The following is a 72,089-nucleotide window of genomic DNA, read 5'->3' on the forward strand; positions in this document are numbered from 1 at the left end:
TACTCCTCTATTCAATGGGCTATCCTACTCCTCTATTCAATGGGTCTCTTTATTCCAGCCACCTGCTCCTCTATTCAATGGGCTATCCTACTCCTCTATTCAATGTGTCTCTTTATTCCAGACACCTGCTCCTCTATTCAATGGGCTATCCTACTCCTCTATTCAATGGGCTATCCTACTCCTCTATTCAATGTGTCTCTTTATTCCAGACACCTGCTCCTCTATTCAATGGGCTATCCTACTCCTCTATTCAATGGGCTATCCTACTCCTCTATTCAATGGGCTATCCTACTCCTCTATTCAATGGGCTATCCTACTCCTCTATTCAATGGGCTATCCTACTCCTCTATTCAATGGGCTATCCTACTCCTCTATTCAATGGGCTATCCTACTCCTCTATTCAATGTGTCTCTTTATTCCAGCCACCTGCTCCTCTATTCAATGGGCTATCCTACTCCTCAATATTCAACACCTGCTCCTCTATTCAATGGGCTATCCTACTCCTCTATTCAATGGGCTATCCTACTCCTCTATTCAATGGGCTATCCTACTCCTCTATTCAATGGGCTATCCTACTCCTCTATTCAATGGGCTATCCTACTCCTCTATTCAATGGGCTATCCTACTCCTCTATTCAATGGGCTATCCTACTCCTCTATTCAATGGGCTATCCTACTCCTCTATTCAATGTGTCTCTTTATTCCAGCCACCTGCTCCTCTATTCAATGGGCTATCCTACTCCTCTATTCAATGTGTCTCTTTATTCCAGACACCTGCTCCTCTATTCAATGGGCTATCCTACTCCTCTATTCAATGGGCTATCCTCTATTCAATGGGCTATCCTACTCCTCTATTCAATGTGTCTCTTTATTCACCTGGCATTCCTTGTTGTCTACTGCACAGAACCCTATGGAATCATTGCTCCTAGAAATCCAATATAGAACGATGTTTGGAAAGCATTAATCCTGCAACAACGTCTGCTCTACAAAAAGAACTCAAGTGTTGGAACTCAAAACTGGATGGTGTTCAGATATAGATGGGAAAGGTTGAGGGGAGCTGAAGGGTGGGACAAAAGCCCCAAAAAACAAGATATCTAATGTAAAATATACTGTGTATGTAAAATGTATGTAGGTTCAGCACAGCACAGTCAAAAGTATGGACACACCTACTCATTCAAGGGTTTTTATTTTACTATTTTCTACATTGAGGAATAATAGTGAAGACATAAAAACTATGAAATAACACATGCGGAATCATGTAGTAACCAAAAAAAGTATTAATGCATTTGAGCCAATCAGTTGTGTTGTGAAAAGGTAGCTTTGGTATACAGAAGATAGCCCTATTTGGTAAAAGACCAGTGACATATTACGGCTAGAACAGCTCAAATAAGCAAAGAGAAATGACATCATCACTTCAAGACATGAAGGTCAGTCAATCCGGAAAATTTCAAGCACTTTGAAAGTTTCTTCAAGTGCAGTTGCAAAAACCATCAAGCGCTATGATGAAACTGGCTCTCATGAGGACCGGCACAGGAAAGGAAGACCCAGAGTTACCTCTGCTGCAGAGGATCAGTTCATTAGAGTTACCAGCCTCAGAAATTGCAGCCCAAATAAATGCTTCACAGAGTTCAAGTAACAGACACATCTCAACATCAACTGTTCAGAGGAGACTGTGTTAATCAGGCCTTCATGGTCAAATTGTTGCAAAGAAACCACTACTAAAGGACACCAATAATTAATCAGGGACTTGTTTGGGCCTAGAAACACGAGCAATGAACATTAGACCGATGGAAATTTGTCCTTTGGTCTGTTGAGTCCAAATGTGAGATTTTTTGGTTCCAACCCCCGTGTCTTCGTGAGATGCAGAGTCGTTGAACATCTCTACATGTGTGGTTCCCATCGTGAACCATGGAGAATGAAGTTGTGAAGATGTGGGGGTGGTTTGCTGGTGACACTGTCAGTGATTTATTTAGAAATCAAGAAACAAATAACCAGCACGGCTACCACAACATAATGCAGCAATACACCATCTGGTGGCAATTAGTGGGACTATCATTTGTTGATCAACAGAACAATGACCCAACACACCTCCAGGCTGTGTAAGAGCTATTTGATCAAGAAGGAGAGTGATGGAGCGCTGCATCAGATGACCTGACCTCCACAATCACCCGACCTCAACCTAATTCAGATGGTACAGTAAATATAGTAAAATCATTTTGATAGGTAATGTATGCATTACTGTGTCACGTTCTGACCTTTATTTCCTTTGTTTGGTCTTTATTTAGGATGGTCAGGGCATGAGTTGGGGTGGGCAGTCTATGTGTGTTTTTCTATGTTTTTCTAAGTCATTTAGCAGACGCTCTTATCCAGAGCGACTTACAAATTGGTGCATTCACCTTATGACATCCAGTGGAACAGCCGCTTTACAATAGTGCATCTAAATCTTTTAGGGGGGGGTAGAAGGATTACTTTATCCTATCCTAGGTATTCCTTAAAGAGGTGGGGTTTCAGGTGTCTCCGGAAGGTGGTGATTGACTCCGCTGTCCTGGCGTCGTGAGGGAGTTTGTTCCACCATTGGGGGGCCAGGGCAGCAAACAGTTTTGACTGGGCTGAGCGGGAGCTGTACTTCCTCAGTGGTAGGGAGGCGAGCAGGCCAGAGGTGGATGAACGCAGTGCCCTTGTTTGGGTGTAGGGCCTGATCAGAGCCTGGAGGTACTGAGGTGCCGTTCCCCTCACAGCTCCGTAGGCAAGCACCATGGTCTTGTAGCGGATGCGAGCTTCAACTGGAAGCCAGTGGAGAGAGCGGAGGAGCGGGGTGATGTGAGAGAACTTGGGAAGGTCGAACACCAGACGGGCTGCGGCGTCCTGGATGAGTTGTAGGGGTTTAATGGCACAGGCAGGGAGCCCAGCCAACAGCGAGTTGCAGTAATCCAGACGGGAGATGACAAGTGCCTGGATTAGGACCTGCGCCGCTTCCTGTGTGAGGCAGGGTCGTACTCTGCGGATGTTGTAGAGCATGAACCTACAGGAACGGGCCACCACCTTGATGTTAGTTGAGAACGACAGGGTGTTGTCCAGGATCACGCCAAGGTTCTTAGCGCTCTGGGAGGAGGACACAATGGAGTTGTCAACCGTGATGGCGAGATCATGGAACGGGCAGTCCTTCCCCGGGAGGAAGAGCAGCTCCGTCTTGCCGAGGTTCAGCTTGAGGTGGTGATCCGTCATCCACACTGATATGTCTGCCAGACATGCAGAGATGCGATTCGCCACCTGGTCATCAGAAGGGGGAAAGGAGAAGATTAATTGTGTGTCGTCTGCATAGCAATGATAGGAGAGACCATGTGAGGTTATGACAGAGCCAAGTGACTTGGTGTATAGCGAGAATAGGAGAGGGCCTAGAACAGAGCCCTGGGGGACACCAGTGGTGAGAGCGCGTGGTGAGGAGACAGATTCTCGCCACGCCACCTGGTAGGAGCAACCTGTCAGGTAGGACGCAATCCAAGCGTGAGCCGCGCCGGAGATGCCCAACTCGGAGAGGGTGGAGAGGAGGATCTGATGGTTCACAGTATCGAAGGCAGCCGATAGGTCTAGAAGGATGAGAGCAGAGGAGAGAGAGTTAGCTTTAGCAGTGCAGAGCGCCTCCGTTTTGCAGAGAAGAGCAGTCTCAGTTGAATGACTAGTCTTGAAACCTGACTGATTTGGATCAAGAAGGTCATTCTGAGAGAGATAGCGGTAGAGCTGGCCAAGGACGGAGTTTTGGAGAGAAAAGAAAGAAGGGATACTGGTCTGTAATTGTTGACATCGGAGGGATCGAGTGTAGGTTTTTTCAGAAGGGGTGCAACTCTCGCTCTCTTGAAGACGGAAGGGACGTAGCCAGCGGTCAGGGATGAGTTGATGAGCGAGGTGAGGTAAGGAAGAAGGTCTCCGGAAATGGTCTGGAGAAGAGAGGAGGGGATAGGGTCAAGCGGGCAGGTTGTTGGGCGGCCGGCCGTCACAAGACGCGAGATTTCATCTGGAGAGAGAGGGGAGAAAGAGGTCAGAGCACAGGGTAGGGCAGTGTGAGCAGAACCAGCGGTGTCGTTTGACTTAGCAAACGAGGATCGGATGTCGTCGACCTTCTTTTCAAAATGGTTGACGAAGTCATCTGCAGAGAGGGAGGAGGGGGGGGGGAGGATTCAGGAGGGAGGAGAAGGTGGCAAAGAGCTTCCTAGGGTTAGAGTCAGATGCTTGGAATTTAGAGTGGTAGAAAGTGGCTTTAGCAGCAGAGACAGAGGAGGAAAATGTAGAGAGGAGGGAGTGAAAGGATGCCAGGTCCGCAGGGAGGCGAGTTTTCCTCCATTTCCGCTCGGCTGCCCGGAGCCCTGTTCTGTGAGCTCGCAATGAGTCGTCGAGCCACGGAGCCGGAGGGGAGGACCGAGCCGGCCTGGAGGATAGGGGACATAGAGAGTCAAAGGATGCAGAAAGGGAGGAGAGGAGGGTTGAGGAGGCAGAATCAGGAGATAGGTTGGAGAAGGTTTGAGCAGAGGGAAGAGATGATAGGATGGAAGAGGAGAGAGTAGCGGGGGAGAGAGAGCGAAGGTTGGGACGGCGCGATACCATCTGAGTAGGGGCAGTGTGGGAAGTGTTGGATGAGAGCGAGAGGGAAAAGGATACAAGGTAGTGGTCGGAGACTTGGAGGGGAGTTGCAGTGAGGTTAGTGGAAGAACAGCATCTAGTAAAGATGAGGTCGAGCGTATTGCCTGCCTTGTGAGTAGGGGGGGAAGGTGAGAGGGTGAGGTCAAAAGAGGAGAGGAGTGGAAAGAAGGAGGCAGAGAGGAATGAGTCAAAGGTAGACGTGGGGAGGTTAAAGTCGCCCAGAACTGTGAGAGGCGAGCCGTCCTCAGGAAAGGAGCTTATCAAGGCATCAAGCTCATTGATGAACTCTCCGAGGGAACCTGGAGGGCGATAAATGATAAGGATGTTAAGCTTGAAAGGGCTGGTAACTGTGACAGCATGGAATTCAAAGGAGGCGATAGACAGATGGGTAAGGGGAGAAAGAGAGAATGACCACTTGGGAGAGATGAGGATCCCGATGCCACCACTCCGCTGACCAGAAGCTCTCGGGGTGTGCGAGAACACGTGGGCGGACGAAGAGAGAGCAGTAGGAGTGGCAGTGTTATCTGTGGTGATCCATGTTTCCGTCAGTGCCAAGAAGTCGAGGGACTGGAGGGAGGCATAGGCTGAGATGAACTCTGCCTTGTTGTCCGCAGATCGGCAGTTCCAGAGGCTACCGGAGACCTGGAACTCCACGTGGGTCGTGCGCGCTGGGACCACCAGATTAGGGTGGCCGCGGCCACGTGGTGTGGAGCGTTTGTATGGTCTGTGCAGAGAGGAGAGAACAGGGATAGACAGACATATAGTTGACAGGCTACAGAAGAGGCTACGCTAATGCAAAGGAGATTGGAATGACAATTGGACTACACGTCTCGAATGTTCAGAAAGTTAAGCTTACGTAGCAAGAATCTTATTGACTAAAATGATTAAAATGATACAGTACTGCTGAAGTAGGCTAGCTGGCAGTGGTTGCGTTGTTGACTTTGTATGCTAGCTGGCAGTGGCTGCGTTGTTGACACTACACTAATCAAGTCGTTCCGTTGAGTGTAATAGTTTCTACAGTGCTGCTATTCGGGGGCTAGCTGGCTAGCTAGCAGTGTTGATTACGTTACGTTGCGTTAAAAGAACGACAATAGCTGGCTAGCTAACCTAGAAAGTCGCTCTAGACTACACAATTATCTTTGATACAAAGACGGCTATGTAGCTAGCTATGTAGCTAGCTACGATCAAACAAATCAAACCGTTGTACTGTGATGAAATGAAATGAAAATGTGATACTACCTGTGGAGCGAAGTGGAATGCGACCGGGTTGTTGAGTGCGGAATCCCATCTCATCTAATTTCATTACAATCCTGTGGGGTAATCCCATCTCATCTAATTTCATTACAATCTTGTGGGGTAATCCCATCTCATCTAATTTCATTACAATACTGTGGGGTAATCCCATCTCATCTAATTTCATTACAATCCTGTGTGGTAATACCATCTCATCTAATTTCATTACAATCCTGTGTGGTAATCCCATCTCATCTAATTTCATTATAATCCTGTGGGGTAATCCCATCTCATCTAATTTCATTACAATCCTGTGTGGTAATCCCATCTCATCTAATTTCATTACAATCCTGTGTGGTAATCCCATCTCATCTAATTTCATTATAATCCTGTGGGGTAATCCCATCTCATCTAATTTCATTACAATCCTGTGTGGTAATACCATCTCATCTAATTTCATTACAATCCTGTGTGGTAATCCCATCTCATCTAATTTCATTATAATCCTGTGGGGTAATCCCATCTCATCTAATTTCATTACAATCCTGTGTGGTAATCCCATCTCATCTAATTTCATTACAATCCTGTGTGGTAATTCCATCTCATCTAATTTCATTATAATCCTGTGGGGTAATCCCATCTCATCTAATTTCATTACAATCCTGTGGGGTAATCCCATCTCATCTAATTTCATTATAATCCTGTGGGGTAATCCCATCTCATCTAATGTCATTACAATCCTGTGTGGTAATCCCATCTCATCTAATTTCATTATAATCCTGTGGGGTAATCCAATCTCATCTAATTTCATTACAATCCCTTGGGGTAATCCCATCTCATCTAATTTCATTACAATCCTGTGTGGTAATACCATTTCATCTAATTTCATTACAATCACTTGGGGTAATCCCATCTCATCTAATTTCATTACAATCCCTTGGGGTAATCCCATCTCATCTAATTTCATTATAATCCTGTGGGGTAATCCCATCTCATCTAATTTCATTACAATACTGTGGGGTAATCCCATCTCATCTAATTTCATTACAATCCCTTGGGGTAATCCCATCTCCTTCTCCATTGTTGTTGAATTTGTGTCAGGAAGACCTACAGAATACCAGAACATGTGGTCATATCCATTAGGCTGTGTCTCAAATAGCAACCTATTCCCTTCAGCCCCATAAAGCTCTGGTGGGAAGTGTTGCACCACAAAGGGTACGCAGTGACATTTTAAAATGCCGTCTCAGCGAAGGAGATGCTCTTCTCTCCTGTACAGGAAGCTGTCTGACATTCCTGATGTACACTGAGTGTACAAAACATTAGGAACACCTGCTCTGACCAGCTGAAGTAAAAGCCGTGATTCCTTAATGAATGAACATGTTGGTTGACTTACTTTACTCACAGAGACTTCTTAGGAAGTGTTCTATTGTCCTAAAATTGCACTTGTACATTTTGTACCTTATAGATGCATTCACAGGCCATTCATCTTCTGCCGATCAACCATTCCAGTGTTTAATTGTTAGATTGTAATTACTTCGCCACCATGGCCTATTTATTTCCTTATCTTACTTCATTTGCACTCACTGTATATAGACGTATTGTTTTATTTTGTTCTACTGTATTATTGTCTGTATGTTTTGTTTATTCCATGTGTAACTCTGTTGTTGTATGTGTCGAATTGCTACGCTTTATCTTGGCCAGGTCACAGTTGCAAATGAGAACTTGTTCTCAACTAGCCTACCTGGTGAAATAAAGGTGAGATAAATAAATAAACAGGCCATTGACTCAATAACTCTATTGGTGACATATCATATTATTCTCCCTAACTACTTTTGACTGTAATATAAGAAGCTACTTCGAGGAAGAGTCTTACCTCCGCATTTCTTTTGTAAACTTGAGAAAACAGGCAAAGTAATAGATGTGTTGAATTTCCCCTGGTATTCTGCAGGCTTTGTTAGCCATCACAATAAAAGGGATTTCATTCTTCTGGAACACAGACATCCCTGCAAGGCAGAAGAGACATTCAAAACATGATAGGTTTCCATTCAATCCAGCCCCTGAATTGCCCGCAGCTTGCCTCCAACCCACTACATCCCAGGTGAGCTCATGCACAACACCTATTAACATAGGTGGGTTTATGTTAGACTATTTTTAACATAGTGTCTGTCACTCAAATAACAACGAGATATCTGCTTTGTCCCCCAAGTGTAAAGCATTTCTTTAGTAAACAATACATTTTTGTTATATTTATTTATTTCCAGCTGAAACATTTTTATTTACAGAAATAAGGTACAGTATTTATTTTGGGGTAACCATGCTAGTAACGACAGGTGTTAGACAGGGCAAGGACAGCTGTCCCAGTAGAAGGCTGTAGGTGTCCGAAATAATACCCTATTCCCTCTAAAGTAGTGACTTATGTCACAACCAAAGTCTTTGTGCCGATTAAGGTGCCAAAGGGGGGGGTGTACTGGAAACTTTCGAGTAAACTACCGGAATGTTGCTAACTTTCAAGGAACATATGGCATTTTATCAGATGACACCTAACCCTTGAGCAAGCCACTTAACGATGATTGCTCCAGTAACTGGCTCTGGATTAAAGCATCTGCTAAATGACTAAAATGTAAATATCAATATACCGAGCTAACCACGAGCATCATCTATACAGAGCTAACCATGAGGATCAGCTTTACAGAGCTAACCATGAGGATCAGATACACAGAGCTAACCATGAGGATCAGCTTTACAGAGCTAACCATGAGGATCAGATACACAGAGCTAACCATGAGGATCAGCTTTACAGAGCTAACCATAAGGTTCAGATACACAGAGCTAACCATGAGGATCAGCTTTACAGAGCTAACCACAAGCATCATCTATACAGAGCTAACCATGAGGTTCAGATACACAGAGCTAACCATGAGGATCAGCTTTACAGAGCTAACCACGAGCATCATCTATACAGAGCTAACCATGAGGTTCAGATACACAGAGCTAACCATGAGGATCAGCTTTACAGAACTAACCATGAGGATCAGCTTTACAGAGCTAACCATGAGGATCAGCTTTACAGAGCTAACCATGAGGATCAGATACACAGAGCTAACCATGAGGATCAGCTTTACAGAACTAACCATGAGGATCAGCTTTACAGAGCTAACCATGAGGATCAGCTTTACAGAGCTAACCATGAGGATCAGATACACAGAGCTAACCATGAGGATCCGCTTTACAGAGCTAACCATGAGGATCAGCTTTACAGAGCTAACCATGAGGTTCAGATACACAGAGCTAACCATGAGGATCAGCTTTACAGAGCTAACCATGAGGATCAGCTTTACAGAGCTAACCATGAGGTTCAGATACACAGAGCTAACCATGAGGATCAGCTTTACAGAGCTAACCACGAGCATCATCTATACAGAGCTAACCATGAGGATCAGATACACAGAGCTAACCATGAGGATCAGTTATATACAGAGCTAACCATGAGGATCAGCTTTACAGAGCTAACCATGAGGATCAGTTATATACAGAGCTAACCATGAGGATCAGTTATATACAGAGCTAACCATGAGGATCAGATACACAGAGCTAACCATGAGGATCAGCTTTACAGAGCTAACCATGAGGATCAGTTATATACAGAGCTAACCATGAGGATCAGCTACACAGAGCTAACCATGAGGATCAGCTTTACAGAGCTAACCATGAGGATCAGATACACAGAGCTAACCATGAGGATCAGCTACACAGAGCTAACCATGAGGATCAGTTATATACAGAGCTAACCATGAGGATCAGATACACAGAGCTAACCATGAGCATCAGTTATATACAGAGCTAACCATGAGGATCAGCTTTACAGAGCTAACCATGAGGATCAGCTTTACAGAGCTAACCATGAGGATCAGTTATATACAGAGCTAACCATGAGGATCAGCTTTACAGAGCTAACCATGAGCATCAGTTATATACAGAGCTAACCATGAGGATCAGATACACAGAGCTAACCATGAGGATCAGCTTTACAGAGCTAACCATGAGGATCAGCTTTACAGAGCTAACCATGAGGATCAGCTTTACAGAGCTAACCATGAGGATCAGATACACAGAGCTAACCATGAGGATCAGCTTCACAGAGCTAACCATGAGGATCAGCTTTACAGAGCTAACCATGAGGATCAGCTTCACAGAGCTAACCATGAGGATCAGCTTTACAGAGCTAACCATGAGGTTCATATACACAGAGCTAACCATGAGGATCAGCTTTACAGAGCTAACCACAAGCATCATCTGTACAGAGCTAACCATGAGGATCAGATACACAGAGCTAACCATGAGGATCAGCTTTACAGAGCTAACCATGAGGATCAGTTATATACAGAGCTAACCATGAGGATCAGCTTTACAGAGCTAACCATGAGCATCAGTTATATACAGAGCTAACCATGAGGATCAGCTTTACAGAGCTAACCATGAGGATCAGCTTTACAGAGCTAACCATGAGGATCAGTTATATACAGAGCTAACCACGAGGATCAGCTTTACAGAGCTAACCATGAGCATCAGTTATATACAGAGCTAACCATGAGGATCAGCTTTACAGAGCTAACCATGAGGATCAGTTATATACAGAGCTAACCATGAGGATCAGCTTTACAGAGCTAACCATGAGCATCAGTTATATACAGAGCTAACCATGAGGATCAGCTTCACAGAGCTAACCATGAGGATCAGCTTTACAGAGGTAACCATGAGGATCAGCTTTACAGAGCTAACCATGAGGATCATCTATACAGAGCTAACCATGAGGATCATCTATACAGAGCTAACCATGAGGATCAGCTATACAGAGCTAACCATGAAGATCATCTATACAGAGCTAACCATGAGGATCAGATACACAGAGCTAACCATGAGGATCAGCTTTACAGAGCTAACCATGAGGATCAGATACACAGAGCTAACCATGAGGATCAGCTTTACAGAGCTAACCATGAGGTTCAGCTTTACAGAGCTAACCATGAGGATCAGCTTTACAGAGCTAACCATGAGGATGAGCTTTACAGAGCTAACCATGAGGATCATCTTTACAGAGCTAACCATGAGGATCAGCTTTACAGAGCTAACCACGAGCATCATCTATACAGAGCTAACCATGAGGTTCAGATACACAGAGCTAACCATGAGGATCAGCTTCACAGAGCTAACCACGAGGATCAGATTTACAGAGCTAACCATGAGGATCAGCTACACAGAGCTAACCATGAGGATCAGAGCTTTCAGCTTTACAGAGCAGAGGATCTTTTAACTAACCATGAGGATCAGATACACAGAGCTAACCATGAGGATCAGCTTTACAGAGCTAACCATGAGGATCAGCTTAACAGAGCTAACCATGAGGATCAGTTTTACAGAGCTAACCATGGGGATCAGTTATATACAGAGCTAACCATGAGGATCAGTTATATACAGAGCTAACCATGAGGATCAGCTTTACAGAGCTAACCATGAGGATCAGCTTTACAGAGCTAACCATGAGGATCAGCTTTACAGAGCTAACCATGAGGATCAGATACACAGAGCTAACCATGAGGATCAGCTTTACAGAGCTAACCATGGGGATCAGTTATATACAGAGCTAACCATGAGGATCAGCTTTACAGAGCTAACCATGGGGATCAGTTATATACAGAGCTAACCATGAGGATCAGATACACAGAGCTAACCATGAGGATCAGCTTTACAGAGCTAACCATGAGGATCAGCTACACAGAGCTAACCATGAGGATCAGCTTTACAGAGCTAACCATGAGGATCAGCTTTACAGAGCTAACCATGAGGATCAGTTATATACAGAGCTAACCATGAGGATCAGCTTTACAGAGCTAACCATGAGGATCAGCTTTACAGAGCTAAGCATGATGCTCATCTATACAAAGCTAACCATGAGCATCAGCTGTGCCAAAATTATCAAACACGCGCAATCTGCACAGCACAGTACCCACAATAATAAAGTGTACTGTTTTAAATGGACATAAGTCAATTGAATAAACACTGTCAATATATGGAATGGTGTTCTCTGTAACCTCTAGCCCTGACTGTTCCTCTATTCTGATCAACAGATGGGATGGTGCTCTCTGTAACCTCCAGCCCTGACTATTCCTATCTCTCTGATCAACAGATGGGATGGTGCTCTCTGTAACCTCTAGCCCTGACTGTTCCTCTATTCTGATCAACAGATGGGATGGTGCTCTCTGTAACCTCCAGCCCTGACTGTTCCTCTCTCTCTGATCAACAGATGGGATGGTGCTCTCTGTAACCTCTAGCCCTGACTGTTCCTCTATTCTGATCAACAGATGGGATGGTGCTCTCTGTAACCTCCAGCCCTGACTGTTCCTCTATTCTGATCAACAGATGGGATGGTGCTCTCTGTAACCTCTATCCCTGACTGTTCCTCTGTACTGATCAACAGATGGAATGGTGCTCTCTGTAACCTGTATCCCTGACTGTTCCTCTCTCTGATCAACAGATGGGATGGTGCTCTCTGTAACCTGTATCCCTGACTGTTCCTCTCTCTCTGATCAACAGATGGGATGGTGCTCTCTGTAACCTGTATCCCTGACTGCTCCTCTCTCTGATCAACAGATGGGATGGTGCTCTCTGTAACCTGTATCCCTGACTGCTCCTCTCTCTGATCAACAGATGGGATGGTGCTCTCTGTAACCTCCAGCCCTGACTGTTCCTCTCTCTGATCAACAGATGGGATGGTGCTCTCTGTAACCTCCAGCCCTGACTGTTCCTCTCTCTCTGATCAACAGATGGGATGGTGTTCTCTGTAACCTGTATCCCTGACTGTTCCTCTATTCTGATCAACAGATGGGATGGTGCTCTCTGTAACCTCCAGCCCTGACTGTTCCTCTATTCTGATCAACAGATGGGATGGTGCTCTCTGTAACCTCTATCCCTGACTGTTCCTCTATACTGATCAACAGATGGAATGGTGCTCTCTGTAACCTGTATCCCTGACTGTTCCTCTCTCTCTGATCAACAGATGGGATGGTGCTCTCTGTAACCTCCAGCCCTGACTGTTCCTCTATTCTGATCAACAGATGGGATGGTGCTCTCTGTAACCTCTATCCCTGACTGTTCCTCTATACTGATCAACAGATGGAATGGTGCTCTCTGTAACCTGTATCCCTGACTGTTCCTCTCTCTCTGATCAACAGATGGAATGGTGCTCTCTGTAACCTGTATCCCTGACTGTTCCTCTCTCTGATCAACAGATGGGATGGTGCTCTCTGTAACCTGTATCCCTGACTGCTGCTCTCTCTGATCAACAGATGGGATGGTGCTCTCTGTAACCTGTATCCCTGACTGCTGCTCTCTCTGATCAACAGATGGGATGGTGCTCTCTGTAACCTCTATCCCTGACTGTTCCTCTATACTGATCAACAGATGGGATGGTGCTCTCTGTAACCTCCAGCCCTGACTATTCCTCTCTCTCTGATCAACAGATGGGATGGTGCTCTCTGTAACCTCTAGCCCTGACTGTTCCTCTATTCTGATCAACAGATGGGATGGTGCTCTCTGTAACCTCTAGCCCTGACTGTTCCTCTATTCTGATCAACAGATGGGATGGTGCTCTCTGTAACCTCTAGCCCTGACTGTTCCTCTATTCTGATCAACAGATGGGATGGTGCTCTCTGTAACCTCTAGCCCTGACTGTTCCTCTATTCTGATCAACAGATGGGATGGTGCTCTCTGTAATCTCTATCCCTGACTTTTCCTCTATTCTGATCAACAGATGGGATGGTGTTCTCTGTAACCTCCAGCCCTGACTGTTCCTCTCTCTCTGATGAACAGATGGGATGGTGCTCTCTGTAACCTGTATCCCTGACTGTTCCTCTCTCTCTGATCAACAGATGGGATGGTGCTCTCTGTAACCTCCAGCCCTGACTGTTCCTCTCTCTCTGATCAACAGATGGGATGGTGCTCTCTGTAACCTCTAGCCCTGACTGTTCCTCTATTCTGATCAACAGATGGGATGGTGCTCTCTGTAACCTCTAGCTCTGACTGTTCCTCTATTCTGATCAACAGATGGGATGGTGCTCTCTGTAACCTCTAGCCCTGACTGTTCCTCTATTCTGATCAACAGATGGGATGGTGCTCTCTGTAACCTCTATCCCTGACTGTTCCTCTCTCTGATCAACAGATGGGATGGTGCTCTCTGTAACCTGTATCCCTGACTGTTTCTCTCTCTGATCAACAGATTGGATGGTGTACTCTGTAACCTCTATCCCTGACTGTTCCTCTCTCTGATCAACAGATGGGATGGTGCTCTCTGTAACCTCTATCCCTGACTGTTCCTCTCTCTGATCAACAGATGGGATGGTGCTCTCTGTAACCTCTATCCCTGACTGTTCCTCTCTCTGATCAACAGATGGGATGGTGCTCTCTGTAACCTGTATCCCTGACTGTTCCTCTCTCTGATCAACAGATGGGATGGTGCTCTCTGTAACCTGTATCCCTGACTGTTCCTCTCTCTCTGATCAACAGATGGGATGGTGCTCTCTGTAACCTGTATCCCTGACTGTTCCTCTCTCTGATCAACAGATGGGATGGTGCTCTCTGTAACCTCTATCCCTGACTGTTCCTCTCTCTGATCAACAGATGGGATGGTGCTCTCTGTAACCTCTATCCCTGACTGTTTCTCTATTCTGATCAACAGCAGGAAATGAAAAAAACAAGGAAGAAATAAAATCCCGAACAGCAGGAGGGAGAGAGGGAAACTTGCTGGTGCTCAGGCGATCAATATATGTATCAGCACTCCCAAATGGCTGACAGACATCAAAGAGAAGCACTGCAGGGTTCATTCTGCCTCCTTGTCTCTCTGTCCCACGCAGATTCACATCCCAGAGAACCACTGAGAGAGAAGACGTGCATGAAACCTATGAAGCAATTCTAATTATTCTTTCTGTTTCAAAACTAAGTATAACTGTTTGTGTGTGAGTGTGTAGTATATGAATGCGACCAAAATGTAGGTCAGGGGCAAACATGAAGGCCTTATGAGACCTCCTTATGAGACCTCCTTATGAGACCTCCTTATGAGACCTCCTTATGAGACCTCCTTATGAGACCTCCTTATGAGACTTCCTTATGAGACCTCCTTATGAGACCTCCTTATGAGACCTCCTTATGAGACTTCCTTATGAGACCTCCTTATGAGACTTCCTTATGAGACCTCCTTATGAGACCTCCTTATGAGACCTCCTTATGAGACCTCCTTATGAGACCTCCTTATGAGACTTCCTTATGAGACTTCCTATTGAGACCTCCTATTGAGACCTCCTTACGAGACCTCCTTACGAGACCTCCTTATGAGACCTCCTTATGAGATCTCCTTATGAGACCTCCTTATGAGACCTCCTTATGAGACCTCCTTATGAGACCTCCTATTGAGACCTCCTTATGAGACTTCCTTATGAGACCTCCTTATGAGACCTCCTTATGAGACCTCCTTATGAGACCTCCTTACGAGACCTCCTTATGAGACCTCCTTATGAGACCTCCTTATGAGACCTCCTTATGAGACTTCCTTATGAGACTTCCTATTGAGACCTCCTATTGAGACCTCCTTACGAGACCTCCTTACGAGACCTCCTTATGAGACCTCCTTATGAGACCTCCTTATGAGACCTCCTTATGAGACTTCCTTATGAGACCTCCTTATGAGACCTCCTTATGAGACCTCCTTATGAGACCTCCTTATGAGACCTCCTTATGAGACCTCCTTATGAGACTTCCTTATGAGACTTCCTATTGAGACCTCCTATTGAGACCTCCTTACGAGACCTCCTTACGAGACCTCCTTATGAGACCTCCTTATGAGACCTCCTTATGAGACCTCCTATTGAGACCTCCTATTGAGACCTCCTATTGAGACCTCCTTATGAGACCTCCTTATGAGACCTCCTTATGAGACCTCCTTATGAGACCTCCTTATGAGACCTCCTATTGAGACCTCCTTATGAGACCTCCTTATGAGACCTCCTTATGAGACCTCCTTATGAGACTTCCTTATGAGACCTTCTTACGAGACCTCCTTACGAGACCTCCTTATGAGACTTCCTTATGAGACCTTCTTACGAGACCTCCTATTGAGACCTCCTTACGAGACCTCCTATTGAGACTTCCTTATGAGACCTTCTTACGAGACCTCCTATTGAGACCTCCTTACGAGACCTCCTATTGAGACCTCCTTACGAGACCTCCTTACGAGACCTCCTTATGAGACTTCCTTATGAGACCTTCTTACGAGACCTCCTATTGAGACCTCCTTACGAGACCTCCTTACGAGACCTCCTTACGAGACCTCCTTATGAGACTTCCTTATGAGACCTTCTTACGAGACCTCCTATTGAGACCTCCTTACGAGACCTCCTTACGAGACCTCCTTATGAGACCTCCTTATGAGACCTCCTTACGAGACCTCCTTACGAGACCTCCTTACGAGATCGCCTTACGAGACCTCCTTACGAGACCTCCTTACGAGACCTCCTTACAAGATCTCCTTAGTAGACCTCCTTACGAGATCTCCTTACGAGACCTCCTTACGAGACCTCCTTACGAGATCGCCTTACGAGACCTCCTTACGAGACCTCCTTACGAGACCTCCTTACGAGATCGCCTTACGAGACCTCCTTACGAGATCGCCTCACGAGACCTCCTTATGAGACGTCCTTACGAGACCTCCTTATGAGACCTCCTTACGAGATCGCCTCACGAAACCTCCTTATGAGACGTCCTTACGAGACCTCCTTACGAGATCGCCTTACGAGACCTCCTTATGAGACCTCCTTATGAGACGTCCTTACGAGACCTCCTTACGAGACCTCCTTATGAGACCTCCTTACGAGACCTCCTTACGAGATCGCCTCACGAGACCTCCTTATGAGACGTCCTTAATAGACCTCCTTACGAGACCTCCTTACGAGACCTCCTTATGAGACCGCCTTACGAGATCGCCTTACGAGACCTCCTTACGAGACCTCCTTACGAGACCTCCTTACGAGACCGCCTTACGAGACCTCCTTACGAGACCTCCTTACGAGACCTCCTTATGAGACCTCCTTATGAGACCGCCTTACGAGACCTCCTTACGAGACCTCCTTACGAGACCTCCTTACGAGACCTAATGTCACATATACAGTGCATTCAGAAAGTAGTCCCACCCCTTCACTGATTCCACATTGTGTTGTGTAACAGCCTCAATTCAAAATGGATAAGTGTTTTCTCACCTATCTACACACAATACCCTGTAATGACATAGGGAAAACCAATTTTTGGAAATATTTTCAAATATCTCATTTACACACAGTAAGTATTCACATCCCTGAGTCAATACTTTGTAGAAGCACCTTTGGCAGTGATTATATCTGTGAGCTTTCCACACCTGGATTGTACAATATTTGCCCATTATTCTTTTTACAATTCAAGCTCTGTCAAGTTGGTTGTTGATCACTGCAGAAGCCATTTTCAGGTCGTGCCAAAGATTTTCAAGCTGATTTAGACAAAACTGTAACCAGGCCACACAATAACATTCAATGTTGTCTTGGTAAGCAACTCCAGTGTATTTGGCCTTGTGTTATAGGTTATTGTCCTGCTGAAAGGTGAATTCATCTCCCAGTGTCTGTTGGAAAGCAGACTGAACCAGGTTTTCCTCTAGGATTTTTCCTGTGCCTAGCATTGTCGTGTCTCTGGCTATGCCGGATTAAGTGATATGACATGCTATTCTATAAAATAATTTATGCGTAATTAATATTACCTGATTGAGCTAATCATGTAAATGTAATTAACTAGAGAGTCGGGGACCACAAAATAATATTTATAGAGCCGTTATCTTCCGAATAATCTCTTGAAGACCTAGTAATATTTTACATCAATAGCAGTCAATATTAATCGTCATCTTAATTCAGTCTCACCTGAAAGTTGTAAATTCTTAGTTATCTGCACGAACCCTGGCTCACAAGTTGAATCAGCAATGCAAAATTGGGTTTATTTATTTATTTACTAAATACCTAACTAATCACACAGAATTAAACATACACATAATTAAATCATAACTTGATTACAAATTACATCATAAAGGAAAACGTCCCTAACGGGCAGAACAGATATGACAGCTTGTTACACAAAAGAAAAGGGCTGGGTTTAGTGAAGGAGCGGGAAGACTGAGGAACAAAGGGAAGAAGCTGTGCTATCGTAAATACAGTATCTTATGCATTCTACATTACCACCCGTTTAGAAAAGGAAAATGCAATACATATTTACTCTGAGCTGCGCTTCGGTAGGTTGGTGGTAGATGGAAGGCCGTGTTTGTCATGTTTGTCATTTATTATCATGTCTTGTCCCTGTGCTCCCCATTCTATTCGTTTCCCTCTGCTGGTCTTATTAGGTTCTTTCCCTCTTTCTATCCCTCTCTCTCCCCCTCCCTCTCTCACTCTCTCGCTCTCTCTTCTCTCTATCGTTCCGTTCCTGCTCCCAGCTGTTCCTATTCCCCTAATCATCATTTAGTCTTCCCACACCTGTTCCCGATCCTTTCCCCTGATTAGAGTCCCTATTTCTTCCTTTGTGTTCCGTTCCTGTCCTGTCGGTTCCTTGTTTAGAATTCACCGTGCTGTGATTGTGTATCGCCCTGTCCTGTCGTGTTTTTGCCTTCATCAGATGCTGCGTGTGAGCAGGTGTCTCTGTCAGCTACGGCCTGCGCCTACCCGAAGCGACCTGCAGTCTGTGGCCGCTTCTCCTGTTATTCCCCTCTACAGACTAGAGGATTTCTGTTATTCCCTGTTTGGACATTTCCTGTTAAGGATTCAGGATTTGTCGTTTTCTGTTTGGACGTGAATAAACTCTGTTTCTGTTAAGTCGCTTTTGGGTCCTCTTTCACCTGCATGACAGAAGGAACCGACCAAGGAATGGACCCAGCGACTTCAGACGCTCGTTACACTGCCGTCGAGATCCAAGGAGCCATGCTCGGCAGACACGAGCAGGAATTGTCTGCTGCTCGCCATGCCGTGGAGAACCTGGCCGCTCAGGTTTCCGACCTCTCTGGACAGTTCCAGAGTCTACGTCTCGTGCCACCTGTTACTTCCTGGCCTGCCGAGCCTCCAGAACCTAGGGTTAATAACCCACCTTGCTACTCCGGGCAGCCCACTGAGTGCCGCTCCTTTCTCACGCAGTGTGAGATTGTGTTCTCTCTCCAACCCAACACATACTCTAGAGAGAGAGCTCGGGTTGCTTACGTCATTTCACTCCTTACTGGCCGGGCTCGAGAATGGGGCACAGCTATCTGGGAGGCAAGGGCTGATTGCTCTAACAAGTTCCAGAACTTTAAAGAGGAGATGATTCGGGTTTTTGACCGTTCAGTTTTTGGTGGGGAGGCTTCTAGGGCCCTGGCTTCCTTATGCCAAGGTGAACGGTCCATAACGGATTATTCTATTGAGTTTCGCACTCTTGCTGCCTCTAGTGAGTGGAACGAGCCGGCGCTGCTCGCTCGTTTTCTGGAGGGACTCCACGCAGTGGTTAAGGATGAGATTCTCTCCCGGGAGGTTCCTTCAGATGTGGACTCTTTGATTGCTCTCGCCATCCGCATAGAACGACGGGTAGATCTTCGTCACCGGGCTCGTGGAAGAGAGCTCGCATCAACGGTGTTTCCCTGCTCCGCATCGCAACCATCTCCCTCCTCTGGCTTTGAGACTGAGCCCATGCAGCTGGGAGGGATTCGCATCTCGACTAAGGAGAGGGAACGGAGGATCACCAACCGCCTGTGCCTCTATTGCGGAGTTGCTGGACATTTTGTTAATTCATGTCCAGTAAAAGCCAGAGCTCATCTGTAAGCGGAGGGCTACAGGTGAGCGCAACTACTCAAGTCTCTCCATCAAGATCCTGTACTACTTTGTCGGTCCATCTACGCTGGACCGGTTCGGGTGCTACATGTAGTGCCTTGATAGACTCTGGGGCTGAGGGTTGTTTCATGGACGAAGCATGGGTTCGGAAACATGACATTCCTTTCAGAGAGTTAGAGAAGCCTACGCCCATGTTCGCCTTAGATGGTAGTCATCTTCCCAGTATCAGATTTGAGACACTACCTTTAACCCTCACAGTATCTGGTAACCACAGTGAGACTATTTCTTTTTGATTTTCCGTTCACCGTTTACACCTGTTGTTTTGGGTCATCCCTGGCTAGTATGTCATAATCCTTCTATTAATTGGTCTAGTAATTCTATCCTATCCTGGAACGTTTCTTGTCATGTGAAGTGTTTAATGTCTGCCATCCCTCCCGTTTCTTCTGTCCCTACTTCTCAGGAGGAACCTGGCGATTTGACAGGAGTGCCGGAGGAATATCATGATCTGCGCACGGTCTTCAGTCGGTCCCGAGCCAACTCCCTTCCTCCTCACCGGTCGTATGATTGTAGTATTGATCTCCTTCCGGGGACCACTCCTCCTCGAGGTAGACTATACTCTCTGTCGGCTCCCGAACGTAAGGCTCTCGAGGATAATTTGTCTGTGTCTCTTGACGCCGGTACCATAGTGCCTTCTTCCTCTCCGGCCGGGCGGGGTTCTTTTTGTTAAGAAGAAGGACGGTACTCTGCGCCCCTGCGTGGATTATCGAGGGCTGAATGACATAACGGTTAAGAATCGTTATCCGCTTCCCCTTATGTCATCAGCCTTGAGATTCTGCAGGGAGCCAGGTGCTTTACTAAGTTGGACCTTCGTAACGCTTACCATCTCGTGCGCATCAGAGAGGGGGACGAGTGGAAAACGGCGTTTAACACTCCGTTAGGGCATTTTGAGTACCGGGTTCTGCCGTTCGGTCTCGCCAATGCGCCAGCTGTTTTTCAGGCATTAGTTAATGATGTTCTGAGAGACATGCTGAACATCTTTGTTTTTGTCTATCTTGACGATATCCTGATTTTTCTCCGTCACTCGAGATTCATGTTCAGCACGTTCGACGTGTTCTACAGCGCCTTTTAGAGAATTGTCTCTACGTAAAGGCTGAGAAGTGCTCTTTTCATGTCTCCTCCGTTACTTTTCTCGGTTCCGTTATTTCCGCTGAAGGCATTCAGATGGATTCCGCTAAGGTCCAAGCTGTCAGTGATTGGCCCGTTCCAAGGTCACGTGTCGAGTTGCAGCGCTTTTTTAGGTTTCGCTAATTTCTATCGGCGTTTCATTCGTAATTTCGGTCAAGTTGCTGCCCCTCTCACAGCTCTTACTTCTGTCAAGACGTGTTTTAAGTGGTCCGGTTCCGCCCAGGAGCTTTTTGATCTTCTAAAAGAACGTTTTACGTCCGCTCCTATCCTCGTTACTCCTGACGTCACTAGACAATTCATTGTCGAGGTTGACCTTCAGAGGTAGGCGTGGGAGCCATTCTATCCCAGCGCTTCCAGTCTGACGATAAGGTTCATCCTTGCGCTTATTTTTCTCATCGCCTGTCGCCATCTGAGCGCAACTATGATGTGGGTAACCGTGAACTGCTCGCCATCCGCTTAGCCCTAGGCGAATGGCGACAGTGGTTGGAGGGGGCGACCGTTCCTTTTGTCGTTTGGACAGACCATAAGAACCTTGAGTACATCCGTTCTGCCAAACGACTTAATGCCCGTCAAGCTCGTTGGGCGTTGTTTTTCGCTCGTTTCGAGTTTGTGATTTCTTACCGTCCGGGTAGCAAGAACACCAAGCCTGATGCCTTATCCCGTCTGTTTAGTTCTTCTGTGGCTTCTACTGATCCCGAGGGGATTCTTCCTTATGGGCGTGTTGTCGGGTTAACAGTCTGGGGAATTGAAAGACAGGTTAAGCAAGCACTCACGCACACTGCGTCGCCGCGCGCTTGTCCTAGTAACCTCCTTTTTCGTTCCTGTTTCCACTCGTCTGGCTGTTCTTCAGTGGGCTCACTCTGCCAAGTTAGCTGGTCATCCCGGTGTTCGAGGCACTCTTGCGTCTATTCGCCAGCGCTTTTGGTGGCCGACTCAGGAGCGTGACACGCGCCGTTTCGTGGCTGCTTGTTCGGACTGCGCGCAGACTAAGTCGGGTAACTCTCCTCCTGCCGGTCGTCTCAGACCGCTCCCCATTCCTTCTCGACCATGGTCTCACATCGCCTTAGACTTCATTACCGGTCTGCCTTTGTCTGCGGGGAAGACTGTGATTCTTACGGTTGTCGATAGGTTCTCTAAGGCGGCACATTTCATTCCCCTCGCTAAACTTCCTTCCGCTAAGGAGACGGCACAAATCATTATTGAGAATGTATTCAGAATTCATGGCCTCCCGTTAGACGCCGTTTCAGACAGAGGCCCGCAATTCACGTCACAGTTTTGGAGGGAGTTCTGTCGTTTGATTGGTGCGTCCGTCAGTCTCTCTTCCGGGTTTCATCCCCAGTCTAACGGTCAAGCAGAGAGGGCCAATCAGACGATTGGTCGCATACTACGCAGCCTTTCTTTCAGAAACCCTGCGTCTTGGGCAGAACAGCTCCCCTGGGCAGAATACGCTCACAATTCGCTTCCTTCGTCTGCTACCGGGTTATCTCCGTTTCAGAGTAGTCTGGGTTACCAGCCTCCTCTGTTCTCATCCCAGCTTGCCGAGTACAGCGTTCCCTCCGCTCAAGCGTTTGTCCAACGTTGTGAGCGCACCTGGAGGAGGGTGAGGTCTGCACTTTGCCGTTACAGGGCACAGACGGTGAGAGCCGCCAATAAACGCAGGATTAAGAGTCCAAGGTATTGTTGCGGCCAGAGAGTGTGGCTTTCCACTCGCAACCTTCCTCTTACGACAGCTTCTCGTAAGTTGACTCCGCGGTTCATTGGTCCGTTCCGTGTCTCCCAGGTCGTCAATCCTGTCGCTGTGCGACTCTTCTTCCGCGACATCTTCGTCGCGTCCATCCTGTCTTCCATGTCTCCTGTGTTAAGCCCTTTCTTCGCACCCCCGTTCGTCTTCCCTCCCCCTCCCGTCCTTGTCGAGAGCGCACCTATTTACAAGGTACATAAGATCATGGACATGCGTTCTCGGGGACGGGGTCACCAATACTTAGTGGATTGGGAGGGTTACGGTCCTGAGGAGAGGAGTTGGGTTCCGTCTCGGGACGTGCTGGACCGTTCACTCATCGATGATTTCCTCCGTTGCCGCCAGGATTCCTCCTCGAGTGCGCCAGGAGGCGCTCGGTGAGTGGGGGTACTGTCATGTTTGTCATTTATTATCATGTCTTGTCCCTGTGCTCCCCATTCTATTCGTTTCCCTCTGCTGGTCTTATTAGGTTCTTTCCCTCTTTCTATCCCTCTCTCTCCCCCTCCCTCTCTCACTCTCTCGCTCTCTCTTCTCTCTATCGTTCCGTTCCTGCTCCCAGCTGTTCCTATTCCCCTAATCATCATTTAGTCTTCCCACACCTGTTCCCGATCCTTTCCCCTGATTAGAGTCCCTATTTCTTCCTTTGTGTTCCGTTCCTGTCCTGTCGGTTCCTTGTTTAGAATTCACCGTGCTGTGATTGTGTATCGCCCTGTCCTGTCGTGTTTTTGCCTTCATCAGATGCTGCGTGTGAGCAGGTGTCTCTGTCAGCTACGGCCTGCGCCTACCCGAAGCGACCTGCAGTCTGTGGCCGCTTCTCCTGTTATTCCCCTCTACAGACTAGAGGATTTCTGTTATTCCCTGTTTGGACATTTCCTGTTAAGGATTCAGGATTTGTCGTTTTCTGTTTGGACTTGAATAAACTCTGTTTCTGTTAAGTCGCTTTTGGGTCCTCTTTCACCTGCATGACAGTGTTGCCCAATCAAGTCCTTTGAAGAATGTCTCTGCTGGTAAATTGGATACGTTGTAGTAACGTTGTTGTGTGGTAGACGGGATACTCTGTCTGTTCCTACATAACCTACGTTTGCAGCTGTGGTTGCTAACTCAACGGCTAGGAGGTATCACTTCTGTAGTGAATAAGAGTTCAAAGTTCATACCATTCGCAACCAAAGCTCACGCTGATGTTGGCTTCGTTCTGTAGTTGTTATCTAAACCATTCTGACATAGGACCGTCGTCCTACATCCCCAGAACAGGAAGTCCTATTGTCGTCAAGGAAGGGAGAAGGAGGGCGTGTTTGAAAAGTTTTATAGCCCATGTCCCTTCACAGGGGCGGGCCACTGATTGAGCAGCCCTATCTTATGCATTAGCGTAGCCTCTTCTGTAGCCTGTCAACTATGTGTCTGTTTATCCCTGTTCTCTCCTCTCTGCACAGACCATACAAACGCTCCACACCGCGTGGCCGCGGCCACCCTAATCTGGTGGTCCCAGCGCGCACGACCCACGTGGAGTTCCAGGTCTCCGGTAGCCTCTGGAACTGCCAATCTGCGTTCAACAAGGCAGAGTTCATCTCAGCCTATGCCTCCCTCCAGTCCCTCGACTTCTTGGCACTGACGGAAACATGGATCACCACAGACAACACTGCTACTCCTACTGCTCTCTCTTCGTCCGCCCACGTGTTCTCACACACCCCGAGAGCTTCTGGTCAGCGGGGTGGTGGCACCGGGATCCTCATCTCTCTCAAGTGGTCATTCTCTCTTTCTCCCCTTACCCATCTGTCTATCGCCTCCTTTGAATTCCATGCTGTCACAGTTACCAGCCCTTTCAAGCTTAACATCCTTATCATTTATCGCCCTCCAGGTTCCCTCGGAGAGTTCATCAATGAGCTTGATGCCTTGATAAGCTCCTTTCCTGAGGACGGCTCACCTCTCACAGTTCTGGGCGACTTTAACCTCCCCACGTCTACCTTTGACTCATTTCTCTCTGCCTCCTTCTTTCCACTCCTCTCCTCTTTTGACCTCACCCTCTCACCTTCCCCCCCTACTCACAAGGCAGGCAATACGCTCGACCTCATCTTTACTAGATGCTGTTCTTCCACTAACCTCATTGCAACTCCCCTCCAAGTCTCCGACCACTACCTTGTATCCTTTTTCCTCTTGCTCTCATCCAACACCTCCCACACTGCCCCTACTCGGATGGTATCGCGTCGTCCCAACCTTCGCTCTCTCTCCCCCGCTACTCTCTCCTCTTCCATCCAATCATCTCTTCCCTCTGCTCAAACCTTCTCCAACCTATCTCCTGATTCTGCCTCCTCAACCCTCCTCTCCTCCCTCTCTGCATCGTTTGACTCTCTATGTCCCCTATCCTCCAGGCCGGCTCGGTCCTCCCCCTCCCGCTCCGTGGCTCGATGACTCATTGCGAGCTCACAGAACAGGGCTCCGGGCAGCCAAGCGGAAATGGAGGAAAACTCGATTCCCTGCGGACCTGGCATCCTTTCACTCCCTCCTCTCTACATTTTCCTCCTCTGTCTCTGCTGCTAAAGCCACTTTCTACCACTCTAAATTCCAAGCATCTGCCTCTAACCCTAGGAAGCTCTTTGCCACCTTCTCCTCCCTCCTGAATACTCCCCCCCCCCCCCCTCCTCCCTCTCTGCAGATGACTTCGTCAACCATTTTGAAAAGAAGGTCGACGACATCCGATCCTCGTTTGCTAAGTCAAACGACACCGCTGGTTCTGCTCACACTGCCCTACCCTGTGCTCTGACCTCTTTCTCCCCTCTCTCTCCAGATGAAATCTTGCGTCTTGTGACGGCCGGCCGCCCAACAACCTGCCCGCTTGACCCTATCCCCTCCTCTCTTCTCCAGACCATTTCCGGAGACCTTCTCCCTTACCTCACCTCGCTCATCAACTCATCCCTGACCGCTGGCTACGTCCCTTCCGTCTTCAAGAGAGCGAGAGTTGCACCCCTTCTGAAAAAACCTACACTCGATCCCTCCGATGTCAACAATTACAGACCAGTATCCCTTCTTTCTTTTCTCTCCAAAACTCTTGAACGTGCCGTCCTTGGCCAGCTCTCCCGCTATCTCTCTCTGAATGACCTTCTTGATACAAATCAGTCAGGTTTCAAGACTAGTCATTCAACTGAGACTGCTCTCCTCTGTATCACGGAGGCGCTCCGCACTGCTAAAGCTAACTCTCTCTCCTCTGCTCTCATCCTTCTAGATCTATCGGCTGCCTTCGATACGGTGAACCATCAGATCCTCCTCTCCACCCTCTCCGAGTTGGGCATCTCCGGCGCGGCCCACGCTTGGATTGCGTCCTACCTGACAGGTCGCTCCTACCAGGTGGCGTGGCGAGAATCTGTCTCCTCACCACGCGCTCTCACCACTGGTGTCCCCCAGGGCTCTGTTCTAGGCCCTCTCCTATTCTCGCTATACACCAAGTCACTTGGCTCTGTCATAACCTCACATGGTCTCTCCTATCATTGCTATGCAGACCACACACAATTAATCTTCTCCTTTCCCCCTTCTGATGACCAGGTGGCGAATCGCATCTCTGCATGTCTGGCAGACATATCAGTGTGGATGACGGATCACCACCTCAAGCTGAACCTCGGCAAGATGGAGCTGCTCTTCCTCCCGGGGAAGGACTGCCCGTTCCATGATCTCGCCATCACGGTTGACAACTCCATTGTGTCCTCCTCCCAGAGCGCTAAGAACCTTGGCGTGATCCTGGACAACACCCTGTCGTTCTCAACCAACATCAAGGCGGTGGCCCGTTCCTGTAGGTTCATGCTCTACAACATCCGCAGAGTACGACCCTGCCTCACACAGGAAGCGGCGCAGGTCCTAATCCAGGCACTTGTCATCTCCCGTCTGGATTACTGCAACTCGCTGTTGGCTGGGCTCCCTGCCTGTGCCATTAAACCCCATTCAACTCATCCAGAACGCCGCAGCCCGTCTGGTGTTCAACCTTCCCAAGTTCTCTCACGTCACCCCGCTCCTCCGTTCTCTCCACTGGCTTCCAGTTGAAGCTCGCATCCGCTACAAGACCATGGTGCTTGCCTACGGAGCTGTGAGGGGAACGGCACCTCAGTACCTCCAGGCTCTGATCAGGCCCTACACCCAAACAAGGGCACTGCGTTCATCCACCTCTGGCCTGCTCGCCTCCCTACCACTGAGGAAGTACACCTCCCGCTCAGCCCAGTCAAAACTGTTCGCTGCTCTGGCCCCCCAATGGTGGAACAAACTCCCTCACGACGCCAGGACAGCGGAGTCAATCACCACCTTCCGGAGACACCTGAAACCCCACCTCTTTAAGGAATACCTAGGATAGGATAAGTAATCCCTCTCACCCCCCCCTTTAAGATTTAGATGCACTATTGTAAAGTGACTGTTCCACTGGATGTCATAAGGTGAATGTACCAATTTCTAAGTCACTCTGGATAAGAGCGTCTGCTAAATGACTTAAATGTAATGTAATGCCTTGTTGCAAACAGGATATATGTTTCTGAATAGTTTTATTCTCTAGAAGCTTATTTTCACTATTATTGTCATTTAGGTTAGCTATGGTGGAGTAACTACAATGTTGTTGATCCATCCTCAGTTTTTTCCAGGAAGACTGAACACAGAGGAATGTTGTGTAACCTTTATTTAACTAGGCAAGTCAGTTAAGAACAAATTTGAAGTTACAATTACGGCCTACCCCGGCCAAACCCGGACGACGCTGGGCCAATTGCGCGCCGGCTTATGGGGCTCCCAATCATGGCCGGATGTGAAACAGCCTGGATACGAACCAGGGAATGTAGTGGAGCCTCTTGGACTGAGATCACTGCATTACTACGGATCCCTGAAGGTTAAACAGACTATGTAACTAGGACCCCTAGACAGTCAGGTTACAGACCATGTAACTAGGACCCCAAGAGTCATGAGTCAGGTTACAGACCATGTAACTAGGACCCCAAGAGTCATGAGTCAGGTTACAGACCATGTAGCTAGGACCCCTAGACAGTCAGGTTACAGACCATGTAACTAGGACCCCTAGACAGTCAGGTTACAGACCATGTAGCTAGGACCCCTAGACATAATGAGTCAGGTTACAGACCATGTAACTAGGACCCCTAGACAGTCAGGTTACAGACCATGTAACTAGGACCCCTAGACAGTCAGGTTACAGACCATATAGCTAGGACCCCTATACAGTCAGGTTACAGACCATGTAGCTAGGACCCCTAGACAGTCAGGTTACAGACCATGTAGCTAGGACCCCTAGACAGTCAGGTTACAGACCATGTAGCTAGGACCCCTAGACAGTCAGGTTACAGACCATGTAGCTAGGACCCCTAGACAGTCAGGTTACAGACCATGTAACTAGGACCCCTAGACAGTCAGGTTACAGACCATGTAGCTAGGACACCTAGACAGTCGGGTTACAGACCATGTAACTAGGACCCCTAGACAGTCAGGTTACAGACCATGTAACTAGGACCCCTAGACAGTCAGGTTACAGACCATGTATCTAGGACCCCTAGACAGTCAGGTTACAGACCATGTAACTAGGACCCCTAGACAGTCAGGTTACAGACCATGTAGCTAGGACCCCTAGACAGTCAGGTTACAGACCATGTAGGTAGGACCCCTAGACAGTCAGGTTACAGACCATGTAGCTAGGACCCCTAGACAGTCAGGTTACAGACCATTTAGCTAGGGCCCCTAGAGAGTCAGGTTACAGACCATGTAGCTAGGACCCCTAGACAGTCAGGTTACAGACCATGTAGCTAGGACCCCTAGACAGTCAGGTTAGAGACCATGTAGCTAGGACCCCTAGACAGTCAGGTTACAGACCATGTAGCTAGGACCCCTAGACAGAATAAGTCAGGTTCCAGACCATGTAGCTAGGACCCCTAGATAGTCAGGTTACAGACCATTTAGCTAGGACCCTAGACAGAATAAGTCAGGTTACAGACCATGTGCTAGGACCCCTAGACAGAATAAGTCCCGGTTACAGACCATGTACTAGGACCCTAGACAGAATACGTCAGGTTACAGACCATTTGGCTAGGACCCCTAGAGAATCAGGTTACAGACCATGTAGCTAAGACCCCTAGACATACTGAGTCAGGTTTCAGACCAAGTAACTAGGAACCCTAGACATACTGAGTCAGGTTTCAGACCATGTAGCTAGGACCCCTAGACAGTCAGGTTACAGACCATGTCAGGACCCTTAGAGAGTCAGGTTACAGACCATGTAACTAGGACCCCTAGAAAGTCAGGTTACAGAACATGTACCTAGGACCCCTAGACAGTCAGGTTACAGACCATTTAGGACCCCTAGACAGAATAAGTCAGGTTCCAGACCATGTAGCTAGGACCCCTAGACAGTCAGGTTACAGACCATGTAGCTAGGACCCCTAGACAGTCAGGTTACAGACCATGTAGCTAGGACCCCTAGACAGTCAGGTTACAGACCATGTAGCTAGAACCCCTAGACAGTCAGGTTACAGACCATGTAGCTAGAACCCCTAGACAGTCAGGTTACAGACCATGTAGCTAGAACCCCTAGACAGTCAGGTTACAGACCATGTAGCTAGAACCCCTAGATAGTCAGGTTACAGACCATGTAGCTAGAACCCCTAGACAGTCAGGTTACAGTCCATGTAGCTAGAACCCCTAGACAGTCAGGTTACAGACCATTTATCTAGGGCCCCTAGAGAGTCAGGTTACAGACCATGTAGCTAGGATGCCTAGACATAATGAGTCAGGTTACAGACCATGTAGCTAGGACCCCTAGACAGTCAGGTTACAGACCATGTAGCTAGGACCCCTAGACAGTCAGGTTACAGACCATGTAGCTAGGACCCCTAGACAGTCAGGTTACAGACCATGTAGCTAGGACCCCTAGACAGTCAGGTTACAGACCATTTAGCTAGGGCCCCTAGAGAGTCAGGTTACAGACCATGTAGCTAAGACCCCTAGACATACTGAGTCAGGTTTCAGACCAAGTAACTAGGAACCCTAGACATACTGAGTCAGGTTTCAGACCATGTAGCTAGGACCCCTAGAAAGTCAGGTTACAGAACATGTACCTAGAACCCCTAGACAGTCAGGTTACAGACCATGTAACTAGGACCCCTAGAATGTCAGGTTACAGAACATGTACCTAGGACCCCTAGACAGTCAGGTTACAGACCATATGTAACTAGGACCCCTAGAAAGTCAGGTTACAGAACATGTACCTAGGACCCCTAGACAGTCAGGTTACAGACCATGTAGCTAGGACCCCTAGACAGAATAAGTCAGGTTCCAGACCATGTAGCTAGGACCCCTAGACAGTCAGGTTACAGACCATGTAGGTAGGACCCCTAGACAGTCAGGTTACAGACCATGTAGCTAGGACCCCTAGACAGTCAGGTTACAGACCATTTAGCTAGGGCCCCTAGAGAGTCAGGTTACAGACCATGTAGCTAGGACCCCTAGACAGTCAGGTTACAGACCATGTAGCTAGGACCCCTAGACAGTCAGGTTACAGACCATGTAGCTAGGACCCCTAGACAGTCAGGTTACAGACCATGTAGCTAGGACCCCTAGACAGTCAGGTTACAGACCATTTAGCTAGGACCCCTAGACAGTTAGGTTACAGACCATGTAGCTAGGACCCCTAGACAGTCAGGTTACAGACCATGTAGCTAGGACCCCTAGACTGTCAGGTTACAGACCATGTAGCTAGAACCCCTAGACAGTCAGGTTACAGACCATGTAGCTAGAACCCCTAGACAGTCAGGTTACAGACCATTTAGCTAGGGCCCCTAGAGAGTCAGGTTACAGACCATGTAGCTAGGACCCCTAGACATAATGAGTCAGGTTACAGACCATGTAGCTAGGACCCCTAGACAGTCAGGTTACAGACCATGTAGCTAGGACCCCTAGACAGTCAGGTTACAGACCATGTCACTAGGACCCCTTGACAATATGAGTCAGGTTACAGACCATGTAGCTAGGACCCCTAGACAGTCAGGTTACAGACCATGTAACTAGGACCCCTAGACAGTCAGGTTAGAGACCATGTAGCTAGGACCCTAGACAGTCAGATTACAGACCATGTAGCTAGGACCCTAGACAGTCAGGTTACAGACCATGTAGCTAGGACCCATATACAGTCAGGTTACAGACCATGTAGCTAGGACCCCTAGACAGTCAGGTTACAGACCATGTAGCTAGGACCCCTAGACATAATGAGTCAGGTTACAGACCATGTATCTAGGACCCCTAGACAGTCAGGTTACAGACCATGTAGCTAGGACCCCTAGACAGTCAGGTTACAGACCATGTAGCTAGGACCCCTAGACAGTCAGGTTACAGACCATGTAGCTAGGACCCCTAGACAGTCAGGTTACAGACCATGTAGCTAGGACCCCTAGACAGTCAGGTTACAGACATTTTGTAGCTAGGACCCCTAGACAGTCAGGTTACAGACCATGTAGCTAGGACCCCTAGACATAATGAGTCAGGTTACAGACCATGTAGCTAGGACCCCTAGACAGTCAGGTTACAGACCATGTAGCTAGGACCCCTAGACAGTCAGGTTACAGACCATGTAGCTAGGACCCCTAGACAGTCAGGTTACAGACCATGTAGCTAGGACCCCTAGACAGTCAGGTTACAGACCATGTAGCTAGGACCCCTAGACAAAATGAGTCAGGTTACAGACCATGTAGCTAGGACCCCTAGACAGTCAGGTTACAGACCATGTAGCTAGGACCCCTAGACAGTCAGGTTACAGACCATGTAGCTAGGACCCCTAGACAGTCAGGTTACAGACCATGTAACTAGGACCCCTAGACAGTCAGGTTACAGACCATGTAGCTAGGACCCCTAGACAGTCAGGTTACAGACCATGTAGCTAGGACCCCTAGACAGTCAGGTTACAGACCATGTAGCTAGGACCCCTAGACAGTCAGGTTACAGACCATGTAGCTAGGACCCCTTGACAGTCAGGTTACAGACCATGTAACTAGGACCCCTAGACAGTCAGGTTACAGACCATGTAGCTAGGACCCCTAGACAGTCAGGTTACAGACCATGTAGCTTTGACCCCTAGACAGTCAGGTTACAGACCATGTAGCTAGGACCCCTAGACAGTCAGGTTACAGACCATGTAGCTAGGACCCCTAGACAGTCAGGTTACAGACCATTTAGCTAGGGCCCCTAGACAGTCAGGTTACAGACCATGTAGCTAGAACCCCTAGACAGTCAGGTTACAGACCATGTAGCTAGGACCCCTAGACAGTCAGGTTACAGACCATTTAGCTAGAACCCCTAGACAGTCAGGTTACAGACTGTGTAGCATTGACCCCTAGACAGTCAGGTTACAGACCATGTAGCTTTGACCCCTAGACAGTCAGGTTACAGACCATGTAGCTTTGACCCCTAGACAGTCAGGTTACAGACCATGTAGCTAGGACCCCTAGACAGTCAGGTTACAGACCATGTAGCTAGAACCCCTAGACAGTCAGGTTACAGACCATGTAGCTAGGACCCCTAGACAGTCAGGTTACAGACCATATAGCTAGGACCCCTAGACATAATGAGTTAGGTTACAGACCATGTAGCTAGGACCCCTAGACAGTCAGGTTACAGACCATGTAGCTAGGACCCCTAGACAGTCAGGTTACAGACCATGTAGCTAGGACCCCTAGACTGTCAGGTTACAGACCATATAGCTTGGACCCCTAGACATAATGAGTTAGGTTACAGACCATGTAGCTAGGACCCCTAGACAGTCAGGTTACAGACCATGTAGCTAGGACCCCTAGACAGTCAGGTTACAGACCATGTAGCTAGGACCCCTAGACAGTCAGGTTACAGACCATGTAGCTAGAACCCCTAGACAGTCAGGTTACAGACCATGTAGCTAGGACCCCTAGACAGTCAGGTTACAGACCATATAGCTAGGACCCCTAGACATAATGAGTTAGGTTACAGACCATGTAGCTAGGACCCCTAGACAGTCAGGTTACAGACCATGTAGCTAGGACCCCTAGACAGTCAGGTTACAGACCATGTAGCTAGGACCCCTAGACAGTCAGATTACAGACCATGTAGCTAGGACCCCTAGACAGTCAGGTTACAGACCATGTAACTAGGACCCCTAGACAGTCAGGTTACAGACCATGTAGCTTTGACCCCTAGACAGTCAGGTTACAGACCATGTAACTAGGACCCCAAGAGTCATGAGTCAGGTTACAGACCATGTAGCTAGGACCCCTAGACAGTCAGGTTACAGACCATGTAACTAGGACCCCTAGACAGTCAGGTTACAGACCATGTAGCTAGGACCCCTAGACATAATGAGTCAGGTTACAGACCATGTAACTAGGACCCCTAGACAGTCAGGTTACAGACCATGTAACTAGGACCCCTAGACAGTCAGGTTACAGACCATATAGCTAGGACCCCTATACAGTCAGGTTACAGACCATGTAGCTAGGACCCCTAGACAGTCAGGTTACAGACCATGTAGCTAGGACCCCTAGACAGTCAGGTTACAGACCATGTAGCTAGGACCCCTAGACAGTCAGGTTACAGACCATGTAGCTAGGACCCCTAGACAGTCAGGTTACAGACCATGTAACTAGGACCCCTTCAGGTTACAGACCATGTAACTAGGACCCCTAGACAGTCAGGTTACAGACCATGTAGCTAGGACCCCTAGACAGTCAGGTTACAGACCATGTAGGTAGGACCCCTAGACAGTCAGGTTACAGACCATGTAGCTAGGACCCCTAGACAGTCAGGTTACAGACCATTTAGCTAGGGCCCCTAGAGAGTCAGGTTACAGACCATGTAGCTAGGACCCCTAGACAGTCAGGTTACAGACCATGTAGCTAGGACCCCTAGACAGTCAGGTTAGAGACCATGTAGCTAGGACCCCTAGACAGTCAGGTTACAGACCATGTAGCTAGGACCCCTAGACAGAATAAGTCAGGTTCCAGACCATGTAGCTAGGACCCCTAGACAGTCAGGTTACAGACCATGTAGCTAGGACCCCTAGACAGAATAAGTCAGGTTACAGACCATGTAGCTAGGACCCCTAGACAGAATAAGTCAGGTTACAGACCATGTAGCTAGGACCCCTAGACAGAATACGTCAGGTTACAGACCATTTGGCTAGGACCCCTAGAGAATCAGGTTACAGACCAGGTAGCTAAGACCCCTAGACATACTGAGTCAGGTTTCAGACCAAGTAACTAGGAACCCTAGACATACTGAGTCAGGTTTCAGACCATGTAGCTAGGACCCCTAGACAGTCAGGTTACAGACCATGTAGCTATGACCCTTAGAGAGTCAGGTTACAGACCATGTAACTAGGACCCCTAGAAAGTCAGGTTACAGAACATGTACCTAGGACCCCTAGACAGTCAGGTTACAGACCATGTAGCTAGGACCCCTAGACAGAATAAGTCAGGTTCCAGACCATGTAGCTAGGACCCCTAGACAGTCAGGTTACAGACCATGTAGCTAGGACCCCTAGACAGTCAGGTTACAGACCATGTAGCTAGGACCCCTAGACAGTCAGGTTACAGACCAAGTAACTAGGAACCCTAGACATACTGAGTCAGGTTTCAGACCATGTAGCTAGGACCCCTAGAAAGTCAGGTTACAGAACATGTACCTAGGACCCCTAGACAGTCAGGTTACAGACCATGTAACTAGGACCCCTAGAAAGTCAGGTTACAGAACATGTACCTAGGACCCCTAGACAGTCAGGTTACAGACCATATGTAACTAGGACCCCTAGAAAGTCAGGTTACAGAACATGTACCTAGGACCCCTAGACAGTCAGGTTACAGACCTGTGGTCTGTAGCTCAGTTGGTAGAGCATGGCGCTTGTAACGCCAGGGTAGTGGGTTCGATCCCCGGGACCACCCATACGTAGAATGTATGCACACATGACTGTAAGTCGCTTTGGATAAAAGCGTCTGCTAAATGGCATATATATGTAGCTAGGACCCCTAGACAGAATAAGTCAGGTTCCAGACCATGTAGCTAGGACCCCTAGACAGTCAGGTTACAGACCATGTAGGTAGGACCCCTAGACAGTCAGGTTACAGACCATGTAGCTAGGACCCCTAGACAGTCAGGTTACAGACAATTTAGCTAGGGCCCCTAGAGAGTCAGGTTACAGACCATGTAGCTAGGACCCCTAGACAGTCAGGTTACAGACCATGTAGCTAGGACCCCTAGACAGTCAGGTTACAGACCATGTAGCTAGAACCCCTAGACAGTCAGGTTACAGACCATGTAGCTAGGACCCCTAGACAGTCAGGTTACAGACCATATAGCTAGGACCCCTAGACATAATGAGTTAGGTTACAGACCATGTAGCTAGGACCCCTAGACAGTCAGGTTACAGACCATGTAGCTAGGACCCCTAGACAGTCAGGTTACAGACCATGTAGCTAGGACCCCTAGACTGTCAGGTTACAGACCATATAGCTTGGACCCCTAGACATAATGAGTTAGGTTACAGACCATGTAGCTAGGACCCCTAGACAGTCAGGTTACAGACCATGTAGCTAGGACCCCTAGACAGTCAGGTTACAGACCATGTAGCTAGGACCCCTAGACAGTCAGGTTACAGACCATGTAGCTAGAACCCCTAGACAGTCAGGTTACAGACCATGTAGCTAGGACCCCTAGACAGTCAGGTTACAGACCATATAGCTAGGACCCCTAGACATAATGAGTTAGGTTACAGACCATGTAGCTAGGACCCCTAGACAGTCAGGTTACAGACCATGTAGCTAGGACCCCTAGACAGTCAGGTTACAGACCATGTAGCTAGGACCCCTAGACAGTCAGATTACAGACCATGTAGCTAGGACCCCTAGACAGTCAGGTTACAGACCATGTAACTAGGACCCCTAGACAGTCAGGTTACAGACCATGTAGCTTTGACCCCTAGACAGTCAGGTTACAGACCATGTAGCTAGGACCCCTAGACAGTCAGGTTACAGACCATGTAATATGTAGCTAGGACACCTAGACAGTCAGGTTACAGACCATGTAGCTAGGACACCTAGACAGTCAGGTTACAGACCATGTAGCTAGAACCCCTAGACATACTGAGTCAGGTTACAGACCATGTAGCTAGGTCCCCTAGACAGTCAGGTTACAGACCATGTAGCTAGGACCCCTAGACAGTCAGGTTACAGACCATGTAGCTTTGACCCCTAGACAGTCAGGTTACAGACCATGTAGCTAGGACCCCTAGACATACTGAGTCAGGTTACAGACCATGTAGCTAGGACCCCTAGACATACTGAGTCAGGTTACAGACCATGTAGCTAGGACCCCTAGACAGTCAGGTTACAGACCATGTAGCTAGGACCCCTAGACATAATGACTCAGGTTTACAGACCATGTAACTAGGACCCCTAGACAGTCAGGTTACAGACCATGTAGCTAGGACCCCTAGACAGTCAGGTTACAGACCATGTAGCTAGGACCCCTAGACAGTCAGGTTACAGACCATGTAGCTAGGACCCCTAGACAGTCAGGTTACAGACCATGTAGCTAGGACCCCTAGACAGTCAGGTTACAGACCATGTAGCTAGGACCCCTAGACAGTCAGGTTACAGACCATGTAGCTAGGACCCCTAGACAGTCAGGTTACAGACCATGTAGCTAGGACCCCTAGACAGTCAGGTTACAGACCATGTAGCTAGGACCCCTAGACAGTCAGGTTAAAGACCATGTAGCTAGGACCCCTAGACATACTGAGTCAGGTTACAGACCATGTAGCTAGGACCCCTAGACAGTCAGGTTACAGACCATGTAGCTAGGACCCCTATACAGTCAGGTTACAGACCATGTAGCTAGGACACCTAGACAGTCAGGTTACAGACCATGTAGCTAGGACCCCTAGACAGTCAGGTTACAGACCATGTAGCTAGGGCCCCTAGACAGTCAGGTTACAGACCATGTAGCTAGGACCCCTATACAGTCAGGTTACAGACCATGTAGCTAGGACCCCTAGACAGTCAGGTTACAGACCATGTAGCTAGGGCCCCTAGACAGTCAGGTTACAGACCATGTAGCTAGGACTAGACCAACTAGAGTAATGAATGTATAAAAATCTATATCCTAGTTATTTTGCATGTACTAAACACACACACACACACACACACACACACACACACACACACACACACACACACACACACACACACACACACACACACACACACACACACACACACACACACACACACACACACACACACACACACACACACACACACACGCACACACACGTCTCACACACAAAAAGTGCCTTTGGAAAGTTTTCAGACCCTTTGACTTTTCAACATTTTGTTTTGTTCAGGTTTATGCCTCAATACTAAACAAGCAGCGCTTTTTTTTTCTTTGCAGACAATCTGTAGGTATTTACACGTGCAAACTCTTCCAACCTGACACTTCCATGAGCAAGAAAATAATTCCCTAAACAGTGCACTGCTGTGACCCATAGGGCTCTGCTCAATAGTAGTGCACTATATAGGGATTAGAGCCCTGGTCTAAAGTAGTACACTATATAGGGATTAGAGCCCTGGTCTAAAGTAGTACACTATATAGGGATTAGAGCCCTGGTCTAAAGTAGTACACTATATAGGCAGTAGGGCCCTGGTCTAAAGTAGTGCACTATATAGGGATTAGAGTCCTGGTCTAAAGTAGTACACTATATAGGGATTAGAGCCCTGGTCTAAAGTAGTACACTATATTAGAGCCCTGGTCTAAAGTAGTGCACTATAGGGGGCTCTGGTCTAAAGTAGTGCACTATATAGGGATTAGAGCCCTGGTCTAAAGTAGTGCACTATATAGGGATTAGAGCCCTGGTCTAAAGTAGTGCACTATATAGGGAATAGGGCTCTGGTCTAAAGTAGTGCACTATATAGGGATTAGAGCCCTGGTCTAAAGTAGTGCACTATATAGGGATTATAGCCCTGGTCTAAAGTAGTGCACTATATAGGGAATAGGGCTCTGGTCTAAAGTAGTGCACTATATAGGGATTAGAGCCCTGGTCTGAAGTAGTGCACTATATGGGGAATTGGCCACCATTTGGGACACACTGAGGCTCAGTAATGCTGGCATCCACGATGAGATAAATCTGGAAGGAAGCCATCACCAATCAGCTGCCTCTCCTCCGTGTTGCCATCCCTGTAGATGACAATAAAGAGCATTCTGAGCTGTCAATAGAATGCTCTGTCTGCAGCTGTCATGGAAATTATTGTTTTATAATGATGCTATTCTCCTTGTAAATTATTCATAAATGCAGGGAAATAAATATGCATTCATAACTTATTTAAATTAACAATATCCATCCACAGTCCACTGGAAACAGCACCTGGGAAATAGAGAAATACTGTATGTCATTTAGAAAGATAGATAATACATTAAAATGTTGGACAATATATCACGGAACTAACAACACTAGTTAACTTCACGAGAACTAAAGAGACGAAAGAGAACACAATAACAAAAAACAAAATGGCGGCCAATATGACGTGAGGCAAACACCAGGCTTGTCATCCATGTGAATTCTCTCTGTTGTTACCACAGTGTAAAACCTGGCTTTAAATCTCGTAGACAGCCCTACCCTGCATGCTATTGTACTTCATAATCCACGACAGCACTACCCTGAAATACCCTTCTATAATCCAAGACAGCACTACCCTGAAATACCCCTCTATAATCCACGACAGCACTACCCTGAAATACCCTTCTATAATCCAAGACAGCACTACCCTGAAATACCCTTCTATAATCCAAGACAGCACTACCCTGAAATACCCTTCTATAATCCAAGACAGCATTACCCTGAAATACCCTTCTATAATCCAAGACAGCACTACCCTGAAATACCCCTCTATAATCCAAGACAGTAAAACCCTGAAATACCATTCTATAATCCAAGACATCACTACCCTGAAATACCCTTCTATAATCCACGACAGCATTACCCTGAAATACCCCTCTATAATCCAAGACAGTAAAACCCTGAAATACCCTTCTATAATCCAAGACAGCACTACCCTGAAATACCCTTCTATAATCCAAGACAGCACTACCCTGAAATACCCTTCTATAATCCAAGACAGCACTACCCTGAAATACCCTTCTATAATCCAAGACAGCACTACCCTGAAATACCCTTCTATAATCCAAGACAGCCTGAAATACCCTTCTATAATCCAAGACAGCACTACCCTGAAATACCCTTCTATAATCCAAGACAATAAATACCCTTCTATAATCCAAGACAGCACTACCCTGAAATACCCTTCTATAATCCAAGACAGCACGACCCTGAAATACCCTTCTATAATCCAAGACAGCACGACCCTGAAATACCCTCTATAATCCAAGACAGCACTACCCTGAAATACCCTTCTATAATCCAAGACAGCACGACCCTGAAATACCCTTCTATAATCCAAGACCTGAAATACCCCTCTATAATCCAAGACAGCACTACCCTGAAATACCCTTCTATAATCCAAGACAGCATTACCCTGAAATACCCTTCTATAATCCAAGACAGTAAAACCCTGAAATACCCTTCTATAATCCAAGACAGCATTACCCTGAAATACCCTTCTATAATCCAAGACAGTAAAACCCTGAAATACCCTTCTATAATCCAAGACAGCACTACCCTGAAATACCCTTCTATAATCCAAGACAGCACTACCCTGAAATACCCCTATAATCCAAGACAGTAAAAAACGCTGAAATATAAATCCAAAACCCAGCACTACCAAGACAGAAATACCCCTCTATAATCCAAGCAATGGTGCCTTGGATGTGGATGTACTATGAACTATATATTATGCACACACTGAAATAATGAATGTTCTGAAATAGTTCTTCCTCAGGTCTTAAGGTTCCTTGGAGAACTCTTGCCAGATCAAGAACCTTTGAGGTAAGTGTGGGGTTCTGGACGTGGCATCTACAGCTCTTTAGAATTCTGAAAGGTTCTGTAAATGTATGGAAGCCTGCACACGTGTCCCTTTCATAGCACACACAAGATAATACTGTCTTGGAGCTCTACGGACAATTCCTTCGACCTCATGGCTTGGTTTTTGCTCTGATGCACTGTCAACTGTGGGACCTTATATAGACATGTGTGTGCCTTTCCAAATCATGTCCAATTAATTGAATTTACCACAGGTGGACTCCAATCAAGTTGTAAAAACATCTAAAGTATGATCAATGGATGCACCTGACTTCAATTTCGAGGTTCTGGGTCTGAATACTGTGAATTTTATTATGCAATTTACATACAAAATTATATTTTTCATTATGAGGTATTTTGTGTAGATTGATGAGGATTTTTATTTTTATTTAATCCACTATATATATTGATGAATGATACTTATTAACAATGTACTTTCATAGAATTAGTGTTCATTTAAGATAAACGTTTGAGAAACTCATATCAGTTATGCGATCTAAAATCCAACCTTTGTGTTGTTGCTTGTAGCTGGGAAGATTCTGTCTTGTGTCTGATTCCGTTCCTGTCATTTACTCAGTCAGTTCAGCACTTAAACACATGTTATGTGTAGCATCACCATAGTCTCTCTGTACCTATGATGCCTTGGCACTATAAAGCAAGGCTCTGTCCCCTTGTTACCATGCAATTCACCAATACCTAGGATAGGATAAAGTATTCCTTCTACCGCCCCCCCCCCCCCCCTTAAAAGATTTAGATGCACTGGATGTCATAAGGTGAATGCACCAATTTGTAAGTCGCTCTGGATAAGAGCGTCTGCTAAATGACTTAAATGTAAATGTAATTTCATTCTGTCCTTATTTGACCATAGTTTCTGTGTATCAAGCAGTGCTCTCTTCCCCGGTTCCGGTGTTAATTACCATTCATTTATTCCGTCTTTAGTACATTACTGTTCGTTTCTTCACATTTTCACAGAGAGATTAAAACACCACAGTTTATAATGTGAAGAACATACTCTGTTAGTATGGGGCCAACTCACAACACCTGAATGAAAGGATTGCACATATTTATTTAGTTTCTTATAGCATACTGTAATGTGGGTACACATTTGTATGTATTTCATAGAGAAAGTTATAGAAATTATTTGCTGTATGTGATGATTCTGGGGAATGCTGGGTGAGTCCGTTTGGAGAAGAGCCTGTCTGTGTCGGGTTGATGCTGGTGTGAGTGTTGAATGCTGGGTGAGTCGGGTTGATGCTGGCCTGAGTGCTGAATGCTGGGTGAGTCGGGTTGATGCTGGCCTGAGTGCTGAATGCTGGGTGAGTCGGGTTGATGCTGGCCTGAGTGCTGAATGCTGGGTGAGTCGGGTTGATGCTGGCCTGAGTGCTGAATGCTGGGTGAGTCGGGTTGATGCTGGCCTGAGTGCTGAATGCTGGGTGAGTCGGGTTGATGCTGGCCTGATGCTGGGTGAGTCTTGATGCTGGCCTGAAATGCTGGGTGAGTCGGGTTGATGCTGGCCTGAGTGCTGAATGCTGGGTGAGTCGGGTTGATGCTGGTGTGAGTGCTGAATGCTGGGTGAGTCGGGTTGATGCTGGCCTGAGTGCTGAATGCTGGGTGAGTCGGGTTGATGCTGGCCTGAGTGCTGAATGCTGGGTGAGTCGGGTTGATGCTGGCCTGAGTGCTGAATGCTGGGTGTGTCGGGTTGATGCTGGGTGAGTCGGGTCGATGCTGGCCTGAGTGCTGAATGCTGGGTGAGTCGGGTTGATGCTGGTGTGAGTGCTGAATGCTGGGTGAGTCGGGTTGATGCTGGCCTGAGTGCTGAATGCTGGGTGTGTCGGGTTGATGCTGGCCTGAGTGCTGAATGCTGGGTGAGTCGGGTTGATGCTGGCCTGAGTGCTGAATGCTGGGTGAGTCGGGTTGATGCTGGTGTGAGTGATGCTGGCCTGCTGGCCTGAGTGCTGAATGCTGGGTGTGTCGGGTTGATGCTGGCCTGAGTGCTGAATGCTGGGTGAGTCGGGTTGATGCTGGCCTGAGTGTTGAATGCTGGGTGTGTCGGGTTGATGCTGGCCTGAGTGCTGAATGCTGGGTGAGTCGGGTTGATGCTGGCCTGAGTGCTGAATGCTGGGTGTGGGTTGATGCTGGGTTGATGCTGGCCTGGTGTGAGTGCTGAATGCTGGGTGTGTCGGGTTGATGCTGGCCTGAGTGCTGAATGCTGGGTGAGTCGGGTTGATGCTGGCCTGAGTGCTGAATGCTGGGTGAGTCGGGTTGATGCTGGTGTGAGTGCTGAATGCTGGGTGAGTCGGGTTGATGCTGGCCTGAGTGCTGAATGCTGGGTGAGTCGGGTTGATGCTGGCCTGAGTGCTGAATGCTGGGTGTGTCGGGTTGATGCTGGCCTGAGTGCTGAATGCTGGGTGAGTCGGGTTGATGCTGGCCTGAGTGCTGAATGCTGGGTGAGTGCTGAATGCTGGGTGAGTCGGGTTGATGCTGGCCTGAGTGTTGAATGCTGGCCTGATGCTGGTCTGAGTGCTGAATGCTGGGTGAGTCGGGTTGATGCTGGTGTGAGTGCTGAATGCTGGGTGTGTCGGGTTGATGCTGGCCTGAGTGCTGAATGCTGGGTGTGTCGGGTTGATGCTGGTGTGCACTCTTTTCATCCAGATAAAAAAAATATTGTCCTGGATGGTTTATGCTAGTTAACAAACTAGTTAACAAACTAGTTAACAAACTGTGGCTGTTCATTACAATACAATCAATCATCATAGCCAGAAAATAAGATACATTAGCTAGATTGGAGATACTAGCTAACTATTTACAGCCTGCATTTGACAGCTGGCAGCTACTGGACGGTCCCATTCCAGCCAAAGCAATCCACACATTGATATCCACATTGGTTTGCATTAATACTGAGGCCCAGACATGAGGCCTGTGCGTTATCCAACCATTTTTCCAGCACCTTGCTATCTACAAAAAATTACAATTAATTATAGTTGACCCTGTCGTATTTAGCAAGGTGACGTTAGCCGATGAAGATGGCCGTCGATCCGTGTGAGTTGCGTATGGAAGATTCAACCAACAATGGCTTTGCTGGCAACACTCGGCTTAACACTCCGTTAACATCATCAATAGAATATCAAAAACGTATATAAACATTTTTTATAGAAAAGTTCAATAAATGAGCCCACTAACCTCCTATGTGAAGCGAACCACAATAGTGGAATTTGCGATTCACCTTCAAAATAAAAGTCACTCATTTAAAGTGATGCCAATAAGTGTACTCAGTGACACCCACACAACACTAATGTGAAGAATTTAGATATCAGCATCGTAGCTCTTATTGCAGGTCTTTGATAATGGGAAATCACCTCCCCCAGTCGGCAATATGAATGTCCACAGGTTTCAGAGTCCTCAAATAAGACCTACATGCAAACTGTTCACAGTTGTGATCCGTGGGTGTCACTGAGTAGAATGATACACCATGTCATTGATCCACAGTCGATAGGTAGGCTGTACAATTCAATATAGAAGAGTGGGGTAGAACTGTACTGTGAAACATGTTTTGGTTTCATAACTAGAGAAGAGTGGGGTAGGACTGTACTGTGAAACATGTTTTGGTTTCATAACTAGTGAAGAGTGGCGTAGGACTGTACTGTGAAACATGTTTTGGTTTCATAACTAGTGAATAGTGGAGTAGTACTGTGAAACATGTTTTGGTTTCATAACTAGTGAAGAGTGGGGTAGAACTGTACTGTGAAACATGTTTTGGTTTCATAACTAGTGAAGAGTGGGGTAGTACTGTACTGTGAAACATGTTTTGGTTTCATAACTAGAGAAGAGTGGGGTATGACTGTACTGTGAAACATGTTTTGGTTTCATAACTAGTGAAGAGTGGCGTAGTACTGTACTGTGAAACATGTTTTGGTTTCATAACTAGTAAAGAGTGGGGTATGACTGTACTGTGAAACATGTTTTGGTTTCATAACTAGTGAATAGTGGAGTAGTACTGTGAAACATGTTTTGGTTTCATAACTAGTGAAGAGTGGGGTAGGACTGTACTGTGAAACATGTTTTGGTTTCATAACTAGTGAAGAGTGGGTATGACTGTACTGTGAAACATGTTGATTGGGTTTAATATTTTGTATTTTCTGTCCACTAACTTTTCATATTGAAATTACCCCCTTCCTGTGTGTGTGTCTGGCTGTGTGTGTGTGTGTGAGTGTGTGAGTGCCTGCCTGTGTGTGTGAGTGCCTGGCTGTGTGTGTGTGTGTGTGTGTGTGAGTGCCTGGCTGTGTGTGTGAGTGCCTGGCTGTGTGTGTGTGTGTGTGTGTGTGTGAGTGCCTGGCTGTGTGTGTGAGTGCCTGGCTGTGTGTGTGCGTGTGCGTGTGCATGTGTGCGTGCGTGCGTGTGCGTGTGTGTGTGTGTTTGTGTGTGTGAGTGCCTGGCTGTGTGTGTGAGTGCCTGGCTGTGTGTGTGCGTGTGCGTGTGCGTGTGCGTGTGCGTGTGCGTGCGTGTGCGTGTGCGTGCCTGTGTGTGTGAGTGTGTGTGAGTGCCTGCCTGTGTGTGTGAGTGCCTTGTGTGAGTGCCTTGTGTGAGTGCCTGGCTGTGTGAGTGCCTGGCTGTGTGTGTGCCTGGCTGTGTGTGTGCGCGCGTGCGTGTGTGTGTGCGTGTGCGTGTGCGTGTGCGTGTGTCCATACCAGCTGTATCCATTAGTCTGGGTCCTTCACCTTTGACATCTCAATCAGAGGGACAGAAATACACCTCAGAAAGCACAGATGCTCAGGTTCCATCAGCCCTCTTTAAACAGCCCTCACTCACAAGAACATGGCAGACATTTTAAGTCAGTGCAGTTAAATGGAGCTTGAAATTGCTGTGTCTTTTTCAAGTGAGGAACAAATGTTTGGAGACCAGCGACGCGTGAAAGTAGCCAAGTCAAACACAGTTAGTTTTCCAGTGACCCAATATTAAATAATAACTTCTTGTTTTTCTGTTTTTGACTTTTTCTAAAGGTATGCTTTATAAATCATATTTATTGTTTGATCAACAACAACTGTTTAAAATCAGCAGGCCCATATAACACATCAAATCAGTCTTCACTCCTTCGAGTCCTTGCAGAGGGTTCAACAGAATGAATAACTGGAAATACTGCAAAATATAATACCACATCTATATTCAGTAACCTAGAAAACCACATCTATATTTAGTAACCTATAATTCCTGATATGTCTTCAGTAACCTAGAATACTACATCTATATTCAGAAACCTAGAATACCACATCTATATTCAGTAACCTAGAATACCACATCTATATTCAGTAACCTAGAATACCACATCTATATTCAGAAACCTAGCATACCACATCTATATTCAGAAACCTAGAATACCACATCTATATTCAGTAACCTAGAATACCACATCTATATTCAGAAACCTAGAATACCACATCTATATTCAGAAACCTAGAATACCACATCTATATTCAGAAACCTAGAATACCACATCTATATTCAGTAACCTAGAATACCACATCTATATTCAGTAACCTAGAAAACCACATCTATATTTAGTAACCTATAATTCCTGATATATCTTTTATAATTCCTGACACAAATGATTCCTAGTACATGGGTCTTTCCCAATGATTAAAAAGCTGATTTCACCCCATGACATTATTCTGCAGAGCAACATCCTCTCCTCTCCTCTCCTCTCCTCTCCTCTCCTCTCCTCTCCTCTCCTCTCCTCTCCTCTCCTCTCCTCTCCTCTCCTCTCCTCTCCTCTCCTCTCCTCTCCTCTCCTCTCCTCTCCTCTCCTCTCATCCCCCATGTGCCTGCTAGTTGAGTTCACCTGGCCTCATCAGACCAGTAACAGTAACAGTGGTTGAGGTAGCTGACGCAGAAAGCCAGCCAATAGGAGGAGGCCATTAGCACCAGCAGTGAGGTCACACGATCAGGATGGTAAAGTAAGAGTATTCTAGATGTAAACCTAGCTTTTACCCAGCAAGGCTCTTTCTTACACTCCCGGTACATGTTTTTTAATGCTTTTAGCCTGTTATTTGTGTATTGCATTATAAATTGACTGTCTTGTGTATGTTGTTATGTTGCTATGGCTGAGAGCTCCTACAAAACATATTCTTATGTATGTATTCTTATAGGCTACCTGCAAATTGTGTAATAGAGCTTTAACTTGGAATAATGTTTGCTCTATTTGATCATGTATATTGTTTATGTGAAGACCAAAAGGTAGAAATATTCAAGTTTTCAAGTGAGAACAGGTTTTTAGAAATTTTAGCAAATGCATTAAAAATAAACTTATTTGCATAAGTATTCAGACCCTTTGCTATGAGACTCGACATTGAGCTCAGGTGAATCCTGTTTCCGTTGATCATCCTTGAGATATTTCTTCAACTTGATTGGAGTCCACCTGTGGTAAATTTAATTGATTTGACAAGATTTGGAAAGGCGCACACCTGTCTATATAAGGTCCCACAGTCGACAATGCATGTCAGAGCAAAAACCAAGCCATGAGGTTGAAGGAATAGTCCCCAGAGCTCAGAGACAGGATTGTGTCGAGGCACAGATCTGGGAAAGTGTACCAGAAAATGTCTGCAGCATTGAAGGTCCCAAAGAACACAGTGGCCTTGATCATTCTTAAATGGAATACGTTTGGAACCACCAAGACTCTTCCTAGAGCTGGGCGGCCGGCCAAACTGAGCAATCGGGAGTGAAGGGCCATGGTCAGGGAGGTGACGAAGAACCCGATGGTCATTCTGACAGATCTCTAGAGTTACTCTGTGGAGATGGGAGAACCTTCCAGAAGGACAACCATCTCTGCAGCACTCCACCAATCAGGTCTTTATGCTAGATCGGCCAGGCGGAAGCCAAAATGCAACTAAAGGACTTTCAGACCATGAGAAACAAGATTCTCATGTCTGATGAAACCAAAATGTAACTCTTTGTCCTGAATGCCAAGTAGAAAGCATGGTGGTGGCAGCATTATGCTGTGAGGATGTTTATCGGCAGTAGGGACTGGGAGAATAGTCAGGATCGAGGAAAAGATGAACGTAGCAAAGTACAGAGAGATCCTTGATGAAAACCTCAGACTGGGGTCATGGTTTACCTTCCAACAACCCACAGCCAGGACAAAAAAATAGGAGTGTCTCTGAATGTCCTTGAGTGACTCAGCCAGAGCCCAAACTTGAACCCGATCAAAGAGACCTGAAAGTAGCTGTGCAACGATGCTCTTCATCCAACCTGACAGACCTTTAGAGGATCTGCAGAGAAAAATGGGAGAAACTCCCCAAATAAAGGTGTGCTAATTTTGTTGCATCATACCCAAGAAGACCCAAGGCTATTTATTTTATACATTTTCAAGAAATTCTAAAAACCTGCTTTTGTTTTGTCATTATGGGGTACTGTGTGTAGATTAAAGAGGGCAAAAAACTATTTCATCAATTTTAGAATAAGGCTGTTACGTAACAAAATGTGGAAAAGGGATCTGAATACTTTCTGAAATCATTACATCACAGTCATCGTAAGTAAATGTTTTCCTTAATAAAGTAGCTATAAGCAAGGTCAGAGCTAGTAAGAGCTAAAAAAGTGAAGTGCTGTGGTATTATTTATTAAGATACTCTTTGAAGAGGTAGATATGTTTTCAGAGGCCAAGAGACCAGGGGTGGCAGAACGGAGTGCTCGAGTTGGTGTGTAGGGTTGGAGCCTGAAGGTAGGGAGGGACAGTTGCTGTTCTATAGATAACCTGAAGGTAGGGAGGGACAGTTCCTCTGTTCTGTAGATAACCTGAAGGTAGGGAGGGACAGTTCCTCTGTTCTGTAGATAACCTGAAGGTAGGGAGGGACAGTTCCTCTGTTCTGTAGATAACCTGAAGGTAGAGAGGGGCAGTTCCTCTGTTCTGTAGATAACCTGAAGGTAGGGAGGGACAGTCCTCTTGGTGTTCTGTAGATAACCTGAAGGTAGGGAGGGACAGTTCCTATTGGTGTTCTGTAGATAACCCGAAGATAGAGAGGGACAGTTCCTCTTGGTGATCTGTAGATAACCTGAAGGTAGGGAGGGACAGTTCCTCTTGGTGTTCTGTAGATAACCTGAAGGTAGGGAGGGACAGTTCCTCTTGCTGTTCTGTAGATAACCTGAAGGTAGGGAGGGACAGTTCCTCTGTTCTGTAGATAACCTGAAGGTAGAGCGAGCTTCAACTGGCAGCCAGTGGAGTGTGCGGAGGAGTGGGGTCACATCGCTTTCGTCCTCTCTAATTATCTCTTTCTCTCTTTCTTTATTTCTCTCTCTCGGAGGACCTGAGCCCTAGGACCGGGCCTCAGGACTACCTGACATGATGACTCCTTGCTGTCCCCAGGCCAGCTGGCCGTGCTGCTGCTCCCGTTTCAACTGTTCTGCCTGTGATTATTACTATTTGACCATGCTGGTCATTTATGAACATTTGAACATCTTGGCCATGTTCTGTTATAATCTCCACCCGGCACAGCCAGAAGAGGACTGGCCACCCCACATAGCCTGGTTCCTCTCTAGGTTTCTTCTTAGGTTTTGGCCTTTCGAGTTTTGCCTAGCCACCGTGCTTCTACACCTGCATTGCTTGCTGTTTGGGGTTTTAGGCTGGGTTTCTGTATAGCACTTTGAGATATCAGCTGGATGTACGAAGGGCTATATAAATACATTTGATTTGATTTGATGTTCGCGGTGTCGAAGGCAGAGGATAGATTTAGGTGAGAACAGAGGAGAGAGAGTCAGCTTTGGCAGTGCAGAGAGCCTCCGTGACACAAGAAGAACAGTCTCGGTTGAGTGACCTGTCTTGAAGCCTGACTGGTTAGAGTCAAAAAGATTGTTAGCAAGAGAGTTGTTTTGAGACTGCATGCTCAAGTGTTTTGGAAAGAAAAGAAAGAAGAAGTCAGAGAAGTCGAGTGTTGGTTTGTTGTGGAGGGGAGCAACTCTGGTTATTTTGTCCACGCAAACTCACACTCACACTCACACTCACACTCACACTCACACTCACACTCACACTCACACTCACTCATACACACACACACACATACACAGTACCTCTGACCGGGACCACTTGCTCTTCCACTGTCACCTCGGGCCCCGGGTTGTAGAGGGCCGGCAGCTGCTCCTGCCACAGGTCCAAGACCTCTCGTATGGCTACGAGTTTGTCCGTGGCGAGCCTCGCGGGTCTCGACCGGCGATAGTCGAATCGCAGCAGCCTCGAGTACCTGTGAAAGACCTTGAGCGGCATGGTGGCACGGAACACGGTCCTGCCGCTCTCCACGTCCCACAGGCTCGCCACGGCCTCGCCTCAGGACCTGTAGACACCCGCTAGGATCAGCAGCCCTACGTAGGCACACACTTTGGTGGCGTCCATGGCTCGCCTTCCGTTGTTGCCATATTTTCTCGCCCCGTGCAGATTCGTCATGTCCACAATTATCCTTTCTATCTCCGGTGTGACAAACAGGTGGAAGGTGGACGCGATGTCGCGAGACCTGGAGGGGGTTACAGTGAGATTAGTAGGAGAACAGAGACCTGGAGGGGGTCACGGTGAGATTAGTAGGAGAACAGAGACCTGGAGGGGGTTACAGTGAGATTAGTAGGAGAACAGAGACCTGGAGGGGGGGTTACAGTGAGATTAGTAGGAGAACAGAGACCTGGAGACCTGGAGGGGGGTTACAGTGAGATTAGTAGGAGAACAGAGACCTGGGAGGGGTTACAGTGAGATTGGTAGGAGAACAGAGACCTGGAGGAGGTTACAGTGAGATTGGTAGGAGAACAGAGACCTGGAGGGGGTTACAGTGAGATTAGTAGGAGAACAGAGACCTGGAGGGGGTTACAGTGAGATTAGTAGGAGAACAGAGACCTGGAGGGGGGGTTACAGTGAGATTAGTAGGAGAACAGAGACCTGGAGACCTGGAGGGGGTTACAGTGAGATTAGTAGGAGAACAGAGACCTGGAGGGGGGGGTTACAGTGAGACTAGTAGGAGAACAGAGACCTGGAGGGGTTACAGTGAGATTAGTAGGAGAACAGAGACCTGGAGGGGGTTACAGTGAGATTAGTAGGAGAACAGAGACCTGGAGGGGGTTACAGTGAGATTAGTAGGAGAACAGAGACCTGGAGGGGGGTTACAGTGAGATTAGTAGGAGAACAGAGACCTGGAGGGGGGGTTACAGTGAGATTAGTAGGAGAACAGAGACCTGGAGGGGGGTGGGTTCACAGTGAGATTAGTAGGAGAACAGAGACCTGGAGGGGGTTACAGTGAGATTAGTAGGAGAACAGAGACCTGGAGGGGGTTACAGTGAGATTAGTAGGAGAACAGAGACCTGGAGGGGGTTACAGTGAGATTGGTAGGAGAACAGAGACCTGGAGGGGGTCACAGTGAGATTAGTAGGAGAACAGAGACCTGGAGGGGGGGGTTACAGTGAGATTAGTAGGAGAACAGAGACCTGGGGGGTTACAGTGAGATTAGTAGGAGAACAGAGACCTGGGGAGGGGTTACAGTGAGATTAGTAGGAGAACAGAGACCTGGAGGGGGTTACAGTGAGATTAGTAGGAGAACAGAGACCTGGGGGAGGGGTTACAGTGAGATTAGTAGGAGAACAGAGACCTGGAGGGGGAGGGGTTACAGTGAGATTAGTAGGAGAACAGAGACCTGGAGGGGTTACAGTGAGATTAGTAGGAGAACAGAGACCTGGAGGGGGTTACAGTGAGATTAGTAGGAGAACAGAGACCTGGGGGGGGTTACAGTGAGATTAGTAGGAGAACAGAGACCTGGAGGGGGTTACAGTGAGATTAGTAGGAGAACAGAGACCTGTAGGGGGTTACAGTGAGATTAGTAGGAGAACAGAGACCTGGAGGGGGTCACAGTGAGATTAGTAGGAGAACAGAGACCTGGAGGGGGGGGGGGGGGGGTTTACAGTGAGATTAGTAGGAGAACAGAGACCTGGAGGAGGGTTACAGTGAGATTAGTAGGAGAACAGAGACCTGGAGGGGTTACAGTGAGATTAGTAGGAGAACAGAGACCTGTAGGGGTTACAGTGAGATTAGTAGGAGAACAGACACCTGGAGGGGGTCACATTGAGATTAGTAGGAGAACAGAGACCTGGAGGGGGGGGGGTTTACAGTGAGATTAGTAGGAGAACAGAGACCTGGAGGAGGGTTACAGTGAGATTAGTGGGAGAACAGAGACCTGGAGGGGGTTACAGTGAGATTAGTAGGAGAACAGAGACCTGGAGGGGGTTACAGTGAGATTAGTAGGAGAACAGAGACCTGGAGGGGGAGGGGTTACAGTGAGATTAGTAGGAGAACAGAGACCTGGAGAGGGTTACAGTGAGATTAGTAGGAGAACAGAGACCTGGAGGGGGGTTACAGTGAGATTAGTAGGAGAACAGAGACCTGGAGGGGGTTACAGAGCGATTAGTAGGAGAACAGAGACCTGGAGGGGGTTGCAGTGAGATTAGTAGGAGAACAGAGACCTGGAGGGGGGGGGGTTACAGTGAGATTAGTAGGAGAACAGAGACCTGGAGACCTGGAGGGGGTTACAGTGAGATTAGTAATAGAACAGAGACCTGGAGGGGGGTTGCAGTGAGATTAGTAGGAGAACAGAGACCTGGAGGGGGTGTAGTGAGATTAGTAGGAGAACAGAGACCTGGAGGGGGGTTACAGTGAGATTAGTAGGAGAACAGGTGAGTGGGAGGGGACTGTGAAAGTGGGAGCGGAGGGGACTGTGAAAGTGGGAGGGGACTGGGAAAGTGGGAGGGGACTGGGAAAGGTTTAGGTCAGCAGAGACAAGGAGTGGAAAGAGAGAGTTATAGAGCTCACAGCCTATTTTTGTTAATTTTACCTTTACTTGACTAGTTAATAAGAACAAATTCTTATTTACAATGGCTCCCTATGAACAGTGAGTTAACTGCCTTGTTCAGGGGCAGAATGACCTGCCCTGGCTCCTAACACAGTATCCAAACTGGACAAGCGCGTGTGCCATTGTGCGCAAATTAATTTTGTCCCCCCACACCAAACGCGATCACAACATGCAGGTTGAAATTTCGAAAGCAATTCTGAACCAATTATATTAATTTGGGAAATGGTCAAAAAGCATTAAATATTTATGGCAATTTAGCTAGCTAGCTTGCAGTTGCCAGCTAATTTGTCCTATTCAGCTAGCATGCTGTTGCTAGCTAATTTGTCCTGGGATATAAACGTTGAGTTGTTATTTTACCCGAAATGCACAAGGTCCTCTACTCCGACAATTAATCCACACATAAAACGGTCAACCGAATCGTTTCTAGTCCTCTCTCCTCCTTTCAGGATTTTTGTTCTTTGGACTTTTTAATGGTGACCGACCGAACTCAGTTCATCTTTCAATCACCCACGTGGGTATAAACCAATGAGGAGATGGCACGTGTGTATCTGCTTCTATAAACCAATGAGGAGATGGCACGTGTGTATCTGCTTCTATAAACCAATGAGGAGATGGCACGTGTGTATATGCTTCTATAAACCAATGAGGAGATGGCACGTGGGTACCTGCTTCTATAAACCAATGAGGAGATGGCACGTGTGTATCTGCTTCTATAAACCAATGAGGAGATGGGACGTGTGTATCTGCTTCTATAAACCAATGACGAGATGGGAGAGGCAGGACTTGCAACACATTCTGCTCCACATATAGAATCGACTTCTATTTTAGCGCCTGGCAACGCAGACACTCGTTGACAAGCGCGTTGCAGTGTGGGTACAATGATTGAATAACATGTATAATATGTGTACATTTATTTTGCAACGCTCGCGCACACGACGCCTACGGTGTGGTCAGCATGTAAGATTTTCACTGTACCCTGCAATCACACCTACAACACTGTAAATGTGAGTATTAGTCAATCTGAATCTGAAACTGAATATGATCAATAGGAAATCATTAGAGAATATGATCAATAGGAAATAAGAAGAGAATATGATGAATAGGAAATCATTAGAGATTATGATCAATAGGAAATAATTAGAGATTATGATCAATAGGAAATAATTAGAGATTATGATCAATAGGAAATAAAAAGAGAATATTAACTTAAAGTAAATGGCTGAGTAGAAGAGAACAAACATTTTAGCCTGGATAGAATACAGGAAGGCCCATTTTATAGAGTAATATTTACAGCCATTCCTTTTTTTCACACCTCTTTAAGGAATACCTAGGATAGGATAAGTAATCCTTCTCACCCCCCCCCCCCCTAAGTTTTAGATGCACTATTGTTAAGTGACTGTTCCACTGGATGCCATAAGGTGAATGCACCAATTTGTAAGTCGCTCTGGATAAGAGCGTCTGCTAAATGACTTAAATGTAAATGTAAATGAAAACACTAGGCTTTTATTGAATACCAGGCATGAGCCCAGTTTCTTTGAATCTGATATTTCCAAGGTTTTTAGTTTCTATTGTTTAACACACATATTATTCCACTGCATGAACAACACACGTAGCATTGCAATGACAGTGAATTGTAATGTAAAGACAGCACATGGTTTACCACATTATAGAATAGCTATAACGTTAATCAACACCACATGGTTCACCAACTACTTCTCAGACAGAGTTCAGTGCGTCAAATCGGAGGGCCTGTTGTCCAGACCTCTGGCAGTCTCTATGGGGGTGCCACAGGGTTCAATTCTCGGGCCAATTCTCTTCTCTGTATACATCAATGATGTCGCTCTTACTGCTGGTGATTCTATGATCCACCTCTATGCAGACGACACCATTCTGTATACTTCTGGCCCATCTTTGGACACTGTGTTAATCTCCAGACGAGCTTCAATGCCATACAACTCTCCTTCGGTGGCCTCCAACTGCTCTTAAATGCAAGTAAAACTAAATGCATGCTCTTCAACCGATCGCTGCCCACACCTGCCCGCCTGTCCAGCATCACTACTCTGGACAGTTCTGACTTAGAATATGTGAACAACTACAAATACCTAGGTGTCTGGTTAGACTGTAAACTCTCCTTCCAGACTCACATTAAGCATCTCCAATCCAAAATTAAATCTTGAATCGGCTTCCTATTTTGCAACAAAGCATCCTTTACAAATGCTGCCAAACATACCCTCGTAAAACTGACCACCCTACCGATCCTTGACTCCAGCGATGTCATTTACAAAATAGCCTCCAACACTCTACTCAGCAAATTGGATGCAGTCTATCACAGTGCCATCCGTTTTGTCACCAAAGCCCCATATACTACCCACCACTGCGACCTGTATGCTCTCGTTGGCTGGCCCTCGCTTCATACTCGTCGCCAAACCCACTGTCTCCAGGTCATCTACAAGTCTTTGAAAGCCCCACCTTATTGAGATAGTTCACTGGTCACCATAGCAGCACCCACCCGTAGCACGCGCAGGTTTATCTCACTGGTCACCCCCAAAGCCAATTCCTCTTTTGGCCGCCTTTCCTTCCAGTTCTCTGCTGCCAATGACTGGAACGGACTAAAAAAATCACTGAAGCTGGTGACTCATATCTCCCTCACTAACATTAAGCACCAGCTGTCAGAGCAGCTCACAGATCACTGCACCTGTACATAGTCCATCTGTAAATAGCCCATCCAACTAACTCATCCCCATACTGTATTTATTTATTTTGCTCCTTTGCACCCCAGTATATCTAATTGCACATTCATCTTCTGCACATCTATCACTCCAGTGTTGAATTGATAAATTGTAATCATTTTGCCACTATGGCCTATTTATTGCCTACCTCCATTATCTTACCTCATTTGCACACACTGTATATAGACTTTTTCTCTTTTGTATTATTGACTGAATGTTTGTTTATTCCATGTGTAACTCTGTGTTGTTGTTTATTCCATGTGTAACTCTGTGTTGTTATTTACTCCATGTGTAACTCTGTGTTGTTATTTACTCCATGTGTAACTCTGTGTTATTTACTCCATGTGTAACTCTGTGTTGTTGTTTACTCCATGTGTAACTCTGTGTTGTTGTTTATTCCATGTGTAACTCTGTGTTGTTGTTTATTCCATGTGTAACTCTGTGTTGTTGTTTATTCCATGTGTAACTCTGTGTTGTTATTTACTCCATGTGTAACTCTGTGTTGTTGTTTACTCCATGTGTAACTCTGTGTTGTTGTTTACTCCATGTGTAACTCTGTGTTGTTGTTTATTCCATGTGTAACTCTGTGTTGTTATTTACTCCATGTGTAACTCTGTGTTGTTGTTTACTCCATGTGTAACTCTGTGTTGTTGTTTACTCCATGTGTAACTCTGTGTTGTTGTTTACTCCATGTGTAACTCTGTGTTGTTGTTTACTCCATGTGTAACTCTGTGTTGTTGTTTACTCCATGTGTAACTCTGTGTTGTTGTTTATTCCATGTTTAACTCTGTCTTGTTGTTTACTCCATGTGTAACTCTGTGTTGTTGTTTATTCCATGTTTGTAACTCTGTGTTGTTGAGAACGTTTACTGGCCATGTGTAACTCTGTGGTTAAATTGTTTACTCCATGTGTAACTCTGTGGTTAAATTGTTTACTCCATGTGTAACTCTGTGGTTAAATAAAGGTTTACTCCATGTGTAACTCTGTGTTAAATTGTTTACTCCATGTTTAACTCTGTAGAATAGATATTTAATCACATGTGTAACTCTGAATGTTGTTAATGATTGAATGGCATTCCAACTCTGATGGTTTAACATTAATGTTTATTCCATGATGTTTAACTATACACATGTTGTTATTTAACCCAAATCAAACTCTGTTCTTATTATTTACTCCATGGTAACTCTGTGTTATTATTTACTCCATATAACTCAGGTTGTTATTTACTCCATGGTAACTCTGTGTTGGGTTATTTACTCCATGGTAACTCTGTGGGTTGTTGTTTACTCCATGTCAGGGTTATTGAACTCTTGACCAGGGCCCACTATAGGTGGGTTGTTGAACTCTTGACCAGGGCCCACTATAGGTGGGTTATTGAACTCTTGACCAGGGCCCACTTGGCCAGGGTTATTGAACTCTTGACCAGGGCCCACTATAGAACTTGTTCTCAACTGGCCTACCTGGTTAAATAAAGGTGTTCTCAACTGGCCTACCTGGTTAAATAAAGGTGTTCTCAACTGGCCTACCTGGTTAAATAAAGGTGTTCTCAACTGGCCTACCTGGTTAAATAAAAATAAATAAATACATGGTTTACTACACTATAGAATAGATATAACATTAATCACATAATGGTGTACTACACTATAGAATAGCTTTAACATTAATGATTGAATGGCATTCCACATACACCAGATGGTTTAACATTAATGATTGAATGGCATTCCACAACACCAGATGGTTTAACATTAATGATTGAATGGCATTCCACAACACCAGATGGTTTAACATTAATGATTGAATGGCATTCCACTATAGATCAGATGGTTTAACCCATTAATGATTGAACTGGCATTCCACAACACCAGATGGTTTAGGGCCCACCAGGGCCCACATTAATGATTGAATGGCATTCCACTACAGGTCAGATGGTTTAACATTAAGGATTGAATTATTGAATTCCACAACACCAGATGGTTTAACATTAATGATTGAATGGCATTCCACAACACCAGATGGTTTAACATTAATGATTGAATGGCATTCCACAACACCAGATGGTTTAACATATACACATGTAAAATAAGTTATATTGAAAAGGGCCCAAGAGGGTTATAACTCAAATCACAACAGGGTTATTGAACTCTACCAGGGCCCACTATAGGTCAGGGTTATTGAACTTTTGACCAGGGCCCACTATAGGTCAGGGTTATTGAACTCTTGACCAGGGCCCACTATAGGTCAGGGTTATTGAACTCTTGACCAGGGCCCACTATAGATCAGGGTTATTGAACTCTTGACCAGGGGCCACTATAGATCAGGGTTATTGAACTCTTGACCAGGGCCCACTATAGCTCAGGGTTATTGAACTCTTGACCAGGGCCCACTATAGCTCAGGGTTATTGAACTCTTGACCAGGGCCCACTATAGCTCAGGGTTATTGAACTCTTGACCAGGGCCCACTATAGGTCAGGGTTATTGAACTCTTGACCAGGGCCCACTATAGCTCAGGGTTATTGAACTCTTGACCAGGGCCCACTATAGGTCAGGGTTATTGAACTCTTGACCAGGGCCCACTATAGATCAGGGTTATTGATCTCTTGACCAGGGGCCACTATAGATCAGGGTTATTGAACTCTTGACCAGGGCCCACTATAGCTCAGGGTTATTGAACTCTTGACCAGGGCCCACTATAGATCAGGGTTATTGAACTCTTGACCAGGGGCCACTATAGATCAGGGTTATTGAACTCTTGACCAGGGCCCACTATAGCTGAGGGTTATTGAACTCTTGACCAGGGCCCACTATAGCTCAGGGTTATTGAACTCTTGACCAGGGCCCACTATAGCTCAGGGTTATTGAACTCTTGACCAGGGCCCACTATAGCTCAGGGTTATTGAACTCTTGACCAGGGCCCACTATAGCTCAGGGTTATTGAACTCTTGACCAGGGCCCACTATAGGTCAGGGTTATTGAACTCTTGACCAGGGCCCACTATAGATCAGGGTTATTGAACTCTTGACCAGGGCCCACTATAGATCAGGGTTATTGAACTCTTGACCAGGGCCCACTATAGGTCAGGGTTATTGAACTCTTGACCAGGGCCCACTATAGGTCAGGGTTATTGAACTCTTGACCAGGGCCCACTATAGGTCAGGGTTATTGAACTCTTGACCAGGGCCCACTATAGGTCAGGGTTATTGAACTCTTGACCAGGGCCCACTATAGATCAGGGTTATTGAACTCTTGACCAGGGCCCACTATAGGTCAGGGTTATTGAACTCTTGACCAGGGCCCACTATAGGTCAGGGTTATTGAACTCTTGACCAGGGCCCACTATAGATCAGGGTTATTGAACTCTTGACCAGGGCCCACTATAGGTCAGGGTTATTGAACTCTTGCCATAAGAAGCTGGTTTTGTTTTACCTGATCATGCCATTTGAGACACAGGCATATAAAAGAAGGGAAGATGTCTAGACATTTGTCCTTCTGGGATTTGGTCCTCCAACCACCAAGTTGAAGAGCACTGGAAGAGCATATGCTGCCCACAGCTTGTATAATGACCTCCATCTAAACCATCAATAACCCTGATGGTCAAACAGACATTTATGTTACACTTACTGGGATGATGGATGAGGAGCATGTGACAGAGGACACTCTAACTATAGCATGTTTACCATATGGTATGCTTAGATATCTTTTGATTTTACAGTAATTAAAACATTTACTGTTTATACATTCATTTTTAAGAATCATTATAAGATCATCATAAAAATCATTTTTGAATTTATAGGAATAGTAATTGCATTATAAAAATGTAAATGTTTATTCTTACCACTGAATTTTCAATAACTTTGTTTGAATATAATATGGTGTATTAAAATGTGCTGTTGAGAGAGAGAGAGGGCTAGCTATTCTGAATCATAGAGGCTTCAAACACCTTTTAATGGGTCTGTTGCTTTCAAGTTCTCCACAGAGTATTATCTAGTGCTTTCATTACATTTTATTCTGGTGAGGACATTGTGCTCTGAACATCTTTCAAGTTCTCTACAAACAATAATTTACTGCTTTCATTACATTTGATTCTGGTTAGGACATCGTGCTCTGAACATCTTTCAAGATCTCTACAGAGAATCATTTACCGGTTTCATGCCATTTTATTCTCGTTTGGACATTGTGCTCTGAATATATTTTCTTTGTGTAAACCTAGGGTGCTTCCTGTGCTACGTCTCAAATGGCACCCTATTCTCTACGTAGTGCACTATAAAGGGAATAGGGTTCCGTTTGGGACACAACCGAATGCTTGTTGTTGAGGATGCAGGAGACGAATATGAAATCATTCTAGACACTTGTTTTCCTAGAATTGTAAGATTTTGGTGTTAGAAAAACACAAGTAAAGATCAAAGTAGTTCAAACAAAGTAATTAACCTGTCAGGGTTTACCAGAATTGGACCCAGAAGCAGACCAGGACAAGGAGAGTAGGAAGAAGGTGAGTATTTATTTACAAGTGAATATGAATGGGTAGATATATCCAGGTGGCGTAGCGGGCAGCGGTGGTGAGTTGATGGGAGTAAATAGGTGGATCCAATGGGGTAGCGGAATCCTCCGACGACCAGGCGGGAATGGGGTAAATGATCCGGGTGAGTAACTGAAGACAGAACAAACGGAGGTAAGTTTAAGGCAAGCAATACGTAAAAAACAACAAAACAAATTCTATCCAACTTGAGGCTGATACTATGGCACAACATACTGTTCATGGCTAACGATCCGGCAGGGAATGGATGTCAGGTCAGAGCTTATGAAGAGGAGAGGTGATGATCAGGACAGGTGTGCAGATTACTGATGCGATACAGGTGCGGGCGAACATCGATCTCCCAACAAGCTAATTCGCCGGCAACCAGACAGGGTGTGTTCCAGGACAGCGGAAACACACTCCAGGACAGGAACACAGGCAAACACAGACTCAGGAAGCGGGATTCGTGACATAACCTGTCAGAGGTTCACATTATATTAAATATACAATTCTGCTGATTAAATTATAGATCAATTATATAATAATTTGATTAAAATGTTTTTTTTCTTTTAAAAGTAAATATTTAGGTTAGTCCTTCCCAGGTAGGACAAACGTCTGGCCCACAAATGGTCTGGTTCCCACATGATCTAAAACTGCTGGCCCTGGCAGCCGGATCCGTCCCTGAAATCATTGGCGATCAGATCAGAGTCCAGGAGGTACAGAGTGGCAGGCAGGCTCAAGGTCAGGGCAGGCAGAATGGGCAGGCAGGCTCGAGGTCAGGGAAGGCAGAATGGGCAGGGAGGCTCGAGATCAGGGCAGGCAGAATGGGCAGGCAGGCTCGAGGTCAGGGCAGGCAGAATGGGCAGGCAGGCTCGAGATCAGGGCAGGCAGAATGGGCAGGGAGGCAGTTACAGAGTCCAGAACAGGCAAGGGTCAAAACTGGGAAGACTAGAAAAAGAAAATTTCAAAGGCAGTATGGGAAAACCATTGGTAGGCTTGGACATACAAGATGAACAGGCCCAGAGAGACAGGAAACACAGGGATAAATATACTGGCACAGAGAGACAGGAAACACAAGAATAAATACACTGGTACAGAGAGACAGGAAACACAGGGATAAATACACTGGTACAGAGAGACAGGAAACACAAGGATAAATACACTGGTACAGAGAGACAGGAAACGCAGGGATAAATACACTGGTACAGAGAGACAGGAAACACAGGGATAAATACATTGGTACAGAGAGACAGGAAACACAAGGATAAATACACTGGTACAGAGAGACAGGAAACACAGGGATAAATACATTGGTACAGAGAGACAGGAAACACAGGGATAAATACACTGGTACAGAGAGACAGGAAACACAAGGATAAATACACTGGTACAGAGAGACAGGAAACACAAGGATAAATACACTGGTACAGAGAGACAGGAAACACAAGGATAAATACACTGGTACAGAGAGACAGGAAACACAGGGATAAATACACTGGTACAGAGAGACAGGAAACACAGGGATAAATACATTGGTACAGAGAGACAGGAAACACAGGGATAAATACACTGGTACAGAGAGACAGGAAACACAAGGATAAATACACTGGTACAGAGAGACAGGAAACACAGGGATAAATACACTGGTACAGAGAGACAGGAAACACAAGGATAAATGCACTGGTACAGAGAGACAGGAAACACAGGGATAAATACACTGGTACAGAGAGACAGGAAACACAAGGATAAATACACTGGTACAGAGAGACAGGAAACACAAGGATAAATACACTGGTACAGAGAGACAGGAAACACAAGGATAAATACACTGGTACAGAGAGACAGGAAACACAGGGATAAATACACTGGTACAGAGAGACAGGAAACACAGGGATAAATACATTGGTACAGAGAGACAGGAAACACAGGGATAAATACACTGGTACAGAGAGACAGGAAACACAAGGATAAATACACTGGTACAGAGAGACAGGAAACACAGGGATAAATACACTGGTACAGAGAGACAGGAAACACAAGGATAAATGCACTGGTACAGAGAGACAGGAAACACAGGGATAAATACACTGGTACAGAGAGACAGGAAACACAGGGATAAATACACTGGTACAGAGAGACAGGAAACACAGGGATAAATACATTGGTACAGAGAGACAGGAAACACAGGGATAAATACACTGGTACAGAGAGACAGGAAACACAGGGATAAATACATTGGTACAGAGAGACAGGAAACACAGGGATAAATACACTGGGACAGAGAGACAGAAAACACAGGGATAAATACACTGGTACAGAGAGACAGGAAACACAGGGATAAATACATTGGTACAGAGAGACAGGAAACACAGGGATAAATACACTGGGACAGAGAGACAGAAAACACAGGGATAAATACACTGGTACAGAGAGACAGGAAACAGAAGGTTAAATACACTGGTACAGAGAGACAGGAAACACAAGGATAAATACACTGGTACAGAGAGACAGAAAACACAGGGATAAATACACTGGTACAGAGAGACAGGAAACACAAGGATAAATACACTGGTACAGAGAGACAGGAAACACAAGGATACATACACTGGGGAACACACACGACAGATGGAGGGGGTGGAGACAATAACAAGGACAGGTAAAACACATCAGGGTGTGTCAATTTGGCCTAGATCTGGCAGCCTCAACTGAGCCCTCCCCAAACACAAAAAAAAAAATATAATATTAAATATAGGCAGTAATATTGCAGCTATCCACTGAACTATAAACAACATAAACATTGTCTGATTTAAAACACTTTTTTTAAACACCCCTTGACTTTGTCAACATTTGTTACGTTACAGCCTTATTTTAAAGTGGATTACATGTTTTTCATCATCAATCTACACACAATAACCCATAATGCAAAACAAAAGCAGGTTTTTAGAAATGTTTGCAAGAACTTGAATATCACATTTACATAATACATATAGTATTCAGACCCTTTACTTTGTTAAAGCACCTTTAGCACTGATTACAGCCTTGAGTCTTCTTGGGTATGATGCTACAAGTTTGGCCCACCTGTATTTGGGGGAGTCCCTCCCATTCTTCTCTGCATATCCTCTCAAGCTCTGTCAGAATGGATGGGGAGTGTCGCTGCACAGCTATATTCAGGTCTCAAGTCTGGGCTCTGGCTGGGCCACTCAAGGACATCCAGAGACGTCCCGAAGCCACTCATTGTCTTGGCTGTGTGCTTTGGGTCATTGTCCTGTTGGAATGTGATCCTTCACCCCAGTCTGAGCTCCTGAGCGCTCTGGAGCAGGTTTTCATCAAGGATCTCTCTGTACTTTGCTCTGTTCATCTTTCCCTCGATCCTAACTAGACAGTTTTTCACAATTCCTGACATTAAATCCTAGTACAAATTCCCTGTCTTAGCTCAGTTAGGATCACCACTTTATTTGAAGAATGTGAAATGTCAGAATAATAGTAGAGATAATTATTTATTTCAGCTTTTATTTCTTTCATCACATTCCCAGTGGTTTCCATACACTCAATTAGTATTTGGTAGCATTGCCTTTAAATTGTTTAACTTGGGTCAAACATTTTGGGTAGCCTTCCACACGCTTCCCACAATAAGTTGAGTGAATTTTGGCCCATTCCTACTGACGGAGCTAGTGTAACTGAGTCAGGTTTGTAGGCCTCCTTCAGTTCATCCCACATTTTCTATAGGATTGAGATCAGGGCATTGAGATGGCCACTCCAATACATTGACTTTGTTGTTCTTAAGCCAGTTTGCCACAACTTTGGAAGTGTGATTGGGGACATTGTCCATTTGAAATACCCATTTGCGACTAAGCTTTAACTTCCTGACTGATGTCTTGAGATGTTGCTTCAATATATCCACATAATTTTGCTTCCTCATGATGCCATCTATTTTGTGAAGTGCACCAGTCCCTCCTGCAGCAAAGCACCCCCACAACATGATAGTGCCACCCCCATGCTTCACGGTTGGGATGGTGTTCTTCAGCTTGCAAGCCTCTCCCTTTTTCCTCCAAACATAACGATGGTCATTATGGCCAAACAGTTATATTTTTGCTTCATCAGAGCAGGGGAAATTTCACCCCAAAATTCCGAGCTTTGTCCCCATTTGCAGTTGCAAACTGTAGTCTGGCTTTTTTTATGTCGGTATTGGAGCAGTGGCTTCTTCCTTGCTGAGCGGCCTTTCAGGTTGTGTCGATATAGGACTCGTTTTACTGTGAATATAGATACCTTTGTACCTGTTTCCTCCAGCATCTTCACAAGGTCCTTTGCTGTTGTTCTGGGATTGATTTACACTTTTCGCACCAAAGTAAGTTCATCTCTAGGAGACAGAACGCGTATCCTTCCTGAGGGGTATGACGGCTGCGTGGTCCCATGGTGTTTATACTTGCGTACTATTGTTTGTACAGATGAATGTGGTACCTTCAGGTGTTTGTAAATCAAAAAATGACTTGTGTCATGCGCAAAGTAGATGTTCTAACCGACTTGCCAAAACTATAGTTTGTTAACAAGAAATGTGTGTAGTGGTTGAAAAACGAGTTTTAACTACTCCAACCTAATTGTATGTAAACTTCAGACTTCAACTGCATAGGTGTGCGCCTTTCCAAATAATGTCCAACCAATTGAATTTACCACAGGTGGCTTCAATTAAGATGTAGAAACATTTCAAGTATTATCAATGGAAACAGGATGCAGGATTTCTAAAAACCTGTTTTCATTTTTGTCATTTTGGGGTTGATGTGTGTTGATTGATGAGAGGAATTGTTTTTATTTAATCAATTTTAAAATCTGGCTGTAACATAACAGAATGTGGAAAAATTCAAGGGGTCTGAATACTTTCTGAATGCACTGTGTCACGCCTTGGTCATTGTATTTTGTGTTTTCGTTATATATTTGGTCAGGCCAGGGTGTGACATGAGTTTATATATTGTATTTTCGTATTGGGGTTTGTAGTATTTGGGATTGCGGCTGAGTAGGGGTGTTGTATAGGCTTGGCTGCCTGAGGCGGTTCTCAATCAGAGTCAGGTGATTCTCGTTGTCTCTGATTGGGAACCGTATTTAGGTAGCCTGGGTATCACTGTGTATTTCGTGGGTGATTGTTCCTGTCTCTGTGTAGTTTCACCAGATAGGCTGTAATTAGGTTTCACGTTCCGTTTGTTGTTTTTGTATTTGTATAGTTATTTCATGTGTCACTTTTTCCATTAAAGTCATGAGTAACCACCACGCTGCATTTCGGTCCGACTCTCTTTCTACAAACGAAGAACGACATTACACACTGTATATTTACAAAAAATATATATGGGTGATTGGAAATCATGCAGACAATTAAATTGATGGAAGCCACAATCTATCTGCAGCATTATATCTGATCTACCCCCTCCCCCCAAAAAATAGACCATAAACATCATGCTCTGTTGCACAAATAGCTTCCAGAGTTGTGGAAGACCAGAGGTGAGACTCAGAGTTAAAGATGTGAGAGCAGGCGCTCAACCAGCTCCAGCCCAGAGGCCAGCCAGCCAAAGCCAGACTACATCTGGTGGGGTTGAGGAGGAAGATGGCTGGGCTGCTCCTACTCAAGTTGATGGATGTCATCTAGCTCAGTTCCTCACACTGCCTTTCACACCTGCTGCCCGGTGCTTGGCTTATTGAGCTTATAAATCAATTTAATGAGAGGAGAACGGGTTCAGGACTTCAATAAACACCCCACCGCGTTTTGCCCGCACCCGCGCCAAGCACCAGCCAAGCTCCCAAAATACAGGCCTCATAAATGAGAGTTTAGACAGGCAAATTAGATAACCTCTGCTTTGATTCAACTCTATAGCTATGTGGTTGTTTTTATATCATGAGAGAGTCAGCAAAGAACATGTCATTTAGAGTCATTTAATGAGTCATTTAAATATGTATTTGTTCATCTGTATTATGGGGCAAAATAAGCATGCTGAAAACATACCAGGCTAGCCAATAAGTAACCTGCCCATGTGCTACTATGTTGATAACATGCTAGGCTAGCCAACCATTAACCTGCCCATGTGCTACTATGTTGATAACATGCTTTGCTAGCCAACCATTAACCTGCCCATGTTCTACTATGTTGATACATTTACATTTACATTTAAGTCATTTAGCAGACGCTCTTATCCAGAGCGACTTACATAGTGTAGGTCAGAGACACAGAGCATAAATATAGACTCTCTCTACTGGAGTCAGGCTGAACTCTCCCCATACACCATACAGGAGTCATACACCAACACTACAACTGCACTGAAACAGTCTCTACACACACTGTCGCCCTACCTACCACGCATAGCAACACACACAAACACGCACAACACATAGTAATTGCAAACAACCCCAGTCAGTCTATGTGAGGCAGAAAAACTGCAGTAACAACCCCAGTCAGTCTATGTGAGGGAGAAAAACTGCAGTAACAACCCCAGTCAGTTTATGTGAGGGAGAAAAACTGCAGTAACAACCCCAGTCAGTCTATGTGAGGGAGAAAAACTGCAGTAACAACCCCAGTCAGTCTATGTGAGGGAGAAAAACTGCAGTAACAACCCCAGTCAGTCTATGTGAGGGAGAAAAACTGCAGTAACAACCCCAGTCAGTCTATGTGAGGGAGAAAAACTGCAGTAACAACCCCAGTCAGTCTATGTGAGGGAAAAAAACTGCAGTAACAACCCCAGTCAGTCTATGTGAGGGAGAAAAACTGCAGTAACAACCCCAGTCAGTCTATGTGAGGGAGAAAAACTGCAGTAACAACCCCAGTCAGTCTATGTGAGGGAGAAAAACTGCAGTAACATGCTGTTCCTCTGACACACACACACACACAGACACACACACGCACGCACGCACGCACGCACGCACGCACACACACACACACACACACACACACACACACACACACACACACACACACACACACACACACACACACACACACACACACACACACACACACACACACACACACACACACACACACACACACACACGCGCGCGCATGCACTGAGACCACAGTAACCTCTGCCCCTCACACACGTTGTGGGATCAGGGGAGTCAGGGGGCTCAACAGCCATATTTACATATCTCTCTCCAGGATCATTCCAACATGTCACAATAGTGATCAATAGATCAATAGCTTACACCGATCAATAGCTTTTAAATCCATGACAGTGATTGTGCAAGTCCACCATTTTTGGAAGATTGGGACACAGCCATAGCAATATCTCTTTTACACCCTTCCTTGGTTTGGAGTGTTTTAAGGTGTAGACAATAGACTTGCCTGGCTATGATCCCCCACAATCCCCAAGTTTATTTCCCCTTCCATGTTATTCCAGATCAGTTCTGGGCAAGATCCAAAATGGCACCCTATTGCCACTATTCCTTATTTCCTATGCATGGAATAGGATGTGATTTCAGATTTGTCCCTGGAGTGAATAAAACACATTGTAATGTTACTGAAGTTCATAGAAACACTCAGTTAGAGTTTAGGCTTAAAGGTCATGACTCAAGGGTCAAGGGTAAGAGGTGAAGTTGTCTGTCCGTTAGGCGCTGTTGGTCTGGAGGATGGTAAGGTTGGGAATATGTGTTGTAGTGGCGGAGCTGGAGGTCGTCTTGGGGTCATCCTTGGAGTCGTCGTTCCCAGGATGCAGTGGGTGTGTTATTGTTAGGGTCAGCTTACTTAGACCTGCCTCCAACTTCTGCTCCGCGCCCTCTGCTCTGTCCCCTCTTTCCTGGTTGATAACATGCTAGGCTTGCCAACCATTAACCTGCCCATGTGCTACTATGTTGATAACATGCTAGGCTAGCCAACCATTAACCTGCCCATGTTCTACTATGTTGATAACATGCTAGGCTTGCCAACCATTAATCTGCCCATGTGTTTCTGCACGCTGACAGCTTGTCAGCTTCGTGTGTGTGTGTGTGTGTGTGTGTGTGTGTGTGTGTGTGTGTGTGTGTGTGTGTGTGTGTGTGTGTGTGTGTGTGTGTGTGTGTGTGTGTGTGTGTGTGTGTGTGTGTGTGTGTGTGTGTGTGTGTGTGTGTGTGTGTGTGTGTGTGTGTGTGTGTGTGTGTGCGCGCGCGCGTGCGTGCGAGAGAGAGAGAAAGACAGAGAGAAAGAGAAAGAGAGAGATAGAGAAAGGGAAGGAAGGAGGGATATAAAGAATGAAAGTGAGTGGTCTGGTCTTCCATTGGTAATCAATACTGCAGCAGTGACCTGAGTGTCTGCGCTCTGATTCAACCCATTTGGAAGACCAGACCCTGCTGTCTGATGGAGAGTCAACAGCATGATTTCCCACAGGACTCACAAAGATTGCATCCCAAATGGCACCCTATTTAGTGCACTACTTCTGGTCAAAAGTAGTGCACCATATAGGGAATAGGGTGTTTGAGACACGGACACAGTGATCCGCAGGGTTTTACTGTACTGGGCTCTTCCTCCCTCTCTCTCTCTCCACATCTAAATGGACATTGATATCATAGTTAACAAATCAAATCAAATGATATTTGTCACATGTGCCAAATACAACAGGTGTAGACCTGACAGTGAAATGCTTACTTACAAACTTAGCCCACAAAACAGTTAAGGAAATACCCCCCAAAAAGCAAGAGATAAGAAAAACAAATCATTAAAGAGCAGTAGTGAATAACAATAGTGGGGTTATATACAGGGTATTACAGTACAGAGTCAATGTGGAGGCTATATACAGGGTATTACAGTACAGAGTCAATGTGGAGGCTATATACAGGGTATTACGGTAAAGAGTCAATGTGGAGGCTATATACAGGGTATTACAGTACAGAGTCAATGTGGAGGCTATATACAGGGTATTACAGTACAGAGTCAATGTGGAGGCTATATACAGGGTATTACAGTACAGAGTCAATGTGGAGGCTATATACAGGGTATTACAGTACAGAGTCAATGTGGAGGCTATACACAGGGTATTACGGTACAGAGTCAATGTGGAGGCTATATACAGAGTATTACAGTACAGAGTCAATGTGGAGGCTATATACAGGGTATTACGGTACAGAGTCAATGTGGAGGCTATATATACAGGGTATTACGGTAAAGAGTCAATGTGGAGACAATATACAGGGTATTACGGTACAGAGTCAATGTGGAGGCTATATACAGGGGGTGCAGGTACAGAGTCAATGTGGAGGCTATATACAGGGGGTGCCGGTACAGAGTCAATTGGGAGGCTATATACAGGGTGTTACGGTACAGAGTCAATGTGGAGGCTATATACAGGGTATTACGGTACAGAGTCAATGTGGAGGCAATATACAGGGTATTACGGTACAGAGTCAAGGTGGAGGCTATATACAGGGTGTTACGGTACAGAGTCAATGTGGAGGCTATATACAGGGGGTACCGGTACAGAGTCAATGTGGAGGCTATATACAGGGGGTGCAGGTACAGAGTCAATGTGGAGGCTATATACAGGGTGTTACGGTACAGAGTCAATGTGGAGGCTATTTACAGGGTTTTACAGTACAGAGTAAATGTGGAGGCTATATACAGGGTATTACGGTACAGAGTCAATGTGGAGGCTATTTACAGGCTTTTACAGTACAGAGTCAATGTGGAGGCTATATACAGGGGGTACGGGTTTAGAGTCATTGAATGCTATGTAGTCTAATGACTGTAGAATTTTACGTTATGCTAGACACGACACATGAGCTTTTGTTTCTATTTGAGTTCTACGTTTTCATAAACATCTACTTATTCAGCCTAGCAAATAATTTCTTCCAACGTTTGTTTTTCAGCTGAAGGAGTTTTCTAATTTCTTGTGGACAGTCTTTGAATCAAGCATCTGACCAAATTACTCAAGATTTTAGTTCTGGGTTAACGGAGATGAAGGGGTAACTAGCTAGAACAACTAAAGTTTAGTTCCTTGGGAACAATGATAGCTACGGTATTCAGACATCCGATACAGCAACAACGTCTCTCCAGTGTTCCCAAGACAGCTAAGGTAACTGAGCTAAACGACTACCGCCCCGTAGCACTCACTTCCGTCATCATGAAGTGCTTTGAGAGACTAGTCAAGGACCATATCACCTCCACTCTACCTGACACCCTAGACCCACTCCAATTTGCTTACTGCCCAAATAGGTCCACAGACGATGCAATCTCAACCACACTGCACACTGCCCTAACCCATCTGGACAAGAGGAATACATATGTGAGAATGCTGTTCATCGACTACAGCTCGGCGTTTAACACCATAGTACCCTCCAAGCTCATCATCAAGCTGGGTCTCGACCCCGCCCTGTGCAACTGGGTACTGGACTTCCTGACGGGCCACACCCAGGTGGTGAGGGTAGGCAACAACATCTCCACCCTGCTGATCCTCAACACTGGGGCCCCACAAGGGTGCGTTCTGAGCCCTCTCTTGTACTCCCTGTTCACCCATGACTGCGTGGCCACGCACGCCTCCAACTCAATCATCAAGTTTGCGGACGACACAACAGTGGTAGGCTTGATTACCAACAACGACGAGACGGCCTACAGGGAGGAGGTGAGGGCCCTCGGAGTGTGGTGTCAGGAAAATAACCTCACACTCAACATCAACAAAACTAAGGAGATGATTGTGGACTTCAGGAAACAGCAAAGGGAACACCCCCCTATCCACATCGATGGAACAGTAGTGGAGAGGGTAGCTAGTTTTAAGTTCCTCGGCATACACATCAGAGACAAACTGAATTGGTCCACTCACACTGACAGCGCAGCAGCGCCTCTTCAACCTCAGGAGGCTGAAGAAATTCGGCTTGTCACCAAAAGCACTCACAAACCTCTACAGATGCACAATCGAGAGCATCCTGTCGGGCTGTATCACCGCCTGGTACGGCAACTGCTCCGCCCACAACCGTAAGGCTCTCCAGAGGGTAGTGAGGTCTGCACAACGCATCACCGGGGGCAAACTACCTGCCCTCCAGGACACCTACACCACCCAATGTTACAGGAGGCCATAAAGATCATCAAGGACAACAACCACCCGAGCCACTGCCTGTTCACCCCGCTATCATCCAGAAGGCGAGGTCAGTAGAGGTGCATCAAAGCTGGGACCGAGAGACTGAAAAACAGCTTCTATCTCAAGGCCATCAGACTGTTAAACAGCCACCACTAACATTGAGAGGCTGCTGCCAACACACTGACTCAACTCCAGCCACTTTAATAATGGGAATTGATGGGAAATTATGTAAAATATATCACTAGCCACTTTAAACAATGCTACCTAATATAATGTTTACATACCCTACATTATTCATCTCATATGTATACGTATATAGTGTACTCTATATCATCTACTGCATCTTTATGTAATGCATGTATCACTAGCCACTTTAACTATGCCACTTTGTTTACATACTCATCTCATATGTAAATACTGTACTCGATGCCATCTACTGTATCTTGCCTATGCCACTCTGTACCATCACTCATTCATATATCTTTATGTACATATTCTTTATCCCCTTACACTGTGTATAAGACAGTAGTTTTGGAATTGTTAGTTAGATTACTTGTTGGTTATTACTGCATTGTCAGAACTAGAAGCACAAGCATTTCGCTACACTCGCATTAACATCTGCTAACCATGTGTATGTGACAAATAAAATTGGATTTGATTTGAACTGTTACAGTGGTTAGCTAGCTAACAGTGGTTAGCTAGATACAGTGGTTAGCTAGCTAACAGTGGTTAGCTAGATACAGTGGTTAGCTAGCTAACAGTGGTTAGCTAGCTAACAGTGGTTAGCTAGATACAGTGGTTAGCTAGCTAACAGTGGTTAGCTAGATACAGTATTCAGATATCTCCTGTACCGTAACATCATCCGTTGTTAGCTAGCTAGGACAATGTTTTTTATGCAAGTAAAGTCATATCGTATGACAGCTGTGATGGAAACAGGAAGTTTCAGTGCAGTTGTGTAAATGCCAGTAGATCATTTGTTCATTCGACATGATGGGCTCTTTTTGTTTTGGTAAAATGAATTATGCAAGGAATGACAGTGGAAACACCTTTATGACCAAATATTGATTTAATAACCATCATATCAGACTGAACTTGGAGTCATTCCATATGTAGTGTGGACCTCCCACTACGACTCCATGCAGTTTATTAAGCTACAGATTAAATCAATTATGATGAACTTCACAGGGTGGTGAAAGTGCAAGGTGATCTTGATGCTCCTTTCCAATAAATATTAAGGCTCTTATTCTGGTGACATGATAGTAGATGATTGACTGCTGTTTGACAAATACAAATATTCTCGCTCTTATCCATAATAATCTCACCACTGTCGGCTAGAGTGCACGTACTAAGACTAGAGTAGGCGCATTCGCCATTTAACTCAACAGTTTTTTGTGACAAAACTATCGGTACAGTTGAAAATACAATGGAATACATTCGATACATGAAAACTGAAGTGGACTTTTGACCAATCAGATAAGCATCTGACAAATGTCTGATGTGAGAAGATGTGATGTGATTGCTCAAAAGATCAATTAGTGGAAAAAAGATCCGAATCAGAATCAGATTGGGCTGCTTGTCTAAACTGCAGTTTTAGTATCATATATGATCGTCTTACGTCATATGAACGACTACTTGAACATTTGTGACACTCTTATGAACAAAAAAACATTGATAGATATGCGTATTTGGGAGGGTTGAATTCTGTACATGACAATAAAAATAATCAAATATTTCAAAATCAAGTGTCTCAGGCCAAATGAAAGGAAACTTGAAACATACTCATCATGCAAATATGCACCTAGATGTTTATTCGAGTTAACCAGACAGGACAAACGGGAGGAGCACGGTTGACACGTAAACACACAAGTCCATAACCACCTGCATGTTGCCATGTAAACACACAAGTCCATAACCACCTGTATGTTGCCTTGTAAACACACAATTCCATAACCATCTGCATGTTGCCATGTAAACACACAAGTCCATAAACACCTGCATGTTGCCTGCTAAATGAAGACGTCCATAACCACCTGTATGTTGCCTTGTAAACACACAATTCCATAACCATCTGCATGTTGCCATGTAAACACACAAGTCCATAACCACCTGTATGTTGCCATGTAAACACACAAGTCCATAACCACCTGCATGTTGCCATGTAAACACACAAGTCCATAACCACCTGCATGTTGCCTGCTAAATGAAGACGTCCATAACCACCTGCATGTTGCCATGTAAACACTCAAGTCCATAACCACCTGCATGTTGCCATGTA

The sequence above is a fragment of the Oncorhynchus gorbuscha genome, linkage group LG13, assembly GCF_021184085.1.
Source record: "Oncorhynchus gorbuscha isolate QuinsamMale2020 ecotype Even-year linkage group LG13, OgorEven_v1.0, whole genome shotgun sequence".
Taxonomy (NCBI): domain Eukaryota; kingdom Metazoa; phylum Chordata; class Actinopteri; order Salmoniformes; family Salmonidae; genus Oncorhynchus; species Oncorhynchus gorbuscha.